At 41.1% G+C, this 72,089-nt stretch overlaps 1 protein-coding gene and 2 pseudogenes across 1 annotated transcript; all 3 read left to right on the forward strand.

Annotated features, from left to right (window-relative positions):
- Positions 1 to 437: 437 nt before the first annotated feature.
- Positions 438 to 25,311, forward strand: LOC116142129 (annotated as a pseudogene).
- A 19,807-nt stretch (positions 25,312 to 45,118) lies between these two features.
- LOC116142187 lies at positions 45,119 to 46,827 on the forward strand. Its single transcript, XM_031427631.1, has 4 exons — positions 45,119 to 45,393; positions 45,503 to 45,763; positions 46,229 to 46,388; positions 46,496 to 46,827. The coding sequence occupies exons 1-4, from the start codon at positions 45,166 to 45,168 to the stop codon at positions 46,672 to 46,674; spliced, it is 828 nt and encodes a 275-aa protein (XP_031283491.1). The 5' UTR covers positions 45,119 to 45,165; the 3' UTR covers positions 46,675 to 46,827.
- A 14,904-nt stretch (positions 46,828 to 61,731) lies between these two features.
- LOC116142131 lies at positions 61,732 to 69,800 on the forward strand (annotated as a pseudogene).
- Positions 69,801 to 72,089: the final 2,289 nt, after the last annotated feature.

A 72,089-nucleotide genomic window follows, 5' to 3' on the forward strand; every position in this document is an offset into this window, starting at 1 on the left:
TTCATCACAACTAAGGACCCTTTAGTTACTTAAGAACTCCACCTTGAGCTTTATAGCAATAGCCAATTGAATCAAGACTTCCTAGAGAAACTAAGTTTCTTTTTAGTCTGGTATGTATCTAACATCAGTAAGCCATTTTGAGCTTCCATCATGTAGATTCAGCCTTACATCTCCATTCCTAAGACTCTACAAGCTGCATTATTTCCCATCATACCTTTCCAGACTCAAGTTTCTTAAAGTTTGACAGAAAACTCCTGTTTGGAGTCATGTGGAAGAACACCAGAATCAAGTACCCATTCAGCATCAGTTTCATTTTCAGAAAAAAACTAACACATCAGAACTCTCAACCATCAGAAGCTATGTCTACAATTCCCTAGCATCCTTTTCCCCTGACTTTTTCTTCTATCAGGACAGTCCCTCTTAAAGTGACCTTCCTTATGACAGTGAAAACATTTCCTAGTGAACTAGACTTAGACCTTGATCTACCCCTGAATTCCCCTTCTTGTGGCCTTTCTTATCAGGTCTTCCTCTTCATAAAAACCCCTCACCATCTAGTTTTCCCTCTTTTAAATTCAGCATCCTTAGTAGTTATTGCTACCACTACTTCATCTAGTTTAAGGGTTTGCCTGCCATACTAAGGGTATCCACAAAATTAGAGAAAATTTTTGGAAGTGAGTTAATTAGGATTACGCTTGATCTTCATCCTAACCTTAACACTAAGCCCTTCTAGATCCTGTACCAGTTTCATAAAGTCATTCATGTTGTCTCTAATAATTTGTTTTCATCCATTTTAAAAATGAACAGCTTCTGTTTTAAAACTAGCCATTAGGAGAGGACTTTGACAGGTATAAAGAGTCTAGTTTTTCCCAAATTTCAAATGGTGATTCCATTTTCTTAACTTCCCTTAAGACCTTATCCCCTAAACCTAGAATTAGGGTACGAGGGCTTTATCTAAAAAGTCTTTCTTCCTTCTCAGACAAAGAGTCTGGTAAACTATCCTCACCTTTAAAGTGTCAGCTAAACACCCTTAACTAAGATAGCCTCATTTTCATCTTCCACAATCCATAATCATTATCCCCTGTGAATTTCTCCACCTCAAACTTAGACATATTCCTGGTTCCTATACTTCACAGATGCTTAGAGTAAAAAAGCCCAATTTTACCTAAGACTTAAACAGAAACCCTAACTTGCAACTGTTTTGAAAAAGAACTCAAATCTAAGCCTAGATGTTCCTGATTGCAAAAGATCTCTTAACCTAGAGAAAACCTAGGTGCTAGAATGATAACCTAGCTCTGATACACACTTGTTGAAACAAGAGACAATCACAGAACAGTATAAGGCAAAAAAAACCAGATTCAAGCAGCAGATAATAGTAACATATAATCAGCAGTTTTAAACCACAATATATGAAGCAAAATAAAGATGAAAAAAGAGAGACAGAGATTTATAGTGGTTCGGTAATCTTATAGATTACCTACGTCCACTCTTCAGGGCAGTAAGAAGTTTTCACTATGAGAATAAGAGATTCTTACAGAGTACGCTACACCTTTACACAGTGTATAACCCTCTGTAAACCCAGATCTGTACACTCTCATACACACACCCAATAACCAAGCATTAGTAAAACTATTTATACAGAAGAACAAAGAACCAGAAAAACACCAGCTAAGACCTACCACAACGTAGATTCAATCAACGCTGTTCGAAACCTCCAGGCATCCTCATCTTGCAACAAACTTTCTCTCTCTGTTAACCAAGAGAGAAAGTTCCAGACCAAACGAAATGAACAAAAAACCTAATTGAAATTGGTTTATTGAAGGTGGAGTTTTACGGAACTGCCCTTAGCTTTTGGCAAAACACCTTTGACTGCCCTTTTCAAACTTTGACTTCCACATGGCATAAATCAATTGCCACCTCAACAACAAAGACTATGAACAAAAGAATAAACGAGTTCCAAACCATCCAATACCAGAGGGACGGGTTGGTTGGATTCTAAACAGGAATACAATGGAATAAAACAGAAGACGATTGGTTACAGCTTACAAAATGGAAATTTTTCAAGGACGTCTAACTTTTTCCTTTTCGAAGATAAAGTAATGTTAAAAGGAGAAATATGAAAAGATTTAAAGTGGTGGCATGGAAGAAAGAGGATTGGAGAAACGTGAATAGGAAGAGAAGAGAAGAGAAGAGAAGAAAAAAGGAGAGTTTAATGGAGACTACTAATTAAATTGAGAGACGGTTAACTGCGGCAAGTTTGTGGGTCAAAATAGAGGCGGAAAGAGAAGCTAAAGCAAGAGGAAGGACGAGATAGAGGAGAAAAGGGTTGTTTGTGTTTATTTTAATCGAAGAGCAGAGGAGAGGTTTTTTTCTCCGTCATTTCTAGCTGTAGCCAGCCTAGATTTTTAAATGATCAGATTCCGTTCCTTATTAATTTAATCTACACACGGTTTAGCCACGTCGGAATACCGAATATCGAACCTCCTCCTCCAAAAGCCATAATTATTTCATTAAACTATTTATTAAAATTTTCTTTTTTTTTTTTTAAAGCGCGTATACTTTTTTTTTTATGGAAAATTTTGCTCTGGCCTTTTAAGCATTTTATTTTATTTTTTTTTTTTTAGAAAAAAAAAAAAAAAAAACGTTATGGTTGTAATGATTAGATTTGCTTCTCATAGTTGATAAAAAGTTAAAAAACAAAAGATGTTAAATTCTATTGTTTATCTTAGAAGATGGTCGTTTTCTTTTTCAATTGCAAACAAGTTATGACGGTTATGAAACGTAATTTAAGGTAGATATTGATGCAGTATGGAAGAAATCATAGAAAAATAGAAAAATAATGTTCTTGTTACAGGATATGAATAAACCTCACGTATAAATTTGGTAGCTGAATTAGTAAAGATTGCATTACATGGACAAGTTGAAGTTAGGGTTAGCAACACATAGTTGTTAGTTGATTTGAATATGTTTTTTTCTTCTTCTATGACTTAAAAACTACAGAGGACAAGTAACCATTTATTATCAGACAATATTAATTTGCCATGTGGAGAAATATTGAAGAGAATTAGCTAACCAAATACCAAGGTTTGATGGGTTGAGTGGCATCAAATGGAGGCTGAAGAAAGTCCCCTTTGAATCAATTAAGTATATCCGCTTAGCTTTGTAAGAGTTGAGACTTAACCAAGTCCAAGATGGCAACATGACATAAGAAGAGCTGAAACTTACGACTAACGCTAGCTGTTATTATTTATTTGATTTTGCCTTCTCATCTCTCTACGTACTTGCTTACAAAAAAAAATTCTTTGTCTAGAGGGGGCAGTTCGCTCATTAATTGTACTGAATCATTACAAGTTTGAATGGTGATGTTATTCAACTAGAAAACTTTGGGGAATATTTGAATTTCGTATCTGCGTATTAACTGGCATCAAAGGAATAATTAATTTTTACACTAGCAGGCAAGTGACAGCCTATATATATAAATACTTACAAAAGAATAAATTCGGACATGAAATCTCCGTCCGGTACATTTTTTAAAATGTTATTCTGATTTTTCTAATAAAGTTAAACAGAAAATTAACCCAAAAATATATTTATTTCAATATTCTTAAAATCATATTCTATTTTATTCATCTCATAAAACATTAATAATTATCTTTTTCGTAAAGATAATTCAATTTTGCTTTTTTTTTTTTTTTTCCAAAATACTATTATAAAAATCATCCCCAAATGAAGCTCAATCTTTTTCCCTATTTGAGTTGTGCGGCTAAAATGAACCCAAATGGAAGCTTTAATCAGTGGCTGAGACACTGTTAGTATAGAAAAATACATAAAAGCATAATACATGACTTATTTTGGGTGTTCAAACTGCATATTTCAAGGAATTTTAGAAATTAAAAAAAGAAAACTTGAAAGTCATTGGAGTCGGAGAATAAGACAAAAGCGCTTTTACAAAGATAAAAACTTTAGTGGTAACATGATTAATGTAAAAGGTTAACCACTAAAGCAAATTTATTGTTGAGCTTTAAATTTCAAACTCCTTTATTCCCATATCCTAATTTGAAATGAATATATTCTCTATCACTTTGCCCACTCAGATGTTCAACTACAGTTGGCTGTTTTTAGACTTCCGTAAGCCTTATCGTTGGTGCTCATACATACAGCATCGATTTATGCTTCAAACAAATTAATATAAAATACGCACGTACGTAGATTTGCTCCCATAAGCCCGAAATTAATCTACATGTCTTTGAGCTCAAATTTTGTGGCCCCAAGATAAGCCTACATCAACCATAAATATTAGCAATACATGCCACAATTGAAGGGGAGGTATAATATCTCCGCCTATAAACTAGAACCACTGAGTAAAGTTGTTGGCGTTGGTACAGTCTAATCTCGATTTTAGTCCACTCACGGGCTAGTGGTTTCGTTTGTGTTCATTGCTGCTCAGGCGTCATTAGCATGATTGATTTAGAAAAAAGGACCGTTCGTGAAAAAAACATTTGTAGGAGAGAATCTCTTAGCTCTAATTTGGCACTTTCTATTGGTGATAGTGAAATCTAAGAGCAACGAAATTGTCAGATATGCGGTAGATGTGGCTGCAAATCACCTAATCCCATAAACTATAAATTAGGCGAAGACAAATGTTTTTTCGCTTTCTGTTTGGTTAGCTACTAATTTTATATACATATACTATCAAATGTAATTTGGGGATTTTAGAGAGCTTTATTATTATTTTGAAAAATTAATTACATGCAAAACATAATCAGCTTAGCACACGGAAGGTGGGTGTTTGAAGTTCAATCGAAATTGACATTTTATGATGAAATCACCCCCCTTTGGATTGAGTGGATTCCTTGTTAAGTTTGTGACACTTGTCAATTGCTTAAACCACAAGCTATATTCAAGTTTTTGTCTTTACTCGTTACACATCATAAGGTTGATAATATTATCGAACAAAAAAGAAAAAACCCACAATCTTCATTATGATAAACCAGCACGATTAATTAAATTCTCTTTTTATTCCCTAATTCATTTCCTGGTATTATTCAAGTAAAGAAATAAAATATGACGATACTTGTCAATATTAATACTAATATTTCATATGTTTGCGGGAAAGACCAGATAAAATATGACCAGAGTCAAGTCAGCCCACCTTAACCATATTGAACGTAAAAGAAGGAAATGAAAACGACCTGACCGCTGCAGACTACATGCATGGTTTCTCAAGTGGATATTGATCAATTGTGCAGCCAAGTTAGGCAGATCAAATATGTTCATATATTGTTCTTCATGGCTTTAACCAATCCCATATCTTTGTTCACTTTCTTAAAGTTGGGCTACCTATCTTTACACGTTAAGAAGTGGAAAATAATTTAATGCAATTGGACCCGTTTGATCAAGTTGATCGCTAAAAACTTGTTAGTATTCAAACTCAGATAAGTCAAGCTTATAAGTCGGTTTAAGATTTAAAATTAAAAAATGAAAATAAAATCTATCACATTGAATTACTTGGTTGTTTTGACAAAGATCATTATAAAATATTTGATTATGGCGAATCAAAAAGATTTAATTAGCTGATTTTCCTTTAGCTTCTTATTTGGGCTAGATAGGGTAGATTTCCGTTGGATCTAGATTCTGGGCTAGTCGTTCTATCATTTCGCTCTATGGGCCTCTTTTGAGTCCTTGTACGACAATAACTTTTTGGGTTGTGATTTTTATCTTCAATATAAATTTTAAGAGTAATGCTACAGCCACCAAAGGTTGTACACTGAATATGCATATCGAATGATGTGATAAAATCCTGACCGTTGATTCATTATCAGTTAATATTAATCAATGATCAGAATTTTGTCACGTCACTCGGTACACAGATTCGATGCGTAACCTTTGGTGGCTAATAATGTTGACTTTTACTCAACAAAATAATATAATATAAGAAAGAGCAAACGACTTTTTCCCACCCAAATAATGGCTTAATAGCACTTTCTCACCTTCAGACTTTTAAAATACCACTTTATTAGCCAAATTTATATTCCATTTATGATTTCGGCATCATTTCAACCCCACACCACCACCCTTCTCTTTTTCGATCATCACTTATCAAAACCCCTCAAACCTTACTCCCATCGACCTTGCAATCGTCAACAATCGAGTTATTAGGGTTTTTGTAGCCGCCTCTCTCAAGTTAAATTTTGATCAATCCTAACCGCTAAAATCCAACCTTTCACAACTAAAAGACTCATCGGTCTCTCCTCTTCAAAAGCCCCAACAACTTGGAACAAGTTTGCTCTTTGTTCATTGTCGGAATATGAATTTGGATAATAAAGTGGTATTTTAAAAATATGTGGGTGGAAAAGTGTTATAAAGCCATTATTTGGGTGGGAACAAGTCATTAACTGTATAAGAAATCTTAAAAATTAAAATGTGTATGATAGACATATGATAAGAAGTCTGCAAACATAATATTTTCATTACTTTAAGGCTGTGGAAAGATAACTCCTGTTATCAATCTTTGATTCTAGACATTCCTTTGTTTGATTTGACAGTAATATAAGATTACAGGAATGTTTCCTTCCCAATAGTGAATACTGTTGGTGATTTTCAGGGTTATCAAATTACCTAGTCCAGGGGTGTTAATCTTTTTTTGCTGGGGTTATTCTTTTTTTTATTTATTTACCAAATTTGCCCTTAAAGAAAAGCCATTTTGGACTGAATTGCCCTCAAATGTCTACCAAATAATAATTACCCAAACCCCTACATTTGAGAATTTAGCTAAAACACCCTAGCCACAAAAGTTTGAAAGTTAACAAAATACCCCCAACTACTATAGGCCATCGGCAATAGTCGTACGACCGACATGATCTGGCTGATGGCTGTTTTTGACCATATCGAAGGTCGAAAACATCTAGATCGCTGTGGATTTGGCCAAAAACGGCCATAACAGATCTGGTTGTTTGTGGTCGTTTTTGGTCAGATCCATGATATACTGGTTGTTTTTGGCCTTTAATCTGGTTGGAAACAACCAGATTGGAGTGGATTTGGTAGTTTTCAACCAAATCTATGACAATCTAGCTATTTTTTACCTTCAATCTGGTCGAAAACAGCCAAAACGACGCCTAATAGGCCAAATCTCTCCTATTGTGCGATGTTTCGGTGACTGCCGCCAATGACTAACAGTGGTGGCTGGCTGTCGGTGGTGGCGATGGGTGGTTGGGGGTATTTTGTTAAAATTTGAATTTTGTTATTGGGTGTTTTAGCTAAATTCTCAAATATAGGGGGTTAAAAGGATTTATTTAAATAATAATAATAATAATAATAATTATTATTATTATTATTTTAAAAAGGAAAGACGGTTCAGTAAAAGCTGCTGTTAACAATATTATTATTATTATTATTTTAAAAAGGAATGACGATTCAGTGAAAGCTGCTGTTAATAATATTTTGTTCTTTCCAACCAAACTTCTTAATTATTTATACCCACTAATCTAATCAAATTTATTGATATAACACCCCCATAATTTTTAGTAATCTATCTCACTGGTACTCTTGCGTTTTCAGCAATAAAACATTCCTCATACCGAACGCACCTTAAATGCATCCTAACATGTAATGTCGTTTCCAATGAGTATAGATATGATCATAATTTTTATTTATTTACATCCTATATATATATAATTTTAATGAAAATTCCTACATAAGTTTCATGCAAAAATTTATAGGGGCCCTTTTATACTATCAAACGGTAAAAGAAGGAAATGAAAACGACCGACCGCTGCAGACTACATGCATGGTTTCTCAAGTGATTATGATCAATTGTGCAGCCAAGTTAGGCAGATCAAATATGTAATATATGTTCTTCATGGCTTTAACCAACCCCATATCTTTGTTCACTTTCTTGAAGTTGGGCTACCTATTCCACGTTAAGAAGTGGAAAATAATTTAATGCAATGGACCCGTTTGATCGCTAAACTATTGTTAGTATTCAAACTCAGATAAGTCAAGCTTATAAGTCGGTTTAAGATTTAAAATTAAAAAATGAAAATAAAATCTATCACATTGAATTACTTGGTTGTTTTGACAAAGATCATTATAAAATATTTGATTATGGCGAATCAAAAAGATTTAATTAGCTGATTTCCTTTAGCTTCTTATTGGGTAGATAGGGTAGATTTCCGTTGGATCGATTCTGGGCTAGTCCTTCTATCATTTGCTCTATGGGCCTCTTGAGTCCTTGTACGACAATACTTTTTGGGTTGTGATTTTATCTTCAATATAAATTTTAAAGGGGGTTAAAAAGTAATCTCATTTTTATATCTTTATTAATTACTTTTAAGATGGTTTGAAAAATTGTCGTTTTAATATAATCAAAAATATTTATAATGAGATCACTAATTAAGTTAACAGTTTTTTCGATAAAATCTATTAATTAAAATGTTGCTGTATATAAATATAGAATCTGGGCTTATCAAAAGTTAGTCATAAAAAATATTATTGTTTTAGCCACATTTTTTTTATTAAAAAGGGAATTGATTTTTAGACCCATCAATTGTTCATTAGCCCAACGCTACTCAAGAGGACAAAATTATAAAACTATTAAACAAAACAGAAGGATTATCCATGAAGGCTTGAGTAAGGTGGACTACAAATTGAATTTCTGGATCCTTTGCCCCCATATTCAAATTTCTACTCATAAGACCTTTGACGTTCTTCATGGAGTTTTAATAATTGCTGGGTGCCTCGTTCCAACTCAAACTTTTTTAATTGGTTTCCATTGTTTCTTTAATTAAAATCCAATTGCAGATGATTAAGTTTTTAAAGTAAAATTATGTAATAATAGTATATGATAAGTCTTCCAAAAATCACACCACAAAACCAATTAAAATTTCAAAGAAAAAAATATTTATGGTTTTCAATTAAAACCATTCTTGCATGACACTGAAAATTCTTTAAAATTTTGTTAATTAATTCCACTATAAATATTATTTTTATAGATTAAAGATGATAAATTTTCATCATAAACGGCTTCCTCAGAGTATGTCATTTTCAAAGCATTGCAATGGTGTGAGTATGAAATTACATTTTTAAACTCTTTTATATGAGACGGGGTAAAGTAAAGATAAAATATAGGGGGGGAAGGATCACCTCTTGAAAAAAAATAATGGATACTAATCTTCATTTTTTATTACATGGGTGGTATACAAGATTTGCACCAATTACAGCGATCTGATTGATCATGACGAAATCAGAACTGATTAGTGCGTAGTTACGGATAACTAACAATGTTATTAATATAAAGCGTAAAGTAAATAAATAACACAAATTTTTTTTAAGTGGTTCGGCGAGTTATAATCTTGAGCATACCCACTGTTTTGTATTTGCTATGAGAGCTTACAATAATAATTCTTGAACAATTTGCTAACCCCTTTTCTCCGTTGAAGGGGGGTTTATATACAGATTTTATACAAAGGAAATATGTGAAAATAAATGATTACAATTAAGATTGAAATGCAACTTCGATATTCTCACGATTGAGTGTTGAGATTGCGCCAAGAACTATCGATCTGATCCCTTTTGAGTATCCAGGATCTGAAGTTATCTGTGAGTTGGTTGAACAACTGTAGGGATTGGTCGCGACTAGTTATGTTAGGTCGAGCTACATCTTGACGAGCTTATGCTGGGTTGGATATGATTGAGTTGAACTGATCTTTGGATTGAGCTATAGCTTGCGATTCTCCGAGCTTAATGGAAAAATCACACACAACAATGAGCTTGAGCAAAAGAAAGTTAATAAAAATCAACAAAATGAAGGAATTTCAAATAGAATGATCGTAAAAATAAATTTCCAGTAATTACAATTTTTTTTTTTTTTGAGTGTTGATTTAAAAGTCAAATAATCCATCCGCTCGATACTTTTTGAAAATATGGGATAATTGTTTTTCCCCATTAATTTTATGTCTAAACTTAATCCATATTAACTGGCATCAAAGGAATAATTAATTTTTACACTAACAAGCAAGTGACAGCCTATATATATAAATAATTACAAAAGAACAAATTCGAAAAGAAATCTGGTTTGGTACACTTTTTAAAATGCTATTCTGGTTTTTCTAATAAAGTTGGTTTCGTTGGGTTCAAAATAGGGAATATTACTCTTAGTATTCCCAAAAAAGTTAAACAGTAAAATACCCAAAAACTCTCATTTTTGGGAATACTACTTTCAATATTATTCAATTTTTTTTAAACCCTCTAAATTTGTTAATTTAATTAAATACCCCTAAATATTTTTAAAAAAATTACAAAAACACCCCAACAATCCACATTTACCATATTCCGGCCACCACCACCGGAAAATGGCCAGAATCTGGTAGAATGGCGCACTACCGGCTGAATCTGGCCGGTAGTGTGCCGATCTAGTGGATCTGACAGGAAAAGGCCAAATCTAAGACCAAAGATCTGGTCGTTGACGGCCAGATCTTTGGCCGTAACAGTCGGTCACAACGGCCAACAAACAGTCATCGTTGAACACGACCGTTTGTTGGCCATCGTTGAGAGCAAATACGTCGGCCAGATCTGGCCGTAGATCTGGCCGGAAAAGGCCATAGCGGCGCATGACCGGCAAGATCCAGCTGGTCATGCGCCGATAAGACGACTCCGGCCACCTCCGGTGGTGGTGGCCGGCTGGGGGTATTTGAGGGTGGGTTAGGAGTATTTTTGTTAACTTTTAATGTTTTATTATAGGGGGTATTTTGTAAAAAAACAAACATAAGGGGCATTTTATTAATTTATAAATCCTACCTCGTAATACTCGCCCAATTCAATTTTTTTTAACTTTTTTCAAAAAACTTTTCCCAAAACCCCCAAATTTTGAACCAAATAAAGCCAACACTTTTTAAAATGCTATTCTGATTTTCCTAATAAAGTTAAACAGAAAATCAACCCAAAAATACATTTGTTTAAATATTTTCAAAATCTTATTCTATTTTATTCATCTCATCAAACATTAATAATTACCTTTATTGTAATGGTAATTTTTTTTTTTTTCAAAATACTATTCTAAAAATTATCTAATAATGAACCAAACGAAGCTCAATCTTTTTCCCTATTTGGCTATTTGAGTTGTGCGGCTAAAATGAACCCAAATGGAAGCTTTAATCAGTGGCTGAGACTGTTAGTATAGAAAAATACATAAAAGCATAATATATGACTTATTTTGGGTATTCAAACTACATATTTCAAGGAATTTTAGAAATTTAAAAAAGAAAACTTGAAAGTCATTGGAGTCGGAGAATAAGACAAAAGCACTTTTACAAAGATAAAAACTTTAGTGGTAACATGATTAATGTAAAAGGTTAACCACTAAAGCAAATTTATTGTTGAGCTTTAAATTTCAAACTCCTTTATTCCCGTATCCTAATTTGAAATGAATATATTCTCTATCACTTTGCCCACTCAGATGTTCAACTACAGTTCCGTAAGCCTTATCGTTGGTGCTCATACATACAGCATCGATTTATGCTTCAAACAAATTAATATAAAATACGCACGTACGTAGATTTGCTCCCATAAGCCCGAAATTAATCTACATGTCTTTGAGCTCAAATTTTGTGGCCCCTAGATAAGCCTACATCAACCATAAATATTAGCAATACATGCCACAATTGAAGGGGAGGTATAATATCTCCGCCTATAAACTAGAACCACTGAGTAAAGTTGTTGGCGTTGGTACAGTCTAATCTCGATTTTAGTCCACTCACGGGCTAGTGGTTTCGTTTGTGTTCATTGCTGCTCAGGCGTCATTAGCATGATTGATTTAGAAAAAAACATTTGTAAGAGAGAATCTCTTAGCTCTAATTTGGCACTTTCTATTGGTGATAGTGAAATCTAAGAGCAACGAAATTGTCAGATATGCGGTAGCTGTGGCTGCAAATCACCTAATCCCATCAACTATAAATTAGGCGAAGACAAATGTCTTTTCGCTTTCTTTTTGCTTAGCTACCAATTTGAGTATCTCAATGGATTAAATGTAATTTGGGAATTTTAGAGAGCTTTATTATTATTTTGAAAAATTAATTACATGCAAAACATAATCAGCTTAGCACACGGAAGGTGGGTGTTTGAAGTTCAATTGAAATTTGACGCTTTATGATGAAATCACATCTCTTTGGATCGAGTGGATTCCTTGTTCAGTTTGTGACACTTGTCAATTGCTTAAACCACAAGCTATATTCAAGTTTTTGTCTTTACTCGTTGCTCATTGATAATATTATCTAACAAAAAAGAAAAAACCCACAATGTTCATTATAATTAAATTCTCTTTTTATTCCCTATTTCATTTCCTGGTATTATTCAAGTAAAGAAATAAAATATGACGATACTTGTCAATATTAATACTAATATTTCATATGTTTGCGGGAAAGACCAGATAAAATATGACCAGAGTCAAGTCAGCCCACCTTAACCATATTGAACGTAAAAGAAGGAAATGAAAACGACCTGACCGCTGCAGACTACATGCATGGTTTCTCAAGTGAATATTGATCAATTGTGCAGCCAAGTTAGGCAGATCAAATATGTTAATATATTGCTCTTCATGGCTTTAACCAACCCCATATCTTTGTTCACTTTCTTGAAGTTGGGCTACCTATCTTTCCACGTTAAGAAGTGGAAAATAATTTAATGCAATTGGACCCGTTTGATCGCTAACTACTTGTTAGTATTCAAACTCAGATAAGTCAAGCTTATAAGTCGGTTTAAGATTTAAAATTAAAAAATGAAAATAAAATCTATCACATTGAATTACTTGGTTGTTTTGACAAAGATCATTATAAAATATTTGATTATGGCGAATCAAAAAGATTTAATTAGCTGATTTTCCTTTAGCTTCTTATTTGGGCTAGATAGGGTAGATTTCCGTTGGATCTGGATTCTGGGCTAGTCCTTCTATCATTTTGCTCTATGGGCCTCTTTTGAGTCCTTGTACGACAATTACTTTTTGGGTTGTGATTTTTATCTTCAATATAAATTTTAAAGGGGGTTAAAAATGTAATCTCATTTTTATATCTTTATTAATTACTTTTAAGATGTTTTGAAAAATTGTCTTTTAATATAATCAAATAATAATTTATAATGAGATCTACCTAATTAAGTTAACAGTTTTTCGATAAAATCCTATTAAAATTGTTGCTCGTATAGTAATATAGAATCTGGGCTTTATCAAAAGTTAATGTCATAAAAAATAATTATTGTTTAGCCACATTTTTATTTTAAAAAAGGGAATTGATTTTTAGACCCATCAAATTGTTCATTAGCCCAATAGCCTACTCAAGAGGACAAAATTATAATAACATATTAAACAAAACAGAAGGATTATCCATTGAAGGCTTGAGTAAGGTGGACTACAAATTGAATTTCTGGATCCTTTGCCCCCATATTCAAATTTCTACTCATAAGACCTTTGACGTTCTTCATGGGATTTTTAATAATTTGCTTGGGTGCTTCGTTCCAACTCAAACTTTTTTAATTGGTTTCCATTGTTTCTTTAATTAAAATCCAATTGCAGATGATTCAAGTTTTAAAGTAAAATTTATGTAATAATAGTATATGATAAGTCTTCCAAAAATCACCACAAAACCAATTAAAATTTCAAAGAAAAAATATTTTATGGTTTTCAATTAAAACCATTCTTGCATGACACTGAAAATTTCTTTAAAATTTTGTTAATTAATTCCACTATAAATTATTATTTTTATAGATTAAAGATGATAAATTTTCATCATAAACGGCTTCCTCAGAGTATGTCATTTTCAAAGCATTGCAATGGTTGAGTATGAAATTACATTTTTAATCTCTTTTATATTGATGACGGGGTAAAAGATAAAATATATGGGGGCGAAGGATCACTACTCTTTGAAAAAAAATAATGGATACCTAATCTTCATTTTTTACTTATCATGGGTGTTCATACAAGATTTTGCACCAATTACAGCGATCTGATTGATCATGACGAAATCAGAACTGATATGTGCGTAGTTACGGATAACTAACAATGTTATTAATATAAAGCAGTAAAGTAAATAACACAAATTTTTTTTTAAGTGGTTCGGCGAGTTATAATCTTGAGCATACCCACTGTTTTGTATTTGCTATGAGAGCTTACAATAATAATTCTTGAACAATTTGCTAACCCCTTTCTCATCGTTGAAGGGGGTTTATATACAGATTTTATACAAAGGAAATAGTGAAAATAAAATGATTACAATTAAGATTGAAATGCAACTTCGATATTCTCACGATTGAGTGTTGAGATTGCGCCAAGATTACTATCGATCTGATCCCTTTTGAGATATCCAGGATCTGAAGTTATCTGTGAGTTGGTTGAACAACTGTAGGGATTGGTCGCGACTAGCTTATGTTAGGTCGAGCTACATCTTGACGAGCTTATGCTGGGTTGGATAATTGATTGAGTTGAACTGATTCTGGATTGAGCTATAGCCTTGCGATTCTCCGAGCTTAATGGAAAAATCACACACAACAATGAGCTTGAGCAAAAGAAAGTTAATAAAAATCAACAAAAATGAAGGAATTTCAAATAGAATGATCGTAAAAATAAATTTCCAGTAATTACAATTTTTTTTTTTTTGAGTGTTGATTTAAAAGTCCAAATAATCCATCCGCTCGATACTTTTTGAAAATATGGGATAATTGTTTTTTCCCCATTAATTTTATGTCTAAACTTAATAATAATGTTGACTTTTACTCAACAAAATAATATAATATAAGAAAGAGCAAACTGACTTTTTCCCACCCAAATAATGACTTAATAACACTTTCTCACCTTCTGACTTTTAAAATACCACTTTATTAGCCAAATTTATATTCCGTTTATGATTTTGGCATCGTTTCGACCCCACATCACCACCATTTTCTTTTTCGATTATCACTTACCAAAACCCCTCAAACCTTACTCTCATCAACCTCGCAATCGCCGGCAATCGAGTTATTAGGTTTTGTATAGCCGCCTCTCCCAAGTCAAATTTCGATTAATCCCAATTACTAAAATCCAACATTCCACCACTAATAGACTCATCGACCTCTCCTCTTCAAAAGTTCTAACAACTTGGAACAAGTTTGCTCTTTGTTCATTGTCAGAATATAAATTTAGGTAATAAAGTGGTATTTTAAAAGTATGTGGGTGGAAAAATGTCATAAAGCCCTTATTTGGGTGGGAACAAGTCATTAACTGTATAAGAAATCTTAAAAATTAAAATGTGTATGATAGACATATGATAAGAAGTCTGCAAACGTAATATTTTCATTACTTTAAGGCTGTGGGCAGATAACTCCTGTTGCCAATCTTTGATTCCAGACATTCTTTTGTTTGATTTGACAATAATATAAGATTACGAGAATGTTTCCTTCCTAATAGTGAATATTGTTGGTGATTTTCGGGGTTATCAAATTACCTAGTCTAGAAGTGTTAATCTTTTTTTACCAGGGTTATCTTTTTTTTAAAAAAACCAAATTTGCCCTTAAATAAAAGCCATTTCAGACTAAATTGCCCTCAAATGTCTACCAAATAACAATGACCCAAAAACCCCCCTATTTGAGAATTTAGCTAAAACACCACAGCCACAAAGTTTGAAAGTTAAAAAAAAATCCCCCAGCTACTGTAGGCCATCGGCAATAGTCGTACGACCGACACGATCTGACTGTTTTCGACCATATCAAAGGTTGAAACATCTAGATTGCCGTGGATTTGGCCGAAAAGAGCCATAAAAGGTCTGGCTGTTTGTGACCGTTTCTGGTCAGATCCATGATAACTAGTTGTTTTTGGCCTTCAATCTATTTGAAACAGCCAGATTGGTCGGGATTTGGTAGTTTTTCAACAAATCCATGACAATCTAGTGTGTTTTACCTTCAATCGGTCGAAAAAAGCCAAAACGGCACCACACAAGCCAAATCTCTCTTATCGTGTGACGTTTTGGTGACTGCCGCCAGCTAACAGTGGCAGTCGACGGTGGGTTGGGTGGTTGGAGATATTTTGTTGAAATTTAAACTTTGTTGTTGGTGTGTTTAGCTAAATTCTCAAATATAAGGGGTTTAAAAGAATTATTTAAATAGTAATAATAATAATAAAATATTATTATTATTATTATTTAAAAAGGAAAGAAGATTCAGAAAAAGCTGCTACAATAATATTTTATTATTTCCAACCAAACTTCTTAATTATTTATACTCACTAATCTAATCAAATATTGATATAACATCCCATAATCTTTAGTAACTATCTCACTGGTAATCTTGTATTTCAGTAATAAAATATTCCTCGAATCAAATACACCTTAAATGCATCCTAACATGTAATGTCGTCTCCAATGAGTATAGATATGATCATAATTTTTATTTATTTACATCCTACATACATATAATAAAAAAAAAAAAAAAAAAAAAAAAACTATATAATTTTATGAAAAATCCTAAATAAGTTCATACAAAAATTTCTAGGGCCCTTTTATACTATCATGTAAAAGAAAAAAAAAAAAAAAAAAAAAAAAAAAAGGAAATAACACATGAAAGTGGAGCCTGGAAGGTGCTGTGTCTAAACAGCCCAACTTTTCAGAGCGTTCCAGATTTTCCACGTGGTTAAACGTCTATGGTAAGAAGCCCATTTTACATCGAAGCAAATACAGCAAATTATTTCCAAGTCCGAGCAATCCTCTCTGGCATCTCACTTCCTTATCCATTCTGTTATCGTCTCAATCACACACACACACAAAGAGCATGGCCGCCACACTTAGCCTCCCAGACTTCCTATTCTTTCTCAGAAACAACACCATTCCTACTCCGATCCCCGATCTAAACTTCCAGTTATCGCCAATGCTACTAAACTAAACATTCCAAAAGGCTTCACTCACCACCAACACCCTTCAATGAGACCATCCATCATTTAAAATCAGTTGTCCTTCCCTCCAACTGTCGCATTGCCTTTCTTTTTAGATACCAAGGCAAGTCAAACGATAATTTTGAAATTAATATTCTTATCACTTTTCTTTTTAAAAAAATGAATTATTTACTCTGTGGGGTTATTTTGTTTTGGTTCGTCAGGATGCACTTGCTGTTGGGGGGGATGTTTGGGATATTGGAAGGGAGACTTTTGCACTCATACACCCATTGTTATGGGTAGTTTCTTTTTCTACACTCTTGGGCAGGGTATTGGGTTGGCAATGGAGGCGGGTTCGGACTGTCCAGAAGAGATCAATGACCTCAAGAAGCAAGTGAAGCCTACCCCAGTTACTCCTGATGGAAAACCCGTTGAAGTAGCACCATCACCTGTGAAATTAAAATTCAGCAACTCAATGAGGTTCGCTTATTCTCACTATTATTGTTTCAAAAGTTCCTTATTAGAAACATGTTGTGAAAGAGAATGTAATATGAAAAAATAATTGAATCACGTTAGTTGGTGAAAATTTAAGTAGAAAATTCATTGTTTAGAAGTAATCATTTTGAAATTGAAGCTGAACAAATAGTAGTGCTCAAATATAATTAGTTCAAGTAGCAGTGGAGGATTCCAAACTGCTTGCTTTGTTACATATGTAAGTGCACATAAATCTATCAGATTGACATAGTGATTCCCATGTACAGGAGTAATGTGACAATGTTATTTTCTTTCCGATTGAAAGGAAGTGACGTTGGCCGAGTCATTCTGGATATATTTACGTAACAGATGTTTTCATAAAATTGATGCTTGTGCTCCATAATCTGATCATGAGTTTTGAGTTCAGTAAATGATCTGAACACATTGGTATTTGAAATAATTCAGGAGAGGAAGGAGTTAGTGAAAGGGTCTTACAGGGATAGACACTTCAATGCAGGATCTATACTGTTAGGTTTTGGAGTTTTCGAGGCTATTGCTGGAGGAGTTAACACATGGTTTAGAACAGGAAAACTATTCCAGGGCCCCATTTGTTTGCAGGAGCAGGTAGAATTCAAGTTCCCAATTCTTTTTAGCACTTGTATTTGCAAAATGGACTGTAGAATTTGCAGTTCAGAGTGGGGATCTTACTGGTTTGATATTGTACAACAGGCATAACAAGTTCTATGGGCGCAGCAGCAGCTTAGTACCTGCAATGCAGAAAGGGAGTGAGACTGCAAGAAATCTTCACATTGTTTGAATGCAATAAACGTTCTCCTATTTATATGGCAATTACACTGGAATTGATATGCTTTAAAGTGTTTGAATTCACTCAATGGCCTTGAATTTGATTTACCTATGTTGTAAAAAATGATAGTTTCTTTTGTCGCTATAGTATACTAGGTATCTTTTATAATCTGTGGTAACCATTGCTTCAAAGAGTTAAATACCATATGAGTTTCAATTTTCACATATTGCCTTCATTTATTGAACATTAGAAATGGAACAATATCACTTGCCTTTTGCTTTCCCTAGCAGATATTAGTTTTTTGTTTCTGGAATGGTTATCAATTACTTAAATCACTCGCCCAAACAAATGAGCTTCATTGCTAGAGCCCTAATAATCATTGAGCTATAAATGGTAAGTAAAAGTTCATATTATAATTCTTTTGATACCCATAAATTCTTAGGTGTTCTTTGAGTTTTGAATCGACGATAATTTTGACACTGTACAATCTTGATAATCAAGCAACTTATAAAATATAATGTCCCAGGTAGATGGATCCAAATAATTTAACATTTGATCTCTTTATTCAATTAGGGATTCATATATTCAACTAGGGATGACAAATCCTTTAGTCACTGGGGTAGTATGTCTAAGAGTCTTGTGTTCGAGTTGCAAGAGAGGTACCTAATACATTTATACAATTACCTTAGTCCATTAGGTTGTAGAATGTTTCATGGCTTGATGATAGGCAAACTAATATGGGCCTGGATACTTCAAATACCTTAAAAAAAAAAAAAAAAAAAAAAATATATATTATATTATCGATATATCCAAACTTTGAGAATTCCATATATAAATTCATTAAATACCAATAATGGGAAACTATAAAATTTAGGTTTATACAATCTAACACACTCTGCGGTGTTAGATTATATAATCAAGTTTCAGCCTTCAAAGTCTCCGACTAATCTCCATCCAATCTTTGATCAGTAATAAAATATCAGCAGTTACCACCAATGCTTGCATATAATAAAGTAGCAGAGTGCTGAGGCACAAGTTGATTAGAATTTAAACCATTTGATATTTTTTAATTGCTTAAAGAGGCTTAACAAGAACGACTTGCTTTTGAGACATAGAAAATTAGAAACATTGTATTTTTTCCATTGACAACTTTAGATTTAACATATATTAGTGAAAAAGATAAAAACAAATAACTTATATGGATACTCCAATGGCCCACGTAAAATTATATTCTTTTCTTCTCTTGTGTAGCAGTTGGGAATACTTTAGAATCTTTGGAGTTTCAATCCGAGGATTGTCACCTCTCCTCTCTCTCTCCAATCAGACGTCCTTCTTACAGACATTGAATTGTTAGAGCATTACATTTTTTTTTTTTTTTTTTAATATTCAGGTTGTCTGAACCAGTTTACGCATACTTCAATTAATCTTCTGAGTTTATTGATCACTTTATAAAAAAATAAGTCACAAAACAATATTATTATGACAGGTAATCATAAAATTTAAACTTAAAAATTTAAAGAAAAGAGCAAATCTCCTTAAGCACCGGCCACAAGCTGGAAATTGTTAGAGCATTTAACTAGCAATTAAAGTTGAAACTTGAAAGTCACCCCATCCGTACGATTATAGGCAGCCTCTTCAAGTATCCCAAAAGTGAAAATAAATGGTTGAAAGAGAGAAAGTAGCAGACAGCATCTCAATCTCTGCAAGCAAAGTCAGCAAGACGATACAGACAGCTACGGTAATAAAATCATCTGAAGATTTGCAAGAATCCAATAACAGTTAGTTAAGTTGTTTTGTGAAAACCAAGCATTTTCAAGAACCTTGAGGAAGTCAGAATGAGTATTATGTGTGCAATGTTATAACTGTTAAGCACGAAATTGGAGTGGCAGAGAGCCGCTAAATGCACAGCATGGGTATGCATGCTAATCAGCCCATGTTGACGGCTCTTTTAGTGGTTAATATTGAGAGACAGAACAGGCCGCCATTAGCAATTGAAGAATATGCCAGATCGCACTTCTCCTTGATATGGAAATGACATTTGATACCAACACTCGAATATTAACGACTTCTAAATAAATATCATTTTATAGGTGCAAAAGTTATGTACATTCTTTTGTTTAACAAATGTGACAACATAACTAAAGAGAGTGAAAGATAATGATCTTCCCATTCGTTTAATTAAATTATATCATATGAAAACAACTTATGCCAATTATCAAAGAGATGATTATGTTTGCTTTTAAAATAAGAGTAGAAATGGCAATGAGCTACCTAGCAAGTAGAATCATAAAACCGGTGTTTGCATCACAATTATTCTAAGCTAAAATTCAATTCAATAGATCCTAATGTAATTATACAGAGCAGAAGTCATCCTATCATGGATGCGAAAAAGCAAATAATTCCAGTGACTCTCAAGTTTAAACCCATTTTGCTTTTGTGAACTTTTGTCTGCTGTGGGTGCCCCGCCGAATCGGATGCCTTACCTTATTCTGTAACTGTGTAAGTTGTGTTTCTGACGGCTTTTTAATCTGCTATTTCCCTTCCAAATGGGTTAAAGCTTCGTTGCTCATGACATGTACATTCTATAAATAAGAACTCGTAAGAGCCATCTATACCTGTGTTCATTCCTTCAAACTTTAGTTCTCTATACAAGTCTTAAGTAAAACCTCTCTCCTTATTATGGCAACCAACCAACCTCCATCTCGTCCTTGGTTCCGTTTACCATCCATAGCCCGTCCAGTGGCACCCACTGCCCCAACCCCCGAGCCCCCTGCTCCGCAGCCAAGGCCCCCTTTGGCTCTACCTGCATTTAGGCCATTAGTTCAGCCTCAACCTCAAGAGCCTACTGCACCTGGAGCACCACCGACGACGGGTTTGTCCTCAGTTCCTTCCTCTCCAACTAGAAGAACCTCAGTGCCATCTTCTCCTGTCACTAAAACAACCCAAACTACCACTTCAGTTCCATCCTCTCCTATTAAAACCAAAGATTCTGCTTCCCTTCCAACTTCTCCTTCCCAAAAACCAGCCCCATCTTCTACACTTCAATATTCTCCTCCTTCTCCCCCGAAACCCTTATCTACATCTCCAGTCAGACAACTTCCAACTTCTCCGGTCAAAACAGTTCCAACTTCTCCTGTCAAAACAGTTCCAACTTCTCCAGTCAAAACAGTCCCAACTTCCCCAGTCAAAACAGTCCCAACTTCCCCAGTCAAAACAGTCCCAACTATCACCCACACCTTCATCAATGGGACAACTACCACGACTCGTCTGCCCACCCCAACGCCATCTCCAAGAACCATAAAGCCTGCGGTTCAAACCCCACCCCTGTCTCCTAAGCAAAAGCCCACTGCTCCCCCACCTTCTCCTTTAATTCTACCACCTCCACAACTGAAATCCAAACCCGAGCTTGAACCCAAAATCCCAGTAGAGGCTGAGCAAAAGGGCGTGCTGGTTCAGAAGACCATTGAAACTCCTAAGCCTCGGGTCAGTGGCCCCCAGAAGGATTTGCACGAGAGTCACAGGCCCCACATTGCTCACCTTCATCATGGGAAACGCGAAGAGCACAAAGACTTTGAAGCAAAGAAGAAAGGTGGTCATCACAAGAAATTCTCTTCAGATTCTGAGGAGGGTGGCATGAAAGTTATAACAATTGCAGGTGAGAACAAAGGTGCTTTCATGGAAGTAATCAAGTCCCCTGTGAAACATGGGTTTGATGGCAGCCCTCATCCTCTGGGCCGCATTGACCCTAAAACAGAGAAGGGTGGAAGCGTATGGCATAAACATGGCAGCAGCAGCAGTAGCGGTGAGGAAGAGAATTCCAAGAAGAAGGACAAGAGTCACAAAGGAAAGGGAATGCATTCTCCTCCCATGGATGCATACATGAACAGTAACGTTCAAGGTGTTAACAACTCAATTTTATTCAATTCTTCATGCTCTCATCATGACCCTGGAGTGCACCTTTCGCTATCAAGAAAGCCATTTGCCAAAGGATTCCATGTCAAGGATAAGAACAGCAGCAATGGTCATCACAGCTAAAGAGATTAAAGAAAAGCTTAAATAAAGATAATGTTTTACTACTTTTGTGGTTCAATTTTAGTCTATTTATCGCAATTATGTGATGTTGAATGAATAAATTAATATGAGTGATTGAGTGAAGATAAAGCGAGCATGGGTTCTGATTCTTCATTGTTATATTCCACTTGATGTGGAGTGTAATTGAAGATTATCCCACACCCCTGTTTGGCTTGAGTGAGAGAATTATATATGTGCGTTAAATGTAATAAAGTGGTCATTTATTTACTTCAATTTGTAACCAAGCATGCATTTGTATGACCGACTAGTAATTTACGTTTGTATAAAGTCTTTCAGAATTTTCCTATTTATGATTCTGTTTTCTAATCATACAAACAATGTTTAACAAGTATATGTCATCACCTGTCTATTCTATTCTAAATCATGATCAAGATAAATTTAAAAATAAATAAATTTATGGTGTGTAATTGACCTGGTGCCATTTTTGTCTCACCTAAAACTTCTTGTTTCATATTCATATTATCCATGCTCTCATATAGATTTATATATTCATGTTATGAGATGAACTAAAGTAACCGCACCTGGTGTGTATAAGATGAACGTGAACGTGAAAGTTATTGGAAAATGTGAATCCGATGTAAGGGTTGTACTGCGGTTTCTAGAAGTTTTCAGTTCCCGTATAGTTGTATATTCAGAAAATGCACGATAACACTCTTCTGCCCAAATTCAATTTTAATTATTTTAGGAATTGATTTTGAAAAAACTCTTCCAAGCCAATTTCTTCTATAAAGAGATCACACAAATGAGATTCGTACTTTTAAGATGAAGGGGGTGGTTTCTGACTCTCTGTCAGGCATATATCTCTGCATTTTTCTTGGCCGAGCATAAGCAGCAGATCAAGCATAATTTATACACAGTATATGTGTCTCATACATGGTTGGTTTTTGTTGTGCATGCTTTTCGACGGTCAGATGTATGCCACCTGTCCTCTTCACCTTGTTGACATCAAGTGGTCAGGTTTACCCCATGTGTCGCTCCTGCAACAGATGACTTCTCTAACAAGCTCATCAGTGTTAAGTATGGGTGTTCAAACTTAATAAGCATGGACGGAGCTGACTCAGATCCAGATTATGAGAGATTGTGTGTGTAACCCACCCTGTCAGACAACATATATAAAAGGGAAGCACCACCTCCATTTTGAGGGATCGATCATTTATGCAAGCATAGAAAACAACTTAGAAAGAGAGTTTTAGCTCGTTATTACGTATTTCTTGTTAGTGTATGCTCTAGGAATCAATCGTGTCGTCAGTTCTAAGACATTATGTTTTGTATATATATGTCAATGTATATATTTTATATATACATTTTATCTTATCAATAGAAGAAATTGTTCTTATTTCACATGTGGTTTATTGCTTCATTTATATATATGTATTACATGTGAAATGTTCGAATGATACAAATCTTTAGAAGATCAAAATCATCAAATTATTCCCTACATAGGTAATATTAATTAGGCAATAATTTTACATAGTAGGTATGCTGAATGTCTCCGTAGAATATCATGTGATGGTATTAGTGTGGGTGATTATAAAAGTTATATCAGTAGGGCATTAGCATGGATAAGCAGTTAGTGAACTGTTTATCGAATATGGTCATTTACGATGAATCACATGGACATTTAAAATATAGTCAACAATTTATCATAAGCTCGTTCTAGTTTATTATTAATCCTTAGACCTGAGATACCATGGTTGGATTATGCATAAACGCATATGGTTCATATGGTGTATAAACACGAGGCTAATCATGTCATGTGTTAATAAGCCAATTTAGCCATGTGTTGTTTATGTGTGAGGACAAGTGATAGTCAAGACGGGATCCGTTGACTTGGTATATATTAATATCAAGTTCCTAGACAAATGTCAAGATACATTGGAAAAGAGAAATCTCCGATCGAGTTATATAAAATGTTACTTGAAAGGTTGTTTTATGGTGACACGTTCCATATGTATTGATTGTCAATTTGATATAAAATTAAGATAAGGATTTTGACATACCATGAATCCATTCTTAATTGGGATTAGGCAATTGAATGATTTGATTATATAGCGCGTATGATTATAAAAGGGTTCATTGAAGTATATCTTCATTGTGACTTAGGGGTTATGGAGCATTTCCATCTATCCGTGTTGAAATTAAAATCAGCAACTCACTGAGGTTCGCTTATTCTCACTATTATTGTTTCAAAAGTTCCTTATAAGAAACATGTTGTGAAAGAGAATGTAATATGAAACAAATAATGAATCACGTTATTGGTGAATAATTTAGTAGAAAATTCATTGTTTAGAAGTAATCATTTTGAAATTTGAAGCTGAACATGTATGTATGTGCTCAACTATAACTAGTTCAAGTAGCAGTTGAGGATTCAAACTGCTTGCTTTGTTACATATGTAAGTGCACATAAATATCAGATTGACATAGTGATTCCCATGTACAGGAAGTAATGTGACAATTGTTATTTTCTTTCAATTGAAAGGAAGTGATGTTGGCCGAGTCATTCTGTATATATTACGCAACACAGATGTTTTCATAAAATTGATGCTTGTGCTCACATAACTTGATCATGAAATTTTGAGTTCAATAAATGATCTGAACACATTGGTATTTGAAATAATTCAGGAGAGGAAGGAGTTAGTGAAAGGGTCTTACAGGGATAGACACTTCAATGCAGGATCTATACTGTTAGGTTTGGAGTTTTCGAGGCTATTGCTGGAGGAGTTAACACATGGTTTAAGAACGGAAAACTATTCCCAGGGCCCCATTGTTTGCAGGAGCAGGTAGAATTCAGTTCCATTTCTTTTAGCACTTGTATTTTGCAAAATGGACTGTAGAATTTGCTGTTCAGTGTGGTGGATCTTACTGGTTTGATATTTGTACAACAGGCATAACAGTTCTATGGGCGGCAGCAGCAGCTCTAGTACCTGCAATGCAGAAAGGGAGTGAGACTGCAAGAAATCTTCACATTGCTTTGAATGCAATAAACGTTCTCCTATTTATATGGCAAATTCCCACTGGAATTGATATAGTCTTAAAGTGTTTGATATTCACTCAATGGCCTTGAATTTGATTTACTATGTTGTAAAAATGATAGTTTCTTTTGTCGCTATAGTATACTAGTTTATCTTTTCTAAATCTGTGGTAACCATTGCTTCAAAGAGTTGATACACATGAGTTTCAATTTTCACATATTGCCTCTTTCATTTTATTGAACATCGAAATGGAACAATATCACTTGCCTTTGCTTTCCCTAGCAGATATTAATTTTTGTTTATGGAATGGTTATCAATTACCTAAATACTCTGCCCAAACAAATGAGCTTCATTGCTAGAGCCCTAATAAACATTTGCTATAAATTGGCAAGTAAAAGTTCAATTTATAATTTAATTCTTTGATACCCATAAATTCTAGGTGTTCTTCGAGTTTGTGAATCCACGATAATTTTGAAACTGTACAACTTGATAATCAAGCACTTATAAAATATAATGTCCCAAGTAGATGGATCCAAATAATTTAAACATTTATCTCTTTATTCAATTAGGGATTCATATATTCAACTAGGGATGACAAATCCTTTAGTTACTATGGTTAGTATACCTAGAGAGTCTTGTGTTCGAGTTGCATGAGAGATACCTACTACATTTGTGACATTACCTTAATCTATTAGGTTTGTAGAATTTCGTGCTTTGATGATTGGACATGCTTAAATATGGGTTTAGATACTTCAAATACCTAAAAAAATATATATATCCAACTTGAGAATTCCATATATAATTATTAAAATCCAATAATGGAAACTATAAAATTTAGGTTTATACAATCTAACACACTCTGCGGGTTAGATTATATAATCAATTTTCAGCCTTCAAAGTCTCCGACTAATCTCCATCCAATCTTTGATCAGTGATAAAATATCAGCAGTTACCACCAATGCTTGCATATAATAAGTAGCAGAGTGCTGGACAAGTTGATTAGAATTTAAACCATTTGATATTTTTTAATTGCTTAAAGAGGCTTAACAAGAACGACTTGCTTTGAATGGACATTAGAAACATTGTATTTTTTACCATTGACAACTTTAGATTTAACATTATTAGTGAAAAAGAAAAAAAAACAATAACTTATATGGATACTCCAATGGCCCACGTAAAATTATATTCTTTTCTTCTCTTGTGGAGCATTGGGAATACTTTAGAATCTTTGAGTTTCAATCCGAGGATTGTCACCCTCTCTCTCTCCAATCGGCACACATTGAATTGTTAGAGCAACTTTTTTTTTTTTTTAATATCAGGTGTTTGGATCAGTTTACATATATTAACTAATTTTAGAGTCTATTGCTATCTGTAAACCAAAAACCAGATAAATATAAAACAATGTTAATTAGTAGTTCTAAGGTTAACAAAAAACTCAAAGAAAGACAAATCTCTTAAACCGTTAACCAACGCTTAAAATATTGTTAAAACTTTAACTAGCGATTAAAGTTGAACTGAAAGTCACCCCATCCTACAATTATAGGCAGCCTCTTCAAGTATCCCAAAAGTGAAAATAAATGGTTGAAAGAGAGAAAGTAGCAGACAGCATCTCAATCTCTACAGCAAAGTCAGCAAGACGATACAGACAGCTGCGGTAATAAAATCACTGAAGATTTGCAAGAATCCAATAACAGTTAGTTAAGTTGTTTGTGAAAACCAATTTTCAAGAACCTTGAGGAAGTCAGAATGAGTATTATGTGTGCAATGTTATAACTGTTAAGCACGAATTGGAGTGCAGAGAGCCGCTAAATGCACAGCATGGGTATGCATGCTAATCAGCCCATGTGACGGCTGTTTTAGTGGTTAATATTGAGAGACAGAACAGGCCGCCATTAGCAATTGAAGAATATGCCAGTCATCGCACTTCTTGATATGGAAATGACATTTGATACCAACACTCGAATATTAACGACTTCTAAATAAATATCATTTTATAGGTAAAAAGTTATGTACATTCTTTGTTTAACAGATTAACAAATGTGACAACATAACTAAAGAGAGTAAAAGATAATGATCTTCCCTTCGTTTAAATTAAATTATATCAGAAACAACTTACGCCATTATCAAAGATATGATTATTTTGCTTTTAGATAAGAGTAGAAATGGCAATGAGCTACCTAGCAAGTAGAATCATAAAACCGGTGTTTGCATCACAATTATTCTAAGCTAAAATTCAATTCAATAGATCCTAATGTAATTATACAGGGCAGAAGTCATCCTCATGGATGCAAAAAGCAAATTAACCCCTTTGCTTTTGTGAACTTTTGTCTGCTTGGGTGCCCGCGAATCGGATGCCTTACCTTATTCTGACTGTGTAAGTTGTGTTTCTGACGGCTTTTAATCTCCTATTTCCCTTCCAAAGTGGGTTAAAGCTTCGTTGCTCATGACATGTACTTATTCTATAATAGAACTCGTAAGAGCCATCTATACCTGTGTTCTTCATTCCTCAAATTTAGTTCTCTATACAAGTCTTAAGTAAAACCTCTCTCCTTATTATGGCAACCAACCAACCTCCATCTCGTCCTTGGTTCCGTTTACCATCCATAGCCCGTCCAGTGGCACCCACTGCCCCACCCCCGAGCCCCCTGCTCCCAGCCACGGCCCCTTTGGCTCTACCTCATTTAGGCCATCAGTCAGCCTCAACCTCAAGAGCCTACGCACCTGGAGCCACCGACGACGGGTTGTCCTCAGTTCCTCCTCTCCAACTAGAAGAACCTCAGTGCCATCTTCTCCTGTCACTAAAACAACCCAAACTACCACTTCAGTTCCATCCTCTCCTATTAAAACCAAAGATTCTGCTTCCCTTCCAACTTCTCCTTCCCAAAAACCAGCCCATCTTCTACACTTCAATATCTCCTCCTTCTCCCCCGAAACCCTTATCTACATCTCCAGTCAGACAACTTCCAACTTCTCGGTCAAAACAGTTCCAACTCTCCTGTCAAAACAGTTCCAAACTTCCTCCAGTCAAACAGTCCAACTTCCCAGTCAAAACAGTCCCAACTATCACCCAGCACCTTCATCAATGGGACAACTACCACGACTCGTCTGCCCACCCCAACGCCATCTCCAAGAACCATAAAGCCTGGCGTTCAAACCCCACCCCTGTCTCCTAAGCAAAAGCCCACTGCTCCCCCACCTTCTCCTTTAATTCTACCACCTCCACAATGAAATCCAAACCCGAGCTTGAACCCAAAATCCCAGAGACTGAGCAAAAGGGCGTGCTGGTTCAGAAGACCATTGAAACTCCTAAGCCTCGGGTCAGTGGCCCCCAGAGGATTTGCACGAGAGTCACAGGCCCCACATTGCTCACCTCATCATGGGAAACGCGAAGAGCACAAAGACTTTGAAGCAAAGAAGAAAGGTGGTCATCACAAGAAATTCTCTTCAGATTCTGAGGAGGGTGGCATGAAAGTTATAAACATTGCAGGTGAGAACAAAGGTGCTTTCATGGAAGTAATCAAGTCCCCTGTGAAACATGGGTTTGATGGCAGCACCTCATCTCGTGGGCCGCATTGACCCTAAAACAGAGAAGGGTGGAAGCGTATGGCATAAACATGGCAGCAGCAGCAGTAGCGGTGAGGAAGAGAATTCCAAGAAGAAGACAAGAGTCACAAAGGAAAGGGAATGCATTCTCCTCCCATGGATGCATACATGAACAGTAACGTTCAAGGTGTTAACAACTCAATTTATTCAATTCTTCATGCTCTCATCATGACCCTGGGAGTGCACCTTTCGCTATCAAGAAAGCCATTGCCAAAGGATTCCATGTCAAGGATAGGACAGCAGCAATGGTCATCACAGCTAAAGATTAAAGAAAAGCTTAAATAAGATAATGTTTTACTACTTTTGTGGTTCAATTTTAGTCTATTTTCGCAATTATGTGATGTGAATGAATAAATTAATATGAGTGATTGAGTGAAGATAAAGCGAGCATGGGTTCTGATTTTCATGTTATATTCCACTTGATGTGGATGTAATTGAAGATTATCCCACACCCCTGTTTGGCTTGAGTGAGAGATTATATACGTGCGTTAAATGTAATAAAGTGGTCATTTATTTACTTCATTTGTAACCAAGCAATGCATTTGTATGACCGACTAGTAATTTACGTTTGTATAAGTCTTTAGATTTTCCTATTTATGATTCTGTTTCTAATCATACAAACAATGTTTAACAAGTATATTCATTGTAGACGTAAAATTACCTGAACGGAGGGGGGTCTGATCCTGAGGTCAAGGCCACTAGCGTGCTTCTGCACCTGCACACGTAGAGAAACACACAGTGAAGCGAACGGGAAACACCGGAGTGGTGTTCGCCGTAGGCACTCCGACGCTCAAGTCAGCAAGACTGAAAGGGGCTAATTTAGTGAGGGGTACGGAGAGATTACCGGAAGTCTAGTCGGAGACTGTGGACTACGGTGACCCAATGAAACTCTCGAGTGAAGAGTTTCGGTGTGAGGGTGTAATGTCGATGCCCCCTGTAAGAGGGCTAGCCTTGTTTATATAGTGATCGTCTAGTCTCCCAATCTTGGTAGAGGTAGGAGTCCTAGTACGATCTGATACAAACCCTAGAAGAATAGGATTTGTGGTAAGCTGTCTTACCCGTGTCCGTATAGGAAGGTGATTCTGATTAGAGTACTCGAGTAGGAAAGTGATCAGGAATAGGAAAGTATCCTGAGGGGGTTGGGCTTGGATTTGTCCATGGACCTAGGACATGGTCCGGTTTGAGAGGCTTGTGCCTGCTCAGTTTGGGCGTTTCGTTCCCATTTTAGACGAGAACTAGCTTGGCCTCCGTAGGACTGGGACTTGGTCCTTTTCCTATTTGGGCCCAGGACGATTTTTGGCCTAACAGTTTGTCCCCCACTCTTGAGTTGGGTATCTCAGTTAGAGAGTAGGTCTACTCAAGACGAGCTCGTTCTTTCCCCATGGGCGAGCAATCATTGGAGAAAGTGTAGACTGACGCGAGTGATTGGTTGGGTCTTGGTCGATATTCATTCCGAACAAGAGCATCGCCGCCACTGTTGTGCCTGATCGGTTCAGTGAGCCGAAGAGCCGAAAAGCTAGGTCGGGTCGTCTTCGTATGTTAGCACGATTATCGTAGAAACACCGCTGAGAACGGTTGTTCGTCCTTCTCGTCGGGCGAAACCCAAAAGTTTACCGAGATCTCTTTGTCGGCTGTAGGGACGACCAGATGGGAGAAATGGACCCATCGTTGCCGATCGGATGGGCGAATGGACGAGGCTTGATGGCTTCTGAAGGTTTTAACGAGCTACGCCGAGCTCATGCGTCCATCGTTAGCTCTCCGGGTCGGTCGAACGTGAGGCGTCCGAGAAGGCTCCTGGCTTGAGAAACTCGGTTGGTGCGAGAACGGTTGTTCGTCCTTCCCGGTCCGAAACCCAAAATGTTTACCAAGATCCCTTTGGTCGGGCTGTAGGGACGACCAGATGGGAGACAAATGTGACCCATCGTTCGCCGCGACTGGGCGAATGGACGAGGCTTGATGGCTTCCTGAAGGTTTTAACTCGGGCTACGCCGAGCTCATGCGCCATCGTTTCGAGCTCTCGGGTGCGTCGAACGTGACGCGCCCGCGTTCAGGTTCCTGGCTTGAGAAACTCGGTCGGTGGGATGGGGTCGATCGGCCATGTGCGCTGCTGGCTCAATATTGGTGTGTCAGGACGTAATGCTGATATGTTCCGTCTGAGTCGGTCGGGAGGTGTCGTTGACCGAGATGCGGAATCTAGACAGTTCACGAATTCCCAGGTGGTTAGATCGCTTGCCAGTGTATACGGTGAGAAATAATTCGTCGTTTCGGAGCGGGAAAAAGAAGAGACTTCTGACGAACTGATCAATCATAGCCTGCCACGTGTCCACTTTTCTTTACAAAATTGGGGAGCGGACTGTTCGTCTTCCATTTCAGTTTGGTTTTTCGCGTTTTTCTCCCAAAAATCCTTCCCCCTTTTCTCTGCGTTTTGGCCCAGTGTTCTTGAGCGAAAGTGATTCATCCAGTCTACAAGGTAATTTCTTCTTTTTGGCGTCGTTTTGTTGTTCTTTTAGGTAGTTTTTTTTTTTTGGTAAGATTTCTGGAAAGTAAAGCAAGAAGTTTCGAGTTTTGTGGGTTTAGACTGGGTTTCTAGGCGTTTGTGGTGTTAGAATACAAGGGAAATTTTTAGGTTTGAGTTTTCCGGTGAGTTTCTGGGGAAGAACTTGTCTAGGTGAAATTTCTGGGTTTTGGGTGTACATCTGGAAGACGAAGTCAAGTTTTGTGCGTGGTTTGGGGTCGGTCGGTAACGTCTGACCGAGTGGTCTAAAAGTGTACTAGGGGAACAGTCGCTTGGGGAGCAGTGAGTAGTGTTCAAGACAGCAGACTTGGATTGACGTTCAGGTGGATCGGTCGTCCGGGGCGAACGAGTCAGCGTCTTCGAGTCTGGCTGAGGTTTGTTCGGTTTGGATAGGGTCGAATCGTTGAGACTCGTTTGCGGTGAGCAAGCAGTTCACCCTTTCGGTCGGTCGGCTAGGTGGGGTGACTGGTGTTCCATTCGGTTAGAACAGGTCGACCGAGGCTGAAGTTCGGTTTGGTGTAGGAGTCAGTCGGTTGGAGGCGGGCTAGTGATCCGATATCGGTTGATACGTCCGAAAGTGTCGAGTCGCGAAGGGACTGGGGGACGATACGAGCGGGCCCCACTATGGTGGTAATGCTGAAGGGGATGTCCGGTCGGTGTGCCGAACGAGTTAGTGGGTCTTGCTCCAGGGCGAGTGGAGCTGGGCTGAGTGGAGCTGGGCCGAGTGGAGCGGGGCCAGTGGCGCGGGGCGGTTATGTAGGAGGGGGAATACGGAGCTGACAGACCCTCCACGTCCGGTAGTAGCTCTGAAGAGCGGCCGACCAACAGGGTAGTGGGATTGTAATAGGGACTATCCTCCCGTGCTGAGGGTAGTGGACGTGTGTGCGCCCCGTCCCGGTATCATATCCGTTTCGTAAGGGTTCGAAGCCCCACGGTCAGTACGAGCGTGTTTTGTATTGGGAGGTGACGGTTGGGTCCTGCGTATATGAGACAGTGGTTCCACATGGCGTTGAGGTTGCCTGTGCCTCGCTGTCCTGGGACGGTGCTGGAATCATTTCATTAATCGCCCCTCCCAGAGTGTATGGCCGAATGCCTTGGAGGACTGTTGATGGCTTTGGAGGATGCTGTGTGTTCGGCATCATTTGTGTTTGTGGTGCACGAGCTTGCTTGTACTTCGTCTTCTGAAGAAGAATGATTAAGGAGAGGGTCGTATATCTACTGAACTTTTGAGGCAGACCTAGGTCCTCATCTATAGTACCGACCTGCGGCCAGTGAACAAAAAACTGGGCAAACCCGTTATTTTTTTTGAAGGGTCAGGCGTCTTTGGGATAGGGGCATGGGGAGAATCCGATCTCGGTGGCGACCACCGGTGGAATTGTGTGTTGCTCTTTCGTGCTTTTGATTACTAAATCATTGATTATGTTTCTTCCGTTGCGAGCTCCGATGTTCATGCGTGGGCACGAGCGGGGACGGCTGGACGTAGCTACCAGAGGGTTGTTAGCCATCCCATTGGAGCAGAGGATGGGCGAGAGTGTGGTGCTAGCAGATCCAATCTGAGGAGCAGTATCTTGGGCGGTTTTTTGTTTAGAGGCTTTGCAGAGAGGTACTCCTTCCCTCCGTGAGCACCTTGGGGATGTGCTCTCCTGAGTCGTACTACAACATTCATTTTGGTGAGTCAGGGCTGACCCACTAACCGTTGGAGATTTGCCCTTCAGAGTCGTCATGAAGGAAACGTGACTGGCCCGAGCGGCGAGCGAATCCATCGCCAGGCGGTCGAGAGTAAGGGAAAAGTGGGCAGTCGTGTGATGGAGAATGAAGTCGAATGTATAGGTGAGGATTGTACTGGTGACGCCGCCAGTAGGCAGCCACCAGATGTCAAGCAGCCCTCGTCGGAGTCGGGTCGCTCCCAGGCTTGCGTTGTGGAATAGGATGGCCGGGGGACTGGGGAATCATTATCACGATTCCGGTCTACCTGCGTGCCTTACTCGACGAAATAATGAGTTGTAAGAATGTGCCGTACTCCTTCTTGTCCACCGCGGCCGAGGCGCTCTGAAACCAGATGGGTGCGGTTTTTGCTGCCTGCTGGGGCGGTATATCCTGCCGCTGTTCAGGTATGAGCGTGTTGGTTTACATTCTTTTGTGACTTCGTTCATGCCCGGTTTTGTTTGCAGTACTCACTAGTCAGTTCTCCATCTAGGAGGTCTTCGTGGCGCAAGAAAAGCGGTACAGATATACTCGCAAGGCAACGCGGTTTTGCGCACAAAGGAGGCAGCACCGCAAGGTGAGCAGGAGAGTCGCGCGCGCTCCGGGGTAGTGAGGCCGTAGGCGCGTCTTAAGACTTAGCTCGTAGTTAGCGAGACGACGTGAGGCTCGAATCCCCTACAGGTAGAGCAGTGATCTCTAATGCTGATGACGCTCATTATAAGCCCGTGGGCGAACTCATGTTGAGTTTTAAAGAAGGGCAGACGTCTCATGTGTTATCCGGGATAAGGACCTTTGCTCATAGCATGAGTTCTGGAGTAGGAATTGGTCCATCCGTGTCAGGGCCGAGGATCGAGGCGCCTGAGCTCAGTCAAGCCAGGCATTGGTGACTGTAGAGCGGTCCGCTCGCGGTGCCGAGCACCTAGTGTTGTATGGCAGGCCTACCGACTTGACGGAGCGAGAACTCGTGCCTATGATGCTTAGTGCCTTCCCCCCCCCCCTTTTTAGTATTTTTTTTTGGTGTTGTTATGGCCTGCGATTCCCTTGCTCGTCTATGGCTGTCTGTTGTCCGTTTCTCTGTATTTTCTAACTTTGGGCGTTTTGCCGCTTATAATATAACTTTTGACTGTTGGTGTCTCATGGTTCTTTGGCCTAATCACCTCTCTTATTTCTCTTGTATTTGTGCATGTTGTCTCGTTCGTGGCCTGATGGCCGAGACGCGTGGGTTTACCTGTTGGGTTGGTTGGTGTGCTGTCACGACTGTTTTAGGACTGTTCATCCAGTTTGGCCGTCGCGGTGTGTGTCCCCTGGGCTGGTTGACGTTTCTTATGTTGAATGAGGCCGTTTGCACAGCGTGTCGAGCTAGTCCTTGATGGTTTGTTCGAAACGACGACCGTTTATCGGGCTGGACCGATTGCAGGTGTCCAAACGGTCAATCGGGCGCGCACCAGCAAAAAGAGACAGGACCGATGCAGGGGAGACGGAGCGTTTCGAACGTCTCATCCGGGCATGGCGATGTTGAGGTGAAGCGTGTGCGAACGTTCATTACGCGGGCGAGCGCCGTTTGACGGTACCGAGACCCACACGCACTTGTGGACGTTCCTCGGCGATAATTGCGAGTTTGGAGGGTTCGAATAACGAGTTCCTCTGCAAGTGTCGATTTGAGTGGATCTGGTACGAACCTTATCAATTCCCTCGGGCGCGGCCGATTTGAAGGTTTTACGAAACGTTCATCTCGGGCTAGTGACACCAGGTGGAGTGGGCGGCCGTGCGGGTCAAACGCTTTGTTCAAGTGTTTTCATCCGGGGCTGCAACCGGCCGATTTGAAGGTTGTTTTTGCGATTGTAACCCGCTCACGTTCATCGGGGCGAGGCCCGATTTGAAAAAAAAAAAAAAAAAAAACTTGAACAGAAAAAAAAAACCAGGTGTTCGACTAACGTTTTAAAAATCGGTTTGAGGCCGATTTTAAAACAAGAAAAAAATAAAGGTGGTCTGCATCCAGAACTTTCATCGGATCGAAAGGCCGATTGTGAAGGTGTTCGACGTATCCAAGCAGATGTGGGGTGTCCAGAACGTCCAAGCGAGGCCGATTTTGAAGGTGGTGAAACGGTTCACTCGAGGACGCTGACCGTGATTTGAGGATTGTTGTGACGAACGTTCATTCGGGCGAGGCCGATTTGAATGTGAAACGTCGGTGATGGTGTTCGAACGTAAAGGGAGGCTTTGGTGTGCGAATGCAATCGGGCAAGGCCGATTTGAGGTGTGAGAACGTTCACGAGGCCGTTTGAGATTGGAGGTCGACGTATCGGGGAGGGATTTCGATGTTGAATCAGCAAGCGATGAAGGGTGAGACAGTTCATATCGGGCGAGGACGATGGTAGAAGGGGGCAGGTCGGGGGGAGCCGATTTGGAGGTGGATTCGATAACGTTCATCTCGGGCAGGCCCGTTTGAGGTGTACCGAAACGTTCATCATCGGGCGAGGTGGGGGTCGAGTCCCCGATTTGAAGGTGTACGAACGTTCATCGGGCGAGGCCGATTTGAAGGTGTAAAGACGTTCATCGGCGAGGGGCCGATTTGAAGGTGTTCGAAACGTTCATCGGGAGGAAGGCGATTTGAGAGTGTCGAACGTTCATCGGGCCGAGGCCGATTTGCAGAGGGGTGTTCGAAGTGTCCATGGGCAAGGCCGATTTGAAGGTGTGAGAACGTTCATCGGGCGAGGCCTTGATTTGAAGGTTTGTATAAACGTTCATCGGGCGAGGCCGATTTGAAGGTGTACGAACGACAACTTGTGCGATAGCAACGCATAGGTAGAGTACGCCGATTTGAAGGTGTACGAACGTTCATCGGGCGAGAGTTGCCGATTCGAAGGGTTATGAACGTTCATCGGGCGAGGACGATTTGAAGGTGTAAGCAATTCGTCGACCGGGTCGATTGGAGATGAAAAGTTCTGAATAATACTTCATTAAATGTTTGGCCGTGAAGCCGATGTCTAAGAGGAGATGGATAAGCCTTCATCCTTAAAAGAAAACAAAACCAAAAAAATATCAGGAGTTCACCTAGAGGTTAGCGTTTGAGGTGAACGGCATTCCAACTGTTGTGGATGTCTTTGCCCTCGGGGTGCTGGAGTTGTAGCGCCTTTCCCGCTTCTTTGATTATCTTGTAGGGGCTTCCACGGTGGGTCGAGTTTGCCAGAGTAATCTTTTGGTATTTTGGAAGACTTTACGAAGGACCCAGTCGCCTATGCCGAAAGTGCGGATCCTCACGCTGCGGTTGTAATGACGGGCGCTGTTGCTGGTAGGCTGCGTTGCGGATACTTGCTTGTTTCGTAGTTCGTCCCAGTGTCAAGGTTTGGCAAAGGTTTTGGCTATTTGATTCCATCGTCCGCCCATGGAGCCTAGTGGACGAACTGATATTTCGGCTGGGATACTGCTTCTGAACCATATTCAGGGAGAACGGTGTTTCGCCAGTTTATGACGAGCGTTTCGGTAGACCAGAGACTCCGGTAGCTCGTCCGCCCATGCGCCTCTTAGCTTTCTGTAATCGTTTCTTCAGTGTCTGCATGATTGTTTTTGTTTGAGCAGACTCGGCCTGGCCGTTAGATTGGGGTTGCGGGGTGTCGAGAAGTTAACTTTATTCCCCATGTGTCACAGAAATCCTAAAGCCCGAACTAATGAACTGGGACCCTTGTCGGTTACAATCTCTTTCGGTATTCCGAACCGGCAGATCACGTTTTTCCAGATGAAAGCTCGACTTCTCGGTCTCTGACTTGGGCCAATGCCTCAGCTTCGATCCCTTAGTGAAGTAATCTGTTACTGCCAACATGAAGACCCGTTGCCCTGGTGCAGTAGGTAGCTTTCCCACGATGTCCATTCCCCACTTCATGAATGGCCATGGTGTCAGAATGGAGTGGAGCCGTTCTGGTGGGAGGTGTGAGACTGGGCAAACCTTTGACGTTATCGCATCTTTCGCATACAGCGATCGAATCGGCACGGATAGTCGGCCAGTAGTAACCCGCGGTGATCACCGGTGAGCAAGACTGCGTCCCCCTGCGTGGTTACCGCATTCGCTTCATGGAGTTCGGAAGGACATTTTGGGCCTCTTCTGGGCTTATGCATTTGAGGTAGGGACCCGAAAACGACTTTCTGAGAGTTGACCGTCATGTAGGGGAATCTAGCGGCTTTTGCTTTCAATCGGCGCGCTTCGTTCTTCTCATCTGGAGCTCATCGTCTTCCAGGTACTTCACTATCGGATCCATCCACGTTGGTTTGCTCAATGCCCATGGCTTCTCTGGCAGATTTTTCGGGTGGTGGTTCTTTCCAGTTAGCTGGCCACTGCAGTGAATAGGAGGGGGCGGATGACTCAGAGGAACATGGATGAGTGACAACAAGGTTGGCGAGGGCGTCGGCATGGTTGTTCTCAGCTCTGGGGATCTGTACTATTGAGAACTCTTCGAATTCGGCCGCAACTGTTTGACCATGCTTAGATAGGATGTCATTTTAGAGTCACGTGCTTGGTACGTACCTTATAGTTGATTGACACGAGTGAGAGTCTGACTTCACTTCTAGTCTCGTTGGCGCCGATCTCTCTGGCCAAGGTGAGTCCAGCTAAGAGGGCTTCGTATTCGGCCTCATTATTCGTGCACTGAACCCACAACGGACTGCTCGCTGAATGATGTCTCCCTCTGGTGTGATCAGTACTATTCCGAGTCCGCTTCCTTGACATTACTTGATCCGTCTACTAGGAGGGTCCACTTTGAAGGTGGTGCGCGTTCATGCATAGTAATCTTTTTCGGCCTGGGCGGTTTCCCTTGGTGTGAAGTCGGCAATGAAATCTGCTAGTGCTTGGGACTTGACGGCGGTGCGGGGTTGGTATGATACGTCGTACTCGCTGAGTTCTATGTCCATTGCATGAGTCGGCCTGACGCTCTGGTTTGTGCAATATTTTCTGAGCGGGAGGAGGTGATCACAACTATAGGATGGCATTGGAAGTACGGTCTGAGCTTCCTGGAGCATGGATGAGAGAAAGGGCGAGCTTTTCGTTGACTGTAACGAGTTTCTGCGTGAGGAGTGACTTGCTAATGTAGTAAACGGTGACTGCTTCGTTTCTTCTCTCGGACTAGTACGGCTGATATGGCTGTCTCTGAGACCGCTAGGTAACGAGAGTTTCTCTCGTTCATGGGTTTGGACAGCAGCGGGGGTGTAGTCAGATATCTTCAGCTGTTGTAGGGCTTCTTCGCATGAGGGGGTCCAGTCGAACTGTTGGATTTTTTGAGGGCGTGGAAGAAGAGGGTGGCACTTGTCGGCGGACCGGAGATGAAGCGGCTCAGGGCGGCCACTCGTCCTGCAAGACGCTGGACGTTCTCTGACGCAAGTTGGGGATGTATGTGAGAACTGCCCTGATCTGGTCGGGGTTTGCTTCATTCCTCGCTGAGTAACCATATAACTAAGAATTTACCTGACGACACGCCGAATGAGCACTTTTCTGGGTTTAGTTTCATGTTGTACTTCCGGAGAATGGCGAATCCTGGCTAAGGTGGTCAAGGTGTTGTGTTCAGCAATCAGGGATTTGACGAGCATGTCGTCGATGTAAACTTCCATGGTCTTCCCTAATGTGGTCGGAGAACATTTTGTTGACCAGACGTTGGTAGGTGCTCCGGCGTTTTTTTTCAGTCGAACGGCATTACTTTATAACAGTAGTTCCCTCTCTGTGATAAAGCTGTCTTCTCCTGTCGTCCGCGTGCATTAGAATCTGATTGTACCCCGAGAAGGCATCCATGAAACTCAGGAGTTCGTGCCTGCGGTCGCGTCTACCATCATGTCAATATGTGGAGCGGGAAAGAATCTTTGGGGCAGCTTTGTTAAGTCTGTGAAGTCGATGCAGAACTCTCCACTTCCGTTTTTCTTCTTTACGACTAGACGTTTGCCAGCCATTCGGGGTAGTGGACTTCTCTGATCATGCCGTTGTTTAGGAGTTTTTCGATCTCTTCATTGATGATCTGGTTCGTTCAGCTGCGAATTTTCCTCCTTTCTGCTTGACCGGGGTGACCTGGATCTACTTTGAGCTGGTGGCCATCGCGTCCAGGTTGATCCGGTCTGTCGGCATGGACCAGGCGAAACAGTCTTCATTCTTTTTTAGAAACGATCAGTTCTCTCTTGTCTCGGGGTCGAGGCGGAGCCTATGTTTGTTTTTCTCTCTGGGTCATCGGATGTATCTGTACCTCATCCAGCTCTTCCATTGTCGGTTGATCGGCTCGGTTCGGAGGGTCGGATGAGACTGTATGCTATGAGGAATGTCCCTTGCCTTTGAAGGCTTCTTGTAGCAATCCCTAGAAGCTTAGGGTCGCCTTGATCTCCTGCTCCCCCACTTGGTTGGGAACCTGATCGTCTGGTGGAAGGTCGAAGGTACTGCCCGCATTTCATGAATCGGGACGGCCCAAAATGACGTTGTAGGGGGATGGGCAGTCGATCACCAGGAAGACTGTTTGTTTGTTCACCCCGCCGCATAGATAGGAAGGGATTTCCCGATTGTATACTTCTGTTCCGAACTGAATCCAACCAGCAGTGTCGGTCGTCTGTTGATATTTGCTTCTTCCGTCCCATAGCTTTTACTGCTTCGAGGAATAGGATATTCGCTGACGAACCCCCATCCACGACACACCCTTTCACTAAGATGTTGGCTATTTGCAGGGAGAGGACTAAGGCGTCGTGGTGAGGGGCAACCAGGGTGGATCGGCTCGTCATCCTCGAACTGAATCACTTGATGGGAGCATGACCTAGAGACCGGATGAACAGAATGGATTCATGGTGGTGGTTCTAGCATACCGTTTGGCTGATGAGTAACTTACCCCACTGATTTCTGATCCTCCGGAGATGATCGCGCAAAACCCTTAGGTGTCGGTTCTCGCGGAGGGGGCGATGTTGTTTGGAGCTTTTGCTGGTCTGATGGTTTTTTTCCTTTGTCGGTAAGTAGGTCACGGAGGGTCCTTTCTTTAGGAGCGCGGCAACCCTCGAGCCGCAAGGCGATGCAATCCGTGGTGTTATGCCCATGGTCATTGTGGAACTCGCACCACTTGGTTGTGTCTCTCCTTGCCTCAGGATTAAGCTTCCCAGGCCCTGACAGCGGATCCCTACCTTTCATTATCGTCACGACCTGGGTTGGTTCGATGCTGGTATTATACTTGGTATTTGGAATTGATTCGAATCCGATTGTCTGTTATTGTTTCTTGAGGGTTGGCGGTCGTATGGTCTCCTGGCTCTGCTCATGTTCCTTGAGGGGGTTGGTACGGTGCTCTGTCGGTCTAGGTTCCGGTTCCTGTCCGCCGCCTAGGTTCGTATCTGGAATGGGCGGCTGTTTATCCATCCTCTCCCACCTTTTGGATCACGGCTCGGGCCAGAGCATCTTCCATGGTAGTACAGCCTAGCTTTGTGAGCTCCTTGTATAGTTCCCGTCTGGAAGGAGGCCTTTCCTGAAAGCGTCCACAGCAAGTCTCGGGGTTTACAGGAATGATAAGATTTTTCTCCTTGTTGAATTACACGGTACTCTCTCAAGTGTTCCCCTCTCCGTGGTATATTGGTACAAGTCGCGACCAGCTTCTCTAGTCTTCTTGCTGCTGGCGAACATGTTCCACAAAAGTGTCAATAAACCGCTGTGCGAAACGAATCGTGGATCCGTTCGGGAGAATTCGTATACCATTGGAGCGCGGGACCAGACAAACTGGAACGAGAGCTTTTGCACATACAGGCTTCTCTAAGAGGCCGGGTTGTATTGAACAGTGAACATCGCTGTTTGTACGAGGCTATGTGGTCGTCGGGTCGGTGGTACGTCGTATGGTTTCATGTTGGGATATTGAATTTTTGGGGCATGTCAGCCAGGGCGATCTCGTCGCAAAGGTGAGTCCGCGTACAATTCGGTGCTGCTTTTTTTGGTTGGGATGTGCATTCCTGGGATACGCCTCATTACTGCCTCGACGTCGGCCAGTCTTTTGGCCAATAATGTTCTGCGGGGGAAGGAAATGCTATCGGGTCATCCTGTCTTACGTCTGGTACGTCTCCTCGGCTCATCCCCTGGGGGGTAGACTGACCGATCAGTCCGTCGTGCGTTCCTTGGTAGCATATGGTGTCGTTCATCCCTTCTGGCTGGATGACTCCCTTGTCACTGTTCTGTTGTTCTTCCTACATGGATGGTCAGGGGAGTTGTTGGTAGTTGTTCGGGGTCTTTCGCGGATGGGTGAATTCAACGAGCTTGGTGTTGGTTTGGTTTGGCCGTTCACCCCGGAGGATGAGCTAGGCAGGAGGGGGTTTGTTTTGGGTGACTGGAGGGAGTGGCATGGTGGAGATGGGATGTCCTTAGGATTCTCTATGGTAGATCGTTTTGATCATGAGGCTGGGATGGTCAACTGGACCGCGCGCCGTTGTGTCTTATACTCGTTAGTCAGAACTGAGTATCGACCGCCATGCGTCAAGGCGGACGCCCTTTGCCAGAATCACGGGTTGGTGCTCTGGTGTGGAGAGGGGTTGCATGGAGGGGATAATGTGCGGAATCGGTTGGAGGGGTGCTGGCGGGGAGAAACTCGAGTTCATAGAATTGACTTACTTTCTCTTTCAGCGACTGGTTCTCGACCCGGATGGATGCGTTTTCGGCTTCCAGCGCGGCCACCTGTCTACTTTGTTGCATGGAAGCGGTCAAGCCCCAGTCTGGCCTCGATGCCTGAGTTACCGTCCTCTGGAGTTGTAGCCATGGAATATTCCTCCACGTAGCAGGGTTCGTCACGCCGAATAATGCTAGAGGCCCCACGGTGGCGCTAAACTGTAGACGTAAAAATCTACCTGAACGGAGGGGGGGTCGATCCCGTGAGGTCAAGGCCACTAGCGATCTGGATGCACCTGCACACGTAGAGAACACACACGTGAAGCGAACGGGAAACACCGGAGTGGTGTTCGCACGTAGGCACTCCGCCGCTCAAGTCAGCAAGACTGAAAGGGGCTAATTAGTGAGGGGTAAGGAACGAGAGATTACCGGAGTACTAGTCGGAACTGTGATACGGTGACCCAATGAAACTCTCGAGTGAAGTAGTTTGGGTTGAGGGTGTAATGTCGATGCCCCCTGTAAGAGGGCTAGCCTCTGTTTATATAGTGATCGTCTAGTCTCCCAATCTTGGTAGAGGTAGGAGTCCTAGTACACTCTGATACAACCCCTAGAAGAATTAGGATTTGTGGTAAGCTGTCTTACCCGTTTCCGTATAGGAAGGTGATTCTGATTAGAGTTATCTCCGAGTAGGAAAGTGGACAGGAATAGAAAGTATCCTGAGGGGGTTGTGGGCTTTGATTTGTCCATGGACCTAGGACATGGTCCAGGTTGAGAGGCTTGTGCCTGCTCAGTTGGGACCGTTGCGTTCCTCAGGTTAGACGAGAATGATGGCTTGGGCCTCCGTAGGACTAGACTTGGTCCTTTTTCCTATTTGGGCCAAGGACGATTTTTGGCCCTAACAGTCTCACCTGTATTTCTTTTATTCTAAATCATGATCAAGATAAATTTGAAAATAATAAATTTAGGTGTGTAATTGACCTGGTGCCATTTTGTCTCACACCTAACTTCTTGTTTCATTATCATATTATCATGCTCTGATATAGCTTTATAACTTCATGTTATGAGAGTAATAAGTAACCGCACCTGCTGTGTATAAGATGAACGTGAAACGTGAAAGTTATTGGAAAAATATGAATCCTAGGGTTGTAACTGCGGTTTCTAGAAGTTTTCGTTCCTGTATAGTGTATATTCAGAAACTGCACGATAACACTCTTACTCTGCCCAATTACTTATTTGGGTGGGAACAAGTCATTAACTGTATAAGAAATCTTAAAAATTAAAATGTGTATGATAGACATATGATAAGAAGTCTGCAAACTTAATATTTTCATTACTTTAAGGCTGTGGGCAGATAACTCCTGTTGCCAATCTTTGATTCCAGACATTCTTTTGTTTGATTTGACAATAATATAAGATTACGAGAATGTTTCCTTCCTAATAGTGAATATTGTTGGTGATTTTCGGGGTTATCAAATTACCTAGTCTAGAAGTGTTAATCTTTTTTTACCAGGGTTATCTTTTTTTTAAAAAAACCAAATTTGCCCTTAAATAAAAGCCATTTCAGACTAAATTGCCCTCAAATGTCTACCAAATAACAATGACCCAAACCCCCCATATTTGAGAATTTAGCTAAAACACCACAGCCACAAAAGTTTGAAAGTTAAAAAAATACCCCCAGCTACTGTAGGCCATCGGCAATAGTCGTACGACCGACACGATCTGACTGTTTTCGACCATATCAAAGGTTGAAAACATCTAGATTGCCGTGGATTTGGCCGAAAAGAGCCATAACAGGTCTGGCTGTTTGTGACCGTTTCTGGTCAGATCCATGATATACTAGTTGTTTTTGGCCTTCAATCTATTTTGAAACAGCCAGATTGGTGCGGATTTGGTAGTTTTCAACCAAATCCATGACAATCTAGTTGTTTTTTACCTTCAATCTGGTCGAAAATAGCCAAAACGGCACCCAACAAGCCAAATCTCTCTTATCGTGTGACGTTTTGGTGACTGCCGCCAGCAGCTAACAGTGGCAGTCGACGGTGGCGTTGGGTGGTTGGAGATATTTTGTTGAAATTTAAACTTTGTTGTTGGGTGTTTTAGCTAAATTCTCAAATATAAGGGGTTAAAAGAATTTATTTAAATAGTAATAATAATAATAATAATATTATTATTATTATTATTTTAAAAAGGAAAGAAGATTCAGAAAAAGCTGCTATCAATAATATTTTATTATTTCCAACCAAACTTCTTAATTATTTATACTCACTAATCTAATCAAATATATTGATATAACACTCCCATAATCTTTAGTAATCTATCTCACTGGTAATCTTGTATTTTCAGTAATAAAATATTCCTCGAATCAAATACACCTTAAATGCATCCTAACATGTAATGTCGTCTCCAATGAGTATAGATATGATCATAATTTTTATTTATTTACATCCTATATATATATATAATTTTAATGAAAATTCCTACATAAGTTTCATGCAAAAATTTATAGGGGCCCTTTATACTATCAAGTAAATAAAAAAAAAAAAAAAAAAAAAGAAATCACAATCAAAGTGGAGCCTGGAAGGTAGGGGTGTTCAAAAGAACCGGTTAGAAGAAATTGGTGGGTACCCTGGGTTTGGTTCCAGTTCCTACCCAGAACCAATCGTCTGGGTAAGTTTTGGTTCTAAATTTTTAGAACCGTTACTGTGTGGTTACGGTTTTGGTTCCTATAGTTGGGATCCAGAACCAGAATCAGGAACCGAGACTAATATAAAATAAAATTAAATATTAGGGGGGTTAATAAAAACTTTTGTAGAAAAAATAATTTAAATACAGCAATATTATATTTCATAACATTTAAAGTAAGTTAGTTTGACTTTTGAGAATCTACCTTTACAAAGTAATGGAGTTTGTAATTTTGAATTTATAATTTGTAATTTTATTTTTGTTAACAAGTGCCAGGTTGGGGGATGGGTATTTATAAGTTTTTAAAAGTTTTTTTGCCATTTTAAAAACTATTGGAGGCTCATTGTAATTTTATAGGGTACCCTAAACTAGAACCGGAATCATTGTTATAGATTTTGGTTCTGAGTACCTAGAAACAGAACCATCAATTCTGATTTTAGTTCTAAATTTCAAGGAACCATCGGTTCGATTTCTTAAAAAAGTATAGAATACCCTAAACCGAATACCCTACTGGAAGGTGCTGAAATCACTTTGGTCGCGTTATGAAAATTAATTATTAAACTGATTATACCAGAAACCTTTCATTTCATTGGCACAAAAGTCAGAGAACCACTTCTATCTGTCTAGGCCCGCATCTGGTTGTTTCAGAGACATTAAAACTTTAACTCTGTGTCTAAACAGCCCAACTTTTCAGAGCGTTCCAGATTTTCCCACGTGGTTAAACGTCTATGGTAAGAAGCCCATTTTACATCCGAAGCAAATACAGCAAATTATTTCCAAGTCCGAGCAATCTCCTCTGGGCATCTCACTTCCTTATCCATTCTGTTATCGTCTCACTCACACACACACACAAAGAGCATGGCCGCCACACTTAGCCTCCTTAGACTTCCTATTCTTTCTCAGAAACAACACCATTCCTACTCCGATCCCCGATCTAAACTTCCAGTTATCGCCAATGCTACTAAACTAAACATTCCAAAAGGCTCCACTCACCTACCAACACCCTTCAATAAGACCATCCATCATTTAAAATCAGTTGCTCCTCCCCTTACAACTGTCGCATTGCCTTTCTTTTTAGATACCAAGGCAAGTACAAACGATAATTTTGAAATTATTATTCTTCTACCTTTTTCTTTTTTCTTTTAAAAAAATGAATTATTTACTCTGTGGGGTTATTTTTGTTTTGGCACGTCAGGATGCACTTGCTGTTGGTGGGGAGTTTGGGATTTTGGAAGGCAGGACTTTTGCACTCATACACCCCATTGTTATGGGTAGTTTGTTTTTCTACACTCTCTGGGCAGGGTATTTGGGTTGGCAATGGAGGCGGGTTCGGACTGTCCAGAATGAGATCAATGAGCTCAAGAAGCAAGTGAAGCCTACCCCAGTTACTCCTGATGGAAAACCCGTTGAAGTAGCACCATCACCTGTTGAAATTAAAATTCAGCAACTCACTGAGGTTCGCTTATTCTCACTATTATTGTTTCAAAAGTTCCTTATAAGAAACATGTTGTGAAAGAGAATGTAATATGAAACAAATAATTGAATCAAGTTAGTTGGTGAATAATTTAAGTAGAAAATTCATTGTTTAGAAGTAATCATTTTGAAATTTGAAGCTGAACAATATGTATGTGCTCAACTATAATTAGTTCAAGTAGCAGTTGAGGATTCCAAACTGCTTGCTTTGTTACATATGTAAGTGCACATAAATCTATCAGATTGACATAGTGATTCCCATGTACAGGAAGTAATGTGACAATTGTTATTTTCTTTTCAATTGAAAGGAAGTGATGTTGGCCGAGTCATTCTGTATATATTACGTAACAGATGTTTTCATAAAATTGATGCTTGTGCTCCATAATCTGATCATGAGATTTTGAGTTCAGTAAATGATCTGAACACATTGGTATTTGAAATAATTCAGGAGAGGAAGGAGTTAGTGAAAGGGTCTTACAGGGATAGACACTTCAATGCAGGATCTATACTGTTAGGTTTTGGAGTTTTCGAGGCTATTGCTGGAGGAGTTAACACATGGTTTAGAACAGGAAAACTATTCCCAGGGCCCCATTTGTTTGCAGGAGCAGGTAGAATTCAAGTTCCTAATTCTTTTTAGCACTTGTATTTTGCAAAATGGACTGTAGAATTTGCAGTTCAGAGTGTGGATCTTACTGGTTTGATATTTGTACAACAGGCATAACAGTTCTATGGGCGGCAGCAGCAGCTCTAGTACCTGCAATGCAGAAAGGGAGTGAGACTGCAAGAAATCTTCACATTGCTTTGAATGCAATAAACGTTCTCCTATTTATATGGCAAATTCCCACTGGAATTGATATAGTCTTTAAAGTGTTTGAATTCACTCAATGGCCTTGAATTTGATTTACCTATGTTGTAAAAAATGATAGTTTCTTTTGTCGCTATAGTATACTAGTTTATCTTTTCTAAATCTGTGGTAACCATTGCTTCAAAGAGTTAAATACCATATGAGTTTCAATTTTCACATATTGCCTCTTTCATTTTATTGAACATTAGAAATGGAACAATATCACTTGCCTTTTGCTTTCCCTAGCAGATATTAGTTTTTTGTTTCTGGAATGGTTATCAATTACTTAAATCACTCTGCCCAAACAAATGAGCTTCATTGCTAGAGCCCTAATAATCATTTGACTATAAATTGGTAAGTAAAAGTTCAATATTAATAATTTTCTTTTGATACCCATAAATTCTTAGGTGTTCTTTGAGTTTTGAATCGACGATAATTTTGACACTGTACAATCTTGATAATCAAGCAACTTATAAAATATAATGTCCCAAGTAGATGGATCCAAATAATTTAAACATTTGATCTCTTTATTCAATTAGGGATTCATATATTCAACTAGGGATGACAAATCCTTTAGTTACTATGGTTAGCTATACCTAGAGAGTCTTGTGTTCGAGTTGCATGAGAGATACCTACTACATTTGTGCAATTACCTTAATCTATTAGGTTTGTAGAACTTTTCGTGGCTTTGATGATTGGACATGCTTAAATATGGGTTTAGATACTTCAAATACCTTAAAAAAATATATATATCCAAACTTTGAGAATTCCATATATAAATTAATTAAATACCAATAATGGAAAACTATAAAATTTAGGTTTATACAATCTAACACACTCTGCGGTGTTAGATTGTATAATCAATTTTCAGCCTTCAAAGTCTCCGACTAATCTCCATCCAATCTTTGATCAGTGATAAAATATCAGCAGTTACCACCAATGCTTGCATATAATAAAGTAGCAGAGTGCTGAGGCACAAGTTGATTAGAATTTAAACCATTTGATATTTTTTTAATTGCTTAAAGAGGCTTAACAAGAACGACTTGCTTTTGAATGGACATAGAAACATTGTATTTTTACCATTGACAACTTTAGATTTAACATATATTAGTGAAAAAGAAAAAAAAACAAATAACTTATATGGATACTCCAATGGCCCACGTAAAATTATATTCTTTTCTTCTCTTGTGTAGCAGTTGGGAATACTTTAGAATCTTTGGAGTTTCAATCCGAGGATTGTCACCTCTCCTCTCTCTCTCCAATCAGACGTCCTTCTTACAGACATTGAATTGTTAGAGCATTACATTTTTTTTTTTTTTTTTTTTAATATTCAGGTTGTCTGAACCAGTTTACGCATACTTCAATTAATCTTCTGAGTTTATTGATCACTTTATAAAAAAATAAGTCACAAAACAATATTATTATGACAGGTAATCATAAAATTTAAACTTAAAAATTTAAAGAAAAGAGCAAATCTCCTTAAGCACCGGCCACAAGCTGGAAATTGTTAGAGCATTTAACTAGCAATTAAAGTTGAAACTTGAAAGTCACCCCATCCGTACGATTATAGGCAGCCTCTTCAAGTATCCCAAAAGTGAAAATAAATGGTTGAAAGAGAGAAAGTAGCAGACAGCATCTCAATCTCTGCAAGCAAAGTCAGCAAGACGATACAGACAGCTGCGGTAATAAAATCACCTGAAGATTTGCAAGAATCCAATAACAGTTAGTTAAGTTGTTATGTGAAAACCAAGCATTTTCAAGAACCTTGAGGAAGTCAGAATGAGTATTATGTGTGCAATGTTATAACTGTTAAGCACGACATTGGAGTGGCAGAGAGCCGCTAAATGCACAGCATGGGTATGCATGCTAATCAGCCCATATTGACGGCTGTTTTAGTGGTTAATATTGAGAGACAGAACAGGCCGCCATTAGCAATTGAAGAATATGCCAGATCGCACTTCTCCTTGATATGGAAATGACATTTGATACCAACACTCGAATATTAACGACTTCTAAATAAATATCATTTTATAGGTACAAAAGTTATGTACATTCTTTTGTTTAACATTGATTAACAAATGTGACAACATAACTAAAGAGAGTAAAAGATAATGCTCTTCCCATTCGTTTAATTAAATTATATCACATGAAAACAACTTACGCCATTTATCAAAGATATGATTATATTTGCTTTTAGCATAAGAGTAGAAATGGCAATGAGCTACCTAGCAAGTAGAATCATAAAACCGGTGTTTGCATCACAATTATTCTAAGCTAAAATTCAATTCAATAGATCCTAATGTAATTATACAGAGCAGAAGTCCTTACCATCATGGATGCAAAAAAGCAAATTAACCCATTTGCTTTTGTGAACTTTTGTCTGCTGTGGGTGCCCGCTGAATCGGATGCCTTACCTTATCTGTAACTGTGTAAGTTGTGTTTCTGACGGCTTTTTAATCTGCTATTTCCCTTCCAAATGGGTTAAAGCTTCGTTGCTCATGACATGTAAGTTCTATAAATAAGAACTCGTAAGAGCCATCTATACTTGTGTTCATTCCCTCAAAGTTTAGTTCTCTATACAAGTAAGTAAACCTCTCTCCTTATTATGGAACCAACCAACCTCCATCTCGTCCTTGGTTCCGTTTACCACCATAGCCCGTCCAGTGGCACCCATGCCCAGCCCGAGCCCCTGCTCCCAGCCACGGCCCCCTTTGGCTCTACCTGCATTTAGGCCATCAGTTCAGCCTCAACCTCAAGAAACTACTGCACCTGGAGCACCACCGACGACGGGTTTGTCCTCAGTTCCTCCCTCTAACTAGAAGAACCTCAGTGCCATCTTCTCCTGTCAAAAACAACCCAAACTACCACTTCAGTCCATCCTCTCCTATTAAAACCAAAGATTGCTTCCCTTCCAACTTCTTTCCAAAAACCAGCCCCATCTTTACAACTTCAAATTCTCCCCTTCTCCCCGAAACCCTTATCTACATCTCCAGTCAGACAAATTCCAACTTCTCCGGTCAAAACAGTTCCAACTTCTCCTGTAAAAACAGTTCCAACTTCTCCAGTCAAAACAGTCCCAACTTCCCAGTCAAAACAGTCCCAACTATCACCAGCACTTCATCAATGGGACAACTACCACGACTCGTCTGCCCACCCCAACGCCATCTCCAAGAACCATAAAGCCGGCGGTTCAAACCCCACCCTGTCTCTAAGCAAAAGCCCACTGCTCCCCCACCTTCTCCTTTAATTCTACACTCCACAACTGAAATCCAAACCCGAGCTTGAACCCAAAATCCCAGTAGAGGCTGAGCAAAAGGGCGTGCTGGTTCAGAAGACCATTGAAACTCCTAAGCCTCGGGTCAGTGGCCCCAGAAGGATTTGCACGAGAGTCACAGGCCCACATTGCTCACCTTCATCATGGGAAACGCGAAGAGCACAAAGACTTTGAAGCAAAGAAGAAAGGTGGTCATCACAAGAAATTCTCTTCAGATTCTGAGGAGGGTGGCATGAAAGTTATAACAATTGCAGGTGAGAACAAAGGTGCTTTCATGGAAGTAATCAAGTCCCCTGTGAAACATGGGTTTGATGGCAGCCCTCATCCTCTGGGCCGCATTGACCCTAAAACAGAGAAGGGTGGAAGCGTATGGCATAAACATGGCAGCAGCAGCAGTAGCGGTGAGGAAGAGAATTCCAAGAAGAAGGACAAGGTCACAAAGGAAAGGGAATGCATTCTCCTCCCATGGATGCATACATGAACAGAACGTTCAAGGTGTTAACAACTCCATTTTATTCAATTCTTCATGCTCTCATCATGACCCTGGAGTGCACCTTCGCTATCAAGAAAGCCATTAGCCAAAGGATTCCATGTCAAGGATAAGAACAGCAGCAATGGTCATCACAGCTAAAGAGATTAAAGAAAGCTTAAATAAAGATAATGTTTTACTACTTTTGTGGTTCAATTTTAGTCTATTTATCGCAATTATGTGATGTTGAATGAATAAATTAATAGAGTGATTGAGTGAAGATAAAGCGAGCATGGGTTTGATTCTCATGTTATATTCCACTGATGTGGAGTGTAATTGAAGATTATCCCACACCCTGTTTGGCTTGAGTGAGAGAATTATATACGTGCGTTAATGTAATAAAGTGGTCATTATTACTTCAATTGTAACCAAGCATGCATTTGTATGACCGACTAGTAATTTACGTTTGTATCAAGTCTTTCAGAATTTTCCTATTTATGATTCTGTTTCTAATCATACAAACAATGTTAACAAGTATATGTCATTGTAGACGTAAAAATACCTGAACGGAGGGGGGGTCTGATCCGTGAGGTCAAGGCCACTAGCGATCTGCTGCACCTGCACACGTAGAGAAACACACACGTGAAGCGAACGGGAAACACCGGAGTGGTGTTCGCCGTAGGCACTCCGACGCTCAAGTCAGCAAGAGAAAGGGGCTAATTTAGTGAGGGGTAAGGAACGAGAGATTACGGAAGTCTAGTCGGAGACGTGACTACGGTGACCCAATGAAACTCTCGAGTGAAGAGTTTCGGTGTGAGGGTGTAATGTCGTGCCCCTGTAAGAGGGCTAGCCTCTGTTTATATAGTGATGTCTAGTCTCCCAATCTTGGTAGAGAGGAGGAGTCCTAGTACGACTCTGATACAAAACCTAGAAGAATTAGGATTGTGGTAAGCTGTCTTACCGTGTCCGTATAGGAAGGTGATTCTGATTAAGAGTTACTCCGAGTAGGAAAGTGATCAGGAATAGGAAAGTATCCTGAGGGGTTGTGGGCTTTGGATTTGTCCATGGACCTAGGACATGGTCCAGGGTTGAGAGGCTTGTGCTGCTCAGTTTGGGCGTTTCGTTCCTCATGTTAGACGAGAACTATGGCTTGGGCCTCCGTAGGACTGGACTTGTGCCTTTTTCCTATTTGGGCCAAGGACGATTTTTGGCCTAACAGTTTGTCCCCCACTCTCTGAGTTGGGTATCTCAAGTTAGAGAGTAGGTCGTACTCAAGACGAGCTCGTTCTTTCCCCATGGGCGAGCAATCATTGGAGAAAGTAGACTGACGGAGTGATTTGTTGGTCTTGGTCGATATTCATTCCGAACAAGAGCATGCCGCCACGTGTTGTGCTGATCGGTTCAGTGAGCGAAGAGCCGAAAGCTAGGTCGGGTCGCCGGTATGTTAGCAGATTATCGTAGAAAACACCGCGAGAACGGTTGTTCGTCCTCTCGGTCGGGCGAAACCCAAAATGTTTACCGAGATCTCTTTGGTGGGCTGTAGGGACGACCAGATGGGAGAAAATGTTGACCCATCGTTCGCCTCGGATGGGCGAATGGACGAGGCTTGATGGCTTCCTGAAGGTTTTAAATCGAGCTACGCGAGCTCATGCGTCCATCGTTCGAGCTCTCCGGGTCGGTCGAAGTGAGGCGTCCGAGAAGGCTCTGGCTTGAGAAACTCGGTTGGTGCGAGAACGGTTGTTCGTCCTTCCCGGTCGGGCGAAACCCAAAATGTTTACCAAGATCCCTTTGGTCGGGTGTAGGGACGACCAGATGGGAGACAAAATGTTGACCCATCGTTCGCCTCGGATGGGCGAATGGACGAGGCTTGATGGCTTCCTGAAGGTTTAACTCGGGACGCCGAGCTCATGCGTCCATCGTTCGAGCTCCCGGGTCGGTCGAACGTGACGCGCCGCGTTCAGGTTCCGGCTTGAGAAACTCGGTCGGTGGGATGGGTCGATCGGCCTGTCGCTGCTGGGTCAAATATTGGGTGTGAGGACGTACTGCTGATATGTTCCGTCTGAGTCGGTGGGGAGGGTCGGTTGACCGAGATGCGGAATCTAGACAGTCACGAATTCCCAGGGGTTAGGATCGCTGCCACGTGTACGGTGAGAAATAATTCGTCGTTTCGAGAGCGGGAAAAAGAAGAGATTCTGACAACTATCAATCATAGCCTGCCAGTGTCCCCCTTTTTCTTTACAAAATTGGGGAGCGGACTGTTCGTCTTCCATTTCAGTTTGGTTTTTCGCGTTTTTCTCCCAAAAATCCTTCACCCCTTTCTCTGCGTTTTGTCCAGGTTTTGAGCGAAAGTGATTTATTCCAGTCTTACAAGGTAATTTCTTCTTTTTGGCGTCGTTTTGTGTTCTTTTAGGTAGTTTTTTTCTTTTTGGTAAGATTTCTGGAAAGTAAAGCAAAGAGTTTAGAGTTTTTGGGTTTAGACTGGGTTTCTAGGCGTTTTGGTGTTAGAATACAAGAGAAATTTTCTAGGTTTGAGTTTTCCGGTGAGTTTCTGGGAAGAACTTGGTCGTAGGTGAAAATTCTGGGTTTTGGGTTTACATCTGGAAGACGAAGCAATTTTGGCGTGGTTGGGTCGGTCGGTACGTCTGACGAGTGGCTAAAAGTGTGACTAGGGGAACAGTCGCTTGGGGCGAGTGAGTAGTGTTCAAAGACAGCAGACTTGGGATTGACGTTCAGGTGGATCGGGCGTCCGGGGCGAAGAGTCAGCGTCTTCGAGGCTGGCTGAGGTTTGTTCGGTTGGATAGGTCGAATCGGAGTAGAGACTCGTTTGCGGTGAGCAAGCAGTTCACCTTTCGGGCGGTCGGCTAGGTGGGGTGACTGGTGTTCCATTCGGTAGAACAGGTCGACCGAGGCTAAGTTCGGTTTGGTGTAGGAGTCGGTCGGTTGGGAGGGCTAGTGATCCGATGTCGGGTGATACGTCCGAAAGTTCGAGTCGCGAAGTGGACTGGGGGACGAGTACGAGCGTGCCCCACATGGTGGTAATGCCTGAAGGGGATGTTCCGGTCGGTGTGCCGACCGGAGGGTAGGTGCTGCCAGGGCGAGTGGAGCTGGGCTGAGTGGAGTGGGCCGAGTGGAGCTGGGCCGAGTGGGCGCGGGGCGTATGGTAGGAGTGGGAAGACCCGGAGCTGACAGACCTCCACGTCCGGTAGTAGCTCTGAAGAGGGGCCGAGCCAGCAGGGTAGTGGGATTCTAACTAGGGACACACGCCCGTGCTGAGGGATAGTGACGTGTGGCGCCTCCGTACCCTGTATCATATTCCGTTTCTGTTAGGTTCGGGCCCCACGGTCGTACGAGCGTGTTGATTGGGAGGCTGAGTTGGGTCTGGTATATGAGAAGTGGTTCCACGATGGGTTGAGGTGTGCCTGGCCTCGCCTAGTCTGGGAGGTGGCAATCATTTCATTATCGCCCCTTCCAGCTTATGCCGAATGCTGGAGGCTGTTGATGGCTTTGGAGGATCTGTGTGTTCGGCATCAGATTGTGTTGGGTTGCACGAGCTCTGTACTCGTACTTCTGAAGGAGAATGATAAGGAGAAGGGTCGATATCTACTGAACTTGAGGCACGATAGGTCTCATCTAGTAAACGACCTGCGGTCCAGTGACAAAAACTGGAAAGACCGTACTTTTTTTTGAAGGGTCAGGCCGTCTTTGGAGATAGGGCATGGGCGAGATCCCGATCGGGTGGCGAGCCACTGGTGAGAACTTAGTTGTTTCTTTCGTGTTTGATAAAATCTTGATTATGTTTCTTGTTGCAGAGCTCGATTTCAATCGCGCTGGGCAGAGCGGGGACGGCTTGGACGTAGCTACCCAGAGGGTGTTAGCCATCCCATTGGAGCAGAGGGATTGGCGAGTGGTGCTAGCAGAGTCCAATCTGAGGAGCAGTATTCTTTGGGGGTGTAGAGGCTATTCGAGAGGTACTCCTTTCCTCGCTGAAGCAGACTTGGGATGTGCTCCTGAGTCGGTAATCCAACACTCATTTTTGGTGAGTCAGGGCTGAACCCACTAACCGTTGGAGAGTTTGCCTTGCAGAGTCGCCCATGAGAAAATTGACTGTCCCGAGCGCGAGCGAATCCATCGCCAGGCGTCGAGGGAGAAGAGAAAAGGGAGTGTTGGTGAGAGCGGATGTAAGGTCGAGGTATGTACTGGTGACGCGCCCAGTCGGCAGCCACCGAGTCAGCAGCCCTGTCGGGAGTGGGTCGTCCCAGGCTGCCGTTGTGGATGAGGAGGCCGGGACTATCATATCACGATTCCGGCTACTGCGTCGACTTACTCGGACGCAACATCAATGAGTAAGATGGCCGACTCCTTTTGTTCCCCGGGACGAGGCGCGTCTGAACCAGATGGGTGCGGTTGCTGCCGCTGACTGGGGCGTATCTGCGCTGTTCAGGTATGAGCGTGTTTGTTTACATTCTTTTTTGACTTCGTTCTCATTGCCCGGTTTTGTTTTGCAGGTACTCACTAGCAGTCTCCATCTGAGGAGGTCTGCGTGGCGCAAGAAAAGCGGAACAGATATATCAAGGCCAACGCTGGTTTGGTCAAAAGGAGGCAGCATCCCGGAAGGCTGAGCAGAGGGAGTCAGCAGCGCCTGGGATAGGAGGCTGAGGTCGAGAGACTGCGTCGTGAGTTAGCCGAGAGGACCGCGGAGGTCGATCCCTCAGGGAGCAGTGCATCTTATTGCTGAGCGCCATTATTAAGGCCCGGGGCGAATCATCAGTTGGAGTTTAAAGAAGGGCAGACGTCTCATTGGGATCCGGATGAAGACATTTGCTCATGAGGAGTTATTGGGGAGGAGATTGGTATCCGGTGGGGCAGGGCGAGGAGCAGGCGCTGAGCTAGTCAGCCAGGCGTTGGGGACGAGAGCGGTCCGGCTCGGGGCCGAGCATAGTGGTGTATGCCAGGCGACCGACTTGACGGAGGACGAGACTCGTGCCGAGGATGCTTAGTGCCTTCCCACCCCCCTTTTATATATTTTTTTTTGTGTTTTATGCCTGCGATGCCTTTCGTATGGCGTCTGTGCGTTCTCTGTATTTCTAACTTTGGGCGTTTGGGCCTATATATAAACTTTTGACTGTTGGTGTCTCATGTTTCTTTGGATGAATCACCTGCTCTTTTATTCTCTTGTATTTGTGCATGTTGTCTCGTCGTGGCCTGATGGCCGAGACGCGTGGGTTTATGTTGGGTTGGTTTGGTGCTGTCACTGGTTTAGGACTGGTTCATCCAGTTGGCCGGTGAGTGTGTAGTCCCCTGGCTGGGTGACGTTTCTTAGGTTGAATGAGGCGGTTCGCGGTGTCTAGTCTTGATGGTTGTTCGAACGTTTATCGGGCGAGACCGATTGCAGGTGTCCAAAGTCAATCGGGCGAGGCCGATTGGAGGGCGTTCGAACGTCCATCGGGCAAGGGATTTGAGGGGTGAGAACGTTATCGGGCGAGGCGATTTGAAGGTGTACGGACGTTCATCGGGCGAGGCCGATTTGGAGGTGTTCGAACGTTCATCGGGCAAGGCCGATTGAGGGTGTACGAACGTTCATGGGCGAGGCCGATTTGAAGGTGTACGAAAGTTCATCGGGGAGGCCGATTTGAAGGTGTACGAACGTTCATCGGGCGAGGCCGATTTGAAGGTGTTCGAACGTTTATCGGTTGAGGCCGATTTGAGGTGTTCGAACGTTATGGGCGAGGCGATTTGAAGGTGTTCGAATGTCATCGGCAAGGCGATTTGAAGGTGTGAGAACGTTCATCGGGCGAGGCCGATTTGAAGGATTGGAGGTGTTTCGAACGTTCATCGGGGAGGCGATTTGAAGGTGTTCGAATGGCATGGGCAAGGCCGATTTGAAGGTGTGAGAACGTTCATCGGCGAGCCGATTGAAGTGTATGAACTTCATGGGCGAGGCCGATTTGGAGGTGTTCGAACGTTCATCGGGCAAGGCCATTGAGGGTGTACGAACGTTCATCGGGCGAGGCCGATTTGAAGGTGTACGAACGTTCATCGGGCGAGGCCGATTTGAAGGTGTACGAACGTTCATCGGGCGAGGCCGTTTGAAGGTGTCGAACGTTCATCGGTTGAGGCCGATTGGAGGTGTTCGAAGTTCATCGGGCGAGGCCGATTTGAAGGTGTTCGAATGTCCATCGGGCAAGGCCGATTTGAAGGTGTGAGAACGTTCATCGGGCGAGGCCGATTTGAAGGTGTATGAACGTTCATCGGGCGAGGCGATTTGAAGGTGACGAAAGGTCATCGGGAGAGGCCGATTTGAAGGTGTATGAACGTTCATCGGGCGATGCCGATTCGAAGGTGTATGAACGTTCATCGGGCGAGGCGATTTGAAGGTGTAAGCAATTCGTCGACCGGGGTCGATTGGAGATGAAAAATTCTGAATAATACTTCATTAAATGTTTGGCGTGAAGCCGATGTCTAAGAGGAGATGGATAAGCCCATTCATCCTTAAAGAAAACAAAACACGAAAAAAAATAACAGGAGTTCACCTAGAGTAGTAGCGTTTGAGGTGGAACGGCATTCAACTGTGTGGATGTCTTTGCCCTCGGGGTCTGGAGTTTGTAGGCGCCTTTCCCCGCTCTTTGATTATCTTGTAGGGGCCTTCCAGGTGGGTCCGAGTTTGCCAGAGTTAATCTCTTTGGTATTTTGGAAGACTTTAAGAAGGACCCAGTCGCCTATCCGAAAGTGCGGAATCCTACGCTGCGGTTGTAATGACGGGCGGCTTGTTGTGGTAGGCTGCGTTGCGGATACTTGCTTGTTTCGTAGTTCGTCCACAGTGTCACAGGTTTGGCAAAGGTTTTGGCTATTTGATTCCTGTCCGCCCACTGGAGCCTAGTGGACGGAGACTGATATTTCGGCTGGGATGACTGCTTCTGAAACCATATGTCAGGGAGAACGGTGTTTCGCCAGTTGATGACGAGCGGGGTTCGTGTATGACCAGAGGACTGGGTAGCTCGTCCGCCCATGCGCCCTTAGCTTCGTAATCGCTTCTCAGTGTCTGCATGATTTTTTTTGACGACTCGGCCTGGCGTTAGATTGGGGGTTGCGGGGTGTCGAGAAGCTTAACTTTATTCCCCATGTGTCACAGAAATCCCTAAAGCCGAACTAATGAACTGGGACCATTGTCGGTTACAATCTCTTTCGGTATTCGAACCGGCAGATCACGTTTTTCCAGATGAAAGCTCGACTTCTCGGTCTTGACTGGGCCAATGCCTCAGCTTCGATCCACTTAGTGAAGTAATCTGTTACTGCCAACATGAAGACCCGTTGCCCTGGTGCCGTAGGTAGCTTTCCACGATGTCCATTCCCCACTTCATGAATGGCCATGGTGTCAGAATGGAGTGGAGCCGTTCTGGTGGGAGGTGTGAGACGTGGGCAAACCTTTGACAGTTATCGCACTCTTCGCATAAGCGAGTCGAAATCGGCACGGATAGTCGGCCAGTAGTAACCCGCGGTGATCACCCGGTGAGCAAGACTGCGTCCCCCTGCGTGGTTACCGCATTGCTTCATGGAGTTCGGATAGGACATTTTGGGCCTCTTCTGGGTTATGCATTTGAGGTAGGGACCCGAGAACGACTTTCTGAGGAGTTGACCGTCATGTAGGGTGAATCTAGCGGCTTTTGCTTTCAATCGGCGCGGTTCGTTCTTCCATCTGGGAGCTCATCGTCTTCAGGTACTTCACATATCGGATCCATCCAGCAGTTGGTTTGCCAATGCCCATGGCTTCTCTGGCAGATTTTTCGGGTGGTGGTTCTTCCAGTTAGCTGGCCACTGCATGAATAGGAGGGGGACGGGTGACTCAGAGGAACATGGGAGTGCTGAACCAAGGTGGGCGAGGGTCGGCATGGTTGTTCTCAGCTCTGGGGATCTGTACTATTGAGAACTCTTCGAATTCGGCCTGCAACTGTTTGACCATGCTTAGATAGGATGTCATTTTAGAGTCACGTGCTTGGTACGTACCTTATAGTTGATTGACACGAGTTGAGAGTCTGACTTCACTTCTAGTCTCTTTGGCGCCGATCTCTCTGGCAGGTGAGTCCAGCTAGAGGGCTTCGTATTCGGCCTCATTATTCGTGCACTTGAACCCACAAAGGACTGCTCGCTGAATGATGTCTCCCTCTGGTGTGATCAGTACTATTCCGAGTCCGCTTCCGTGGACATTACTTGATCCGTCTACTAGGAGGGTCCACTTTGAAGGTGGTGCGCGTTCATGCATAGTATCTTTTTCGGCCTGGGCGGTTTCCCTTGGTGTGAAGTCGGCAATGAAATCTGCTAGTGTTGGGACTTGACGGGGTGCGGGTGTTGTATGATACGTCGTACCGCGAGTTCTATGTCCATTGCATGAGTCGGCCTGAAAGCTCTGGTTGTGCAATATTCTTGAGCGGAAGGAGGTGATCACAACTATAGGATGGCATTGGAAGTACGGTCTGAGCTTCCTGGATGCATGGATGAGAGAAAGGGCGAGCTTTTCAGTTGATGTAACGAGTTTGACGTCGGGAGTGACTTGCAATGTAGTAAACCGGTGACTGCTTCGTTTCTCTTCTGGACTAGTAGGAGATTGGCTGTCTCGAGACCGCTAGTAGCGTAGAGTCTCTCGTTCATGGGTTGGACAGCAGCGGGGGTGTAGTCAGATATCTCTTCAGCTGTTGTAGGGCTTCTTCGCATGAGGGGGTCCAGTCGAACTGTTGGATTTTTTGAGGGCGTGGAAGAAGGGTGGCACTTGTCGGCGGACCGGAGATGAAGGCTCAGGGCGGCCAACGTCCTGCAAGAGCTGGACGTCTCTGACGCAAGTTGGGGAGGTATGTGAGAACTGCCCTGATCTGGTGGGTTTTGTTCATCCTCGCTGAGTAACCATAAACTAAGAATTTACTGACGACACGCCGAATGAGCATTTCTGGGTTTAGTTTCATGTTGTACTTCCGGAGAATGGCGAATGCCTGGCTAAGGTGGTCAAGGTGTTGTTCAGCAACAGGGATTTGACGAGCATGTCGTCGATGTAAACTTCCATGGTCCCCTAAGTGGTGTGGAGAGAACATTTTGTTGACCAGAAGTTGGTAGGTGGCTCCGGCGTTTTTCAGTCCGAACGGCATTACTTTGTAACAGTAGGTTCCCTCTCTGTGATGAAGCGTCTTCTCCTGGTCGTCCGGCGCATTAGATCTGATTGTACCCCGAGAAGGCATCATGAAACTCAGGAGTTCGTGCCTGCGGTCGCGTCTACCATCAGTCAATATGTGGGAGGGGAAAGAATCTTTGGGGCAGGTTTGTTTAAGTCTGTGAAGTCGATGCAGAATTCCACTTCCCGTTTTTCTTCTTTTACGACTAGACGTTTGCCGCCATTCGGGGTAGTGGAATTCTCTGATAATGCGTTGTTTAGGAGTTTTCGATCTCTTCATTGATGATCTGGTTCCTCAGCTGCGAATTTTCTCCTTTTGCTTGACGGCGGGTGACTGGATTCCTTTGAGCTGGTGGCCATCGCGTCCAGGTTGATCCGGTATGTCGGCATGGACCAGGCGAAACAGTCTTCATTCTTTTTTAGAAACGATCAGTTCTCTCTTGTCTCGGGGTCGAGGCGGGAGCCTATGTTTGTTTTTCTCTCTGGGTCATCGGAAGTATCTGTACCTCATCCAGCTCTTCCATTGTCGGTTGATCGGCTCGGTTCGGAGGGTCGGATGAGACTGTAATGCTATGAGGAATGTCCCTTCCTTTGAAGGCGTTCTTGTGCATCCCTAGAAGCTTTAGGGTCGCCTTGATCTCCGCACTCCCACTGGTTGGGAACCTGATCGTCTGGTGGAAGGTCGAAGGTACTGCCCGCATTATGAATCCCGGGACGGCCCAAAATGACGTTGTAGGGGGATGGGCAGTCGATCACCAGGAAGACTGTTTGTTTGTTCACCCCGCCGGCATAGATAGGAAGGGTGATTTCCCGATTGTATAATTCTGTTCCGAATGAATCCAAACCAGCAGTGTGCGGTCGTCGTGATATTTGCTTCTTCAGTCCCATAGCTTTTACTGCTTCGAGGAATAGGATATTCGCTGACGAACCCCCATCCACGAACACCCTTTTCACTAAGATGTTGGCTATTTGCAGGGAGAGGACTAAGGCGTCGTGGTGAGGGGCAACCAGGGTGATCGGCTCGTCATCTCGAACTGAATCACTTGATGGAGCATGACCTAGAGACCGGATGAACGAATGGATTTCATGGTGGGTGGTTCTAGCATACCGTTTGGCTGATGAGTAACTTACCCCACTGATTTCTGATCCTCCGGAGATGAGCGGCAGAAACCCTTAGGTGTCGGTTCTCGCGGAGGGGGGGGGAGCGACTGTTGTTTGGAGCTTTTCTGGCTGATGGTGCTTTTTTTCTTTGTCGGTAAGTGGTCACGGAGGTGTCCTTCTTTAGGAGCGCGGAACCTCGAGCCGCAAGGCGATGCAATCCGTGGTGTTATGCCCATGGTCATTGTGGAACTGCACCACTTGGTGTGTTCTCCTTGCCTCAGGATTAAGCTTCCCAGGCACTTGACAGCGGATCCCAACCTTTCATTATCGTCCGACGGGTTGGTTCGATGCTGAGATTATACTCTGGTATTTGAATTGATTCGATAAGGATTGTTGTTATGTTTCTGAGGGTTGGCGGTCGTATGGTCTCTGGATCTGCTCATTTCCTTGAGGGGGGTTGGTACGGTGCTCTGTCGGTCTAGGTTCCGGTTCCTGTCGCGCCGCCTAGGTTCGTATCTGGAATGGGCGGCTCGGTTTATCATCTTCCTCCCACCTATTTGGATCACGGCTCGGGCCAGATGCATCTTCCATGGTAGTAAATAGCTAGCTTTGGGAGCTCTTGTATAGTTCCCGTCTGGAAGGAGGCCTTTCCTGAAAGCGTCCACAGCAAGTCTGGGGTTACAGGAAGTGATAGAGTTTTCTCCTTGTTGAATCTACGAACGTACTCTCTCAAGGTTCCCTCTCTCGTTGGATATAGTGTACAAGTCGGCCGACAGCTCTCTAGCTTCTTGCTGCTGGGAACTGTTCCACAAAAGTGTCAGTAAGCTGTGCGAACGAACGATGGATCGTTCGGGAGATTCGTATACCATTGGAGCGCCGGACCAGACAAACTGGAAAACGAAGCTTTTTCACATACAGGCTTCTCTAAGAGGCCGGGGTTTGAAACAGTGAACATCCGCTGTTTGTACGAGGCTATGTGGTCGTCGGGTCGGTGGTACCGTCGTATGGTTTCATGTTGGGATATTGAATTTTTGGGGCATGTCAGCCAGGGCGATCTCGTCGCAAAAGGTGAGTCCGCGTAACAATTCGGTCTGCTTTTTTTGGTTGGGATGGCATTCCTGGGATACGCTCTATTACTGCTCGACGTGGCCAGTCTTTTGGGAATAACTGTTCTGCGGGGGAAGGAAATGCTATCGGGTCATCCTGTCTTACGGTCTGGTAAGCCTCGTGGCGTCATCCCTGGGGGGTAGACTGACCGATCAGTCGCGCGTGCGTTCCTTTGTAGCATATGTGTCGTTCATCCCTTTGGCTGGAGACTCCCATTGTCACTGTTCTGTTGTTCTTCCCTACATGGATGGTAGGGGAGTTGTCTGGTAGTTGTTCGGTCTTTCGGGATGGTGGAATTCAAGAGCTGGTGTTGGTTTGGTTTGGCCGGTCACCACCGCGAGATGAGCTAGGCAGGAGGGGGTTGTATTGGGTTGACTGGAAGGGGAGTGGCATGGTGGAGATGGTGCTTAGGATTCTCTATGGTTAGATGTTTTGATATGAGGCTGGATGGTCACACTGGACGCGCGCGCCGTTGGTCTTTATCTCCGTTAGTCAGAACGAGTAGTCGACCGCAATGCGTCAAGCGGAAGCGGCCCTTTGCCAGAATCGAGGGTTGGTGCTCTGGTGTGGAGAGGGGTTGCATGGAGGGGGGGGATATGGTGCGGAATCGGTTGGAGGGTGCTTGGCCGGGGAGAAACTCGAGGTCATAGAATTGACATTACTTCTCTTTCAGCGACTGGTTCTCGCCACGGATGGATGCGTTTTCGGCTTCCAGCGCGGCCACTGTCAAGTTTGTTGCATGAGAGCGGTCAAAGCCCCAGTCTGGCTCGATGCCTGAGTTAACGTCCTCTGAGTGTAGCCATGGAATATTCCTCCACGTAGCAGGGTTCGTCAAGCCGAATAATTGCTAGAGGCCCCACGGGGGCGCGAAACTGAGACGTAAAAATACCTGAACGGAGGGGGGGTCTGATCCCTGAGGTCAAGGCCACTAGCGATCTGATTGCACCTGCCCGTGAGGAAAACACACGTGAAGCGAACGGGAAACACCGGAGTGGTGTTCGCCGTAGGCACTCCGAGCTCAAGTCAGCAATGGAAAGGGGCTAATTTAGTGAGGGGTAAGGAAGAGAGATTCGGAAGTCTAGTCGGAGACTGTGAACTACGGTGACCCAATGAAACTCTGAGTGAAGAGTTTCGGGTGTGGAGGGTGTAATGTCGATGCCCCCGTAAGAGGGCTAGCCTCTGTTTATATAGTGATCGTCTAGTCTCACCATCTTGGTAGAGGTAGGAGTCCTAGTAGACTTGATACAAACCCTAGAAGAATTAGGATTTGTGGTAAGCTGTCTACCCGTGTCGTTAGGAAGGTGATTGATTAAGAGTTACTCCGAGTAGGAAAGTGGATCGAATAGGAAAGTATCCTGAGGGGGTTGTGGGATTTGGATTTGTCCATGGACCTAGGACATGGTCACAGTTGTGAGAGGCTTGTGCCTGCTCAGTTGGGCCGTTCGTTCCTCAGTACGAGAATATGGCTTGGGCCTAGTAGGACTAGACTTGGTCCTTTTTCCCTATTTGGGCCAAGGACGATTTTTGGCCCTAACAGTCATCACCTGTATATTCTATTGATTTCTAAATCATGATCAAGATAAATTTGAAAATAAATAAATTATGGTGGTAATTGACCTGTGCCTTTTTGTCTCGACCTAACTTCTGGTTCATATTCATATTATCCATGCTTGATATAGATTTATATACTTCATGTTATGAGATGAACTAAAGTAACCGACCTGCTGTGTGATAAGATGAACGTGAACGTGAAGTTATTGGAAAATATGAATCCGATGTAAGGGTTGTACTGCGGTTTCTAGAGTTTTCGTTCCGTATAGTTGTATATTCAGAAAATGCACGATGAACACTCTTCTGCCCAAATTCAATTTTAATTATTTTAGGAATTGATTTTGAAGAAACTCTTCCAAGCCATTTCTTATAAAAAGATCACACAAATGAGATTCTACTTTTAGATGAATGGGGGTGGTTTCTGACCTCTGTGGCATATATCTCTGCATTTTTTGGCGAGCATAAGCAGCAGATCAAGCATAATTATACACAAATATGTGTCTCATACATGGTTGGTTTTTGTTGTGTTGTCGACGGTCAGAGTATGCCACCTGTCCCTTCACTGTTGACATCAAGTGGTCAGGTTACCCCATGTGTCGCTCTGCAACAGATAACTTATCTAACAAGCTCATCAGTGTTAAGTATGGGTGTTCAAACTTAATAAGCAGGATGGAGCTGACTCAGATCCAGATATGAGAGATTATGTGTGTAACCACCTTGTAACAACCACCTATCAGACAACATATATAAAAGGGAAGCACCACCTCCATTTTGAGGATCGATCATTTATGCAAGCACTAGGAAACCATACAAAGAGAGTTTTAGCTGTTATTACGTATTCTTGTTAGTGGATGTCTAAGAACCAATCGTATCGTCAGTTCTAAGGCATTATGTTTTGTAATATAGGTCAATGTATATATTGTATATATTTTATCTTATCAATAGAAAAAATGTTTGTATTTACATGTGGTTATTACTTCATTTATATATATGGATTTAAGTTAAGAAGTCCGGATGATACAAATCTTTAGAAGATCAAAATATCAAAGTATTCCTACATAGGTAATATTAATTGGCAATAATTTTACAAGTAGGATGCTGAATGCCTCGTAGAATCATGTGATGGTATTATTGTGATGATTATAAAAGTTAATCAAATAGGGCATTAGCATGGATAAGCGGTTAGTGAACTATTTATCGAATATGGTCATTTATGATGAATCACAATGGACATTTAAAATACAGTCAACGATTTATCGTAAGATCTTTCTGTGATTATTAATCCTTAGACCTGAGATATCACGGTTGGATGCTGCTAAACGCATATGGTTCATATGGTGTATAACACGAAGGCTAATCATTTCATGTGTTAATAAGTCACTTTGTCATGTGTTGTTATGTGTGAGACAAGTGATAGTTAAGATGGGATCGTGACTTGGTATAGATTGATATAAAGTTCCTAAAAATGTCAAGAACATTGGAAAAGAGAAATGGATATATAAAATGTTATTTGAAAGGTTGTTTCATGGTGACAGCGCATATATATTGTTTCAATTTGATATAAATTAAGATAGGATTTTGACATACCATGAACATTCTTAATGGGATTAGGCAATGAATGATTGATATATAGACGCGTAGATTAAAAGGATTGTGAAGTATATCTTCATTGTGACTAGGGGGTATGGGAGCATTGCATAAAGGCCTACCATAATCGGTAGGCGTTTTGTTCATAAAGATTTATACAAAAACATATCAAACTAGACTATGTATTGGGTCCACGCTAGGCCACAGTGAACCTAAGATGGTCACACATAAATACTATGGAGAAATGAGAAATAGCAAGAGAGTTGATTATCCAAGGTTGGCTAGCACCTACAAGGTAATAAATATTTATATTATGTCATTGAATTAGATTCAACGAAGGGGTATGCAATTTTATGAATAATTAGAGTCAATTGATAATTGGAATTAAATGGAATCCAATTCATAATTAATCATTTTCTTATATTAAATTGGATTTAATAATGAGTTGTAATTTAAACTATGAACAATTTAAAGGTTAAATTGTTATGTAAACAATTTAAGAGTTAAATTTTTAATGTGATAAATGTTAATCCAATGTTATTATTTAAAGGAAGTTTAACAACTCACAATAATTATGGAATTATTACAACTCTAAAAACAATTATGGAATTGTTAAGGAAGTCCAAAACAATTATTGAATTGTTTACAAGGTTACATAAATAAAAGAAATGATATATCAATTTAGGGTAGCGATCAAAATTTCTAAGAACCCTAAATGTCTCTTTGGCCTAATTCTTCTTTTACCTTAGTGGGCATCTTTGTTTAATTTCTCTTGAATTAAAGTCTCAAAGGTTTTTAAGGACTTGAGGTAACAAGTATATACCTACTTGTTTTCAATTTGATGAAATGTTTTGCAAAACATGAATATACGTTATAGTATCACATGCATCATTCTCCATGGATTCCACTTTTATTTCTTCCTTTGTATCACTCTGCGTATAAAGCAACACTAAACAATAACATACAGTGGAAGGCGTGATTCTAACATGTTGAACCAATTATAAAAACTCTTGTTACTCCACGTGTGGCTTTTCCAACTGTTTTAACTGGTTATTTATAAATAACGCACACATCTTACCAGTTCTTGTCTAGGGATGGGTATCTTGGTGGTACGAATTTTTGATAGAATTTAAGGTGAGTTTGATCCGAACACAATAAAGGTCTTATGTGAATGGGAGAATTATCCCATTTATAGGACCAACAGGCTAAGTGGCGCTAGTCGGTGTGGCGGACCCAACATTCCCTCACGGTCAAGCCCATATGTTGGGTCAGGCCTTGTATGGAGATAGTTGCTAGTTAACTCTTCTCACTCGGTCAAGCACTCAGCTCAACTGGGCTTAACTCGAACCATGGAGGGTTGAAGAAAAACAGTAGGCAAAGAAAGCAGGAAGATACTGCTAGAGATTGTAAGAAAGAGAAGAGTTTCAGAATATTTTGTGTATGTATATTAGTATTACACTTTGTCAAAGCTCTATTTATACAAAAAAGTACTGAAATTAAGGAAATGACAATAAACGGCAAGTGGTAATGTGATTTAGAAGGATCTTAGGAGTAATTCTGTAAGGGAAGATGAATGAGATGAGGCTTGTTCTTGCATTCATTAGTGGCTTAAACCCAACATATCGCATATTCATCATTCATAAAATGGTTTCTACAAACAAAACTCAGGTGTAGCTCTTCCCTTCGATTCTGTCAAAATTCAAAACAGATACTTAGATTAGCATCCTCCTTTTGCTTTTCCGAAAACAACACATGGGAATTAGGTATCTAGACCTCTCATCGAAAACCTCATGGTTGTAAATGGGCCATACGGATCAAAACGCATAGTAGATAGACTCAATTGAGAGGTATAGGCAGATGTGTTGCCAAGGTTTCACTCAGTAGAGAAGGAGTTTTGACGTATCAAGAAACTCTCTCTCAGTTGCCAAACAGTCATGTCCGGCTCTCTTGCAGTAGATTGGCAAGACTGGTCTTTGCATCAATGGTTTCAATGCTTTCCTCCATGTGACCTCATGAAGAGATATGTATGAAGCTTCTCCGGACTTCGCAACAGGGGGAGGACACAGTATGTCAATTACGGGGAAAGTCTCTTTATGGTTTAAACAAGGATCTTGATAATGGAATGAAAAAGAACGGACGCATAATAGGCCTGGAATTGTCAATTCAGAACACGAATATACTCTATTTCTTGCAGAAGAGGTACAAAATTAGGGCCCTCACTTTTATGTTGATGAATACTAATACCATGAACATGAATGGATGGGTAATCAAACCATAAACGAGACTCAACAGGACATTTCCCGCGTAAAGAATTTTGGAGACCAAAGTATCTTAGGCAAATGATGACATATACGAAAAGGACTGACCAGCGCAAACAGAATATCTACGCCGCCAACACGGAAGATATGTCTTAGCAAATTGTATCAAATTCGGAACAATTAAGGCAGCATGCAAACCAAGAGGCTAATTGCCCGCCTTAAAACAAACGCAATTAAAGAGATCTACAACACTCTCAAGGGATAATGCATAAGTGGACGATGTCCACCCTTAGAAATTTGCCCAGATCTTGAGGATCCCTCAAGTTATCAAAGACTAGCAGGCTAAATCAATCCTTCTCACCATGACATGACTTGACATTGCTATGGTAGTATACCATCATAGTACGTTGTAGCATCGGTCCAAGGCAATCACACATGGAGTGCAGCAATAAGGTCATAAAATATTTGAAGGGTTCTCGGTTGGCCGAGGTCTCATTTACCTTGAAGCGGAAATCTAGCGAATCACGACCATTATGATTTAGATTAGCATATGTTAAGACGAGGTAGGCTGCTTACGGATTCTGATAAACTGGAGGGGCACTTATCTCTGTGGAAGGACAAAGAACAAACAACAACATCACTTTTTCAATGAAGCAGAAGTTATAAAGCCATGACAAGGGTTACACGTGAGATTATATGGTTCTTTGGATACGAGACGATTTAAACAAAAGGTACAAGTAAGAAAGCTATTTTTACATCTGATAATAAATTGCCGCAAATCCAGTTGTTTATGAAGAACAAAAACAATAAAGATGGGGGCACTTGCAATCAAGGAAAAATTCAGGAAAGGATAATGCAAAACTATGACATGGCCATCAGGGCAACCAGCTAATATGTTTTACAGATCCATATGCAACAGGACAACATTCACATTTACTGAATAAGCTTTAGGGCTCTTAGACATATACAAACCACAAGCACAAACACCAAACTGCGAGGGAGATGATGAACATAGGAAATGTGGATTTAAGCTATAAATGGAAATGCGAATCAAGCCCAATCTCCATTCAATCTTCAATACGAGAAATTACTCCTAAGAATCCTTCTAAGCACATTTAGTCACATGATTGGATTCCTAATTGTATTACATTTTTTTTTGTATAAATAGAAATAGTACAAGGAAGACTAAATACAAATAACATAAAATATTTGAACTCTTTCTCTTCTTGTGCAATCTCTGAGTATCTTATGTTCTCTGCCGTCTTTTCATTAACCTACATGGTATCATTAAAAGCGAAGTTGAGAGAAAAAAGTTTAAAAATTGAATGAAAGATACATAGCGAACAGGATGACCACAAAGTTCTAAGAATAGCAGTTTAGGTCCTTGAGTGGGAGCTTGATTCATGTAACAAGAAATTAAGGGAAGCAACTTCTCGAGAAGGTTTTGTTGCTAATTTTTTGTATTGCCCTTCAGTTTATGATATATAGCAGCAAGGATTTGAGTATTTTAAGTACCATTGGGTTAGAGGAGAGCCAATTATTGTTACAAATTCTTTGGAACTGACCTCTGGCTTGAGTTGGGAGCCAATGGTAATGTCACGTGCATTTTGTGCTATATTGCATGCTAAAGGCTCCTCAAATAAGGTGGTCAAAATCATTGATTGTCTTGATTGGTGTGAGATAGAAATAAATATTCACCAATTTTTCAAAGGTTACTTGGAGGGTCATGCTTACTCAAACTCTTGGCCATAAATCCCCAAACTCAAAGATTGGCTCCAATCTAACTATTTTAAGGAGTCTTTACCATGCCACAGTGCATAATTTTTAAAGGCCTTGCCATATGTTGAATATACATATCCTTACTTGAGCATTCTCAATATTGCAACAAAGCTACCTCCAGATATGTTGAAACCAGATTTAGAGCCGAAATCTTGTATATCATATGGATTTTGTGAAGAGCTTGGACGTGGAGACTTTGTGACCAAGCTTCATTGTGACATTACAGATGTGGTGAATATTTTGATGCATACAGCAGATGTGACCCCTAGTTCTGAACAACTTACTGAAATAGAAAATTTGAAGAAAATGCATGATGCTCAAAACCAAAAAGAGTTTTTTTAGAACTTGAGCATGGAAGACAATAAATTTGAGGAGTGTCCTTCAAAATCTGAAGAAAAGTTAAGGTTAGAGTTGTATGACCCTTTATCAATAGATGCATCAGAAGGTAGTACTCTTTGGGATATTTTTCGGCAGGAAGATGTTCCCAAACTTGAGAAAAATCTTAGGATTCATCAGAAGGAATTCAGGGATGTTTACTGCTCTCTAGTAGATCAAGTTGTGCACCCGATTCATGATCAAACTTTCTACTTAACGATGCATCATAAGAGAAAGTTCAAAAAGGAATTTGGTGTAGAGCCTTGGAGTTTTGTTCAGAAACTTGGAGAGGCAGTCCTTATCCCAGTTGGATGTCCCCATCAAGTGAGAAATCTTAAGTCTTGTATAAAAGTTGCACTTACTTTGTTTCTTTTGAAAGTATTGAATAATGCATCCGTCTCACTACGGAGTTTCGCGCTCTTCCATAGAAGCATAAAACTAAGGACAACCTTGAGGTGAAGAAAATGTGTATTTATGCATTAAATCATGTTGTAGACGAATGGAAGAAACTTAATGGCTGACTTCATGCGTCAATTAACCTCATTTTTGGGATGATGAAGTTTTATCTAAACTTATGATGTTAATGTATTTTTTTTTTTAAGGGCTATGTACACATCCTTTTGCAATTATTTACTTATGACACAAATGTTATAATCTTTGAAACTATGCATTAGGCATGAAATATCATTGAGTTAAATCTTAAAAAAAAAAAAAAACCATGATAGAATTTGAGATAAGCCTGACTCCTCACCCAATAAAGTCTTGTTGAATGGGAGGATTATCCTCTCTTATAAACCAGTAGACTTGAGCATGAGGGAGAGTGTTGGAGTCTCACGCCAACTAGGCACACTCAAGCCTACTAGTTTATAAGAAGGGGTAATCCTCCCATTCAACAAAGCCTTATTGGGTGAGGAGTCAGGCTCACCTCAAATTCTATCATGATTTTTTTTTTTAAAGAAATTCTATTGAATTGTATTGAGTTGTGCATACGCAACCTATTTATACAAAAATGTGATAGCTATGTAAGGATATAAAATATTACAAATAATGATACAATCTCAATAATAAAGCAAACAAAATCATATTTTAGCATAATTAAGAATGAGAATAATTCACATATTCTCATTCCATGTCTAGATAATATGTGAATTAATGTCACATATTTTCTTCTCATATTCGCATGTCAACACTCCCCCTCAAGCTTGTGGTTTGTATAAGTCATAAAAAGCTTGCGCAGTGGATGTGAATATTGTCTGCCATTAGATTAGAGTGGATTGATTAGCGAAAGCTTGATTATGTAAGAAGTTGTCTAACCCGAGTGCTTATATATCTTGCAGGTTGAAGTAGAACTTGAGGCTAGAGTGGGTTGATTAGCGGAACAACTTAATAACCCAGGATAGTAGTAAAAGCTGAAAATGTTTCAATTTGCACTAGGAAAATTCCAGGGAAACACTAGAGGGGTCACAAATGGTCCCACTTAAAACCCAGCCTCTTTAGTCATTTATCGTCTTATTGACAGAATTTTCCTAGATATGCATATATCCATATAAATAGCTACTCACTATCCTAAACCTAGATGCTCTGATACCATGTCAGAATTGAGAGGGCAAGAGAGACAATTGAAGAGAGCCAAAGTATGCCCAAGAGATATCTTTGAGAGGGCAAGAGAAACAACCCAAAAGATTTCCCTCTAGTGATGGTGAGCACTTGGTCTGTAAGCTTAAGAAATCCATATACGGTCTAAAACAAACATCCTGTCAATGGTATTTTAAATTTCATGGAGTAATTTCTTTATTTGGATTTACTGAAAACCCCATAGATCAATGTATATACCAGAAAGTTAGTGGGAGTAAGATATGTTTTCTTGTTTTATACTTAGATGACATTTTGCTTGCAACCAATGATAAGGGTTTGCTTCATGAGGTAAAACAATTCCTCTCTAAAAATTTTGATATGAAGGATATGGGTGAGACATTTTATGTCATTGGCATCAAGATCCATAGATATAGATTACGAGGTATCTTAGGTCTGTCTCAATAAACTTATATCAATAAGGTTTTAGAGAGATTTCGAATGAAAGATTGTTCACCAAGTGTGGCTTCTGTTGTGAAAGGTGATAAGTTCAATTTGAACCAATGCCCGACAAACGATTTTGAAAGAAAACAAATGAAGAACATTCTATATGCTTCTACAGTCGAAAGATTGATGTATGCTTAGGTCTCTACAAGGCTTGACATTGCATTTACTGTTGCAATGTTGGGACGATATTAGAGTAATCCAAGTATAGACCATTGGCGAACTGCAAAGAAAATGATGAGGTGCCTTCAAAGAACCAAAAACTACATGCTTATGTATAGACTGACGGACAATCTAGAAGTGATCAGCTATTTAGATTCAGACTTTGTTGGCTGTGTTGATTCACGCAAATCAATATTAGGATATGTTTTCATAATGGCTAGTGGAGTTGTATCTGGGAGAAGTGTCAAGTAGTCCTCGATTGCTACTTCCACTATGGAAGTTGAGTTCGTTTCATGTTTTGAGGCTACTTCACATGGTGTATGGTTAGAGAGTTTCATATCAGGGCTTTTGTTCTTATCAGTTTAAAAGACATAAATTTCTGAGTCGGAGATTTCTCCGCAATTTGTTCTTTAATGGGCTTGAAGCTCACTAACCCAATTTACTTATTTTTAGTCCAAAACGGAGAAACAAAGGGAGTAAAATCTGGGCTTCACTTATCTAGCCAACTTCTGGTCTATCGTATACATAGGCCTAAAGGATGGCCCCTTCTGTTTGAAGATTTGACCTGGTTA

The sequence above is a fragment of the Pistacia vera genome, unplaced genomic scaffold (genome assembly GCF_008641045.1).
Source record: "Pistacia vera cultivar Batoury unplaced genomic scaffold, PisVer_v2 Contig405, whole genome shotgun sequence".
In the NCBI taxonomy this organism is placed as follows: domain Eukaryota; kingdom Viridiplantae; phylum Streptophyta; class Magnoliopsida; order Sapindales; family Anacardiaceae; genus Pistacia; species Pistacia vera.

Coding starts and splice junctions, on each gene's coding strand:
- LOC116142187 (XM_031427631.1), top strand. CDS start 45,166: ATGGCCGCCACACTTAGCCTCCTTAGACTTCCTATTCTTTCTCAGAAA. Junction 45,764..46,228: donor AAATTCAGCAACTCACTGAG/GTTCGCTTATTC, acceptor GAAATAATTCAG/GAGAGGAAGGAGTTAGTGAA. Junction 46,389..46,495: donor CCATTTGTTTGCAGGAGCAG/GTAGAATTCAAG, acceptor TTTGTACAACAG/GCATAACAGTTCTATGGGCG.